This window comes from Helianthus annuus, chromosome 15 (assembly GCF_002127325.2).
Source record: "Helianthus annuus cultivar XRQ/B chromosome 15, HanXRQr2.0-SUNRISE, whole genome shotgun sequence".
Taxonomy (NCBI): domain Eukaryota; kingdom Viridiplantae; phylum Streptophyta; class Magnoliopsida; order Asterales; family Asteraceae; genus Helianthus; species Helianthus annuus.
The window spans coordinates 41,835,964-41,908,052 of record NC_035447.2 but is presented as its reverse complement, the minus strand read 5'-3'; the positions used below and the strand labels follow the sequence as shown (position 1 = coordinate 41,908,052).

The window sequence follows — 72,089 nt, the reverse complement described above, 5'->3', positions numbered from 1 at the left end:
GATTTCTAGGAATATAACTGAAAGTGATCATGAGATGTCAGTGGATAATAGAAGTGGTTTGGATTCAAAGGAGTTATTGACGGTTCCGGATAGTAACGCGGGTGAGCTGGCGGTGGTCCCCATGAGGAAGCCAAAGGGAGCTGAGGTGGCACAACGCAGGATTCGTCGTCCGTTTTCTGTTTCCGAAGTGGAAGCTTTAGTCAAAGGTGTTGAGAAGCTTGGAACAGGAAGGTATAATATTATCATTACGAGTTTATATGAAACCTCAATAAAAAAAGAAACAGGATGACAAAGATTTTTCAGCCGTTTAATTTCTAAACCTAATGCCAGTGAGTTAATTTCTAAACCATAAAAATTGTTTTGTAAATAAGCCTATCTTGAAGTTGGTATGGGTATACTATTTAAACCAGTGTCGTTCTCGGTAGTTACTTAGCGATGATGACAGTTATATTTTTCTGGGCAGCTTATAAACAGACTTCTTTCCAGTATGTGATTTAATTAGTGGGCTGGGCCGGGCTGGTTGGGTATCGATTAAAACGGGTCGGGTTGCTTGGCTCGAAACACTTATAATTTTTTTTTGCAAATGAATCCGCAGCGTACAAATGAATCAGTTGTTTATAACTTATATAACTAAACAAGACAACCAAGCTGTGCGGTCAGCAGTATTAAAATATTTGTTATAAAATTACATCACTTACATTAAGACCGTGGGGTATGGCGGGGCTTGGGTTGGGGCTTGGGTTGGGCATTGGTTGACATGTGGAATGGGAAAAAAACCCACGCCCATGGGGTATGGTGGGGCTTGGGTTGGGGGCATGGGTTGACACATGGCCATTGAGAGCCCGCCATGTCACCTTGCTAGCCCGCCCCACGCCCGGCTTCAAACCCACGCCAAAGGGGCCACGCCCAAACCCAAGCCCCAACCCAAGCCCCAGGGGTGGTGGCTTGGGCGTTTTCACCCCACCCACGCCCCAACCCAAGCCCCATACCCAATGGCCTAAAGGGTTTATTACTCCGAACAGTTTTTAAACATCAACCCCTCCCTATTTGAAAAGTATGTTTGAGTAACATTCAAGTCAACTTTATGTGAAATGTAAACAGTCTGGTGGACAGTCGTACCTGGTTTCTTAGGAAGAAGAGACGGACTTCCATCGAACGCAGCATGGATCGAATTCGCTTACCATCCTTTTCGTGGGAATCATCTTTGGCATACTTTGAATCTAAAGGTTTAGATGTGCAAGACATGGTTACACTCTTAGGTAAGTCATCTATTCTAACAATATTGTTCCTATATTTATAACACACTGATAATTACTTGCAAGTCAAGCATGCTGATATTATGATCACGAAAGACCAAACTCTAAATATTGCCAGAACCGCACTCTTTAGTCACACATTTTTTTATAAGTTCTCAATAAAATTTATAACTTTTAGGAGCACATATGATGAGAAGAGTTCGATGCATTAACATTCATGATTGCCTATACAACTTCAACAACACTAGAAAACCCGACCCCACAATGGAAGAATCTACATTGAGTTACTTAAGGAACGGATGCCCTCCAAAAACGAGGTTGGGTCAACCTAACCCGCTCATAAACTTAAACCCGAGCAACCTGGACCAGCTCTTTACCAACTCCTACTACTCGCAAGTGTTGACCAATAAAGTTGTTTTAGGCGTCGACCAACAGCTTCGCTATGGGGGTGACACGTATGTTAAGCGATGAATATGCTTCGCCGATTCCAGATTTTAAGCTGCAGTTTACTTTTTCAATGGCTGGGATGGGTGGGCTTAAGGTTATAACTGGAACTGATGGTCAGATCCGACTCAACTGTCGAATGGTTAACAAGTAGATTGATTGTGGTTATTTTGTTATTAATAAATAGTTGGATTGTGTTCCATTAATGAAAATCAAAATCTAATTCTCTGCTGCTGATATATAAGAATTGTAATGAGTTCTTTAATTCTATGTTTACAAGTTGTATATTGCTTCAGTTATAAGTTTTCAAACCGGATGAAAGTCGTCTGAAATGTATTAAAATGCATAAAATCCTCCTAAATCCCATATTAAAAAAAGTTAAATTAGTTTTGTGATAATATTGTTCTTGCAGCTATATTAATTATTTATAAATTCAATAAAAATAAAAAAAAAAAAGTTGAGTTTCGACTCACACTAATAAACCAAACAATCGTTAAACGCCATAGAAAGTTACATCAAGAGCTACATCGATAGAGAGATTCTCAAGTCAAATAAAGTCAAACCTATCGCTATTGTTTTTGGTCAACTACTCAATTTACAGTCACAATAATGCATCTTACTTTTTCATCCTTTTATCATCACACGTAAAAAAAGTTGTTTTTTCTTCTCCATTTTATGTTACATGCTTCCGATTTTTCACCGTCCTTTTAATAGTTCTTTCTTATATGTGGTGGTGTGCCATATCAACTTCAACTTCGGTTTAAACTGTTAGCTATTTTTGAACCAAACCGACATGAAAACTCATCATTTTAGATTACAAAAGTAATAATGCAGTGTGGCTTAGTTTAAACTCTTAGCTTCTTAAGAAAAACAAGTTAGGCGGATTGATTTGATTAGTTTTGAGCTTATGGTTGTGCTTTTGTTGGCTTGGCGCAGTTCAGTTTGTTTACATCTTTTTAAAAATCTTTAAATCCCCATGACCGGTTTTGAAGTATCTTAACCAAAAATTTAGATTTTAGTTACGACCCAACTGAACTGAACCTTCTCATGCACACCACTAGAATTATTAACAAGTGTTGTGTTTTCCGTTGCATCGCGGATTTGGTTTTGGTTATGGCTCAAAATCGAACCTCCCCGCACATAGCCCTAAACTCACCAACCTAATTGATATGTTTCCCGCCGCATCGCGCGGGTAAATAACTAGTATATATATATATATATATATATATATATATATATATATATATATATATATATGTTCAAATGAAAACCACTAGTTATTGTGAAAACTCGAAAACTAATTAAAAAAAGCCAAAAAAACATACAATTTTTTTTTTATTTTTTTTTTGCAAACCAAATTTCGCAGGTTTTTTTATATAAAAAAAAATTTCAAAAAAAAAAAATTGTGTAGTGCACATGTGTAATACTACACATGTGTATGTGTACTACACATGTGTATTATTACACATGTGCACTACACAATTTTTTTTTGAAATTTTTTTTTATATATAAAAACCAGCGATTTTTATAAAAAAAAATTGAAAAAAAAAATTTGTGTGTTTTTTAAGCTTTTTTTAATTAGTTTTCGAGTTTTCACAATAAAAGTGGTTTTCATTTGAACCATCCCCTATATATACCTATATATATATATATATATATATATATATATATATATATATATATATATATATATATATATATATATATATATATATATATATATATATATATATATATGGGGGCTGCTAGAATGAGAACCACCCCGAGTTGTAAGAACCGCGAGAACTACACCCCACGGAGCGCCGTTCGCCATGATTTTTTTTTTTACAAGTAGATGTGTGTATTATAAACACAGCCGTAAAAAATCATGGCGAACGGCGCTCCGTGGGGTGTAGTTTTTTACACCACAAGTTTGGTGTTTTTTAATTTTTTTTCTTTTTTCTTTTTTTTTCACCAAACTTGTGGTGTAAAAAACTACACCCCACGGAGCGCCGTTCGCCATGATTTTTTACGGCTGTGTTTATAATATACACATCTACTTGTAAAAAAAAATCATGGCGAACGGCGCTCCGTGGAGTGTAGTTCTCGCGGTTCTTACAACTCGGGGTGGTTCTCATTCTAGCGGGTCCCTATATATATATATATATATATATATATATATATATATATATATATATGAACAGGATCAGGAGAGAACACCTCAAAGTGTGAGAACGGTGAGAACGATTCTCAGCCACAAGATCTTAGTGTTTTATGGCTAAGATTGATGCGGTGACATTTTTGTAAATAATAGGGGTCTTGGAACTACCAGGAAGGGTAAAATAGGAAGATCCAATCAAAGGTGCACATGCTAATCACATGCCATTTTCCCCCATCATATTTAAACGACAATAACTTTTTTATACGTGATTATTTTTCGAAAAAAATTACACCATAAAACTCAGCTTTTTTTTATCTTTCCAATGAGTATACTATTGATATACTTTTCGAAAAAAAATTAACTGGGTTTTATGGCGTTTTTCTGAACTGGGTGTTTTATGGCGTTCTAGACTAGGTATTTTCATGGCGTTTTTCTTCTGAACTAATTAAATACTTGTGTTCACACTTGTTCACATTATAAGTTACACTTTAGACCCTGAAAATATAGCTTTTTGTTATGGCGTTTTGTATTTGTTATAGCGTTTTGTATGATGAAACTAATTAAATACTTGTGTTCACACTTGTTTACACTTGTTCACACTATAAGTTACACTTAGATCCTGAAAATATAGCTTGTATTTGTTATGGCGTTTTGTATGGAAACTAATTAAATACTTGTGTTCACACTTGTTTACACTATAAGTTACACTTTAGACCCTGAATATATAGCTTTTTTTGGTTATGGCGTTTTGTATTTTGTTATGGCTATGATAAAACTAATTAAATACTTGTGTTCACACTTGTTTACACTTGTTCACACTATAAGTTACACTTTGGACCCTGAAAATATAACTTTTTTTTTGTTGTGGCGTTTTAACTAGGAGCTGGCTCAAAAAAATGGTTTTTTGAGCTGTTGTAAATTATAGCTCAAAATATAGCTTTTGAGTGTTTTATGGCGTTCAAAAAAATGGTTTTTTGAGCTGTTGTAAATTATAGCTTAAAAAATAGCTTTTAAGTGTTTGGCGTTTTTTTTAAATTGGGTGTTTTTATGGCGTTTTATTTGGACACCCAGTTCGTGTGAGTGAGTTTTTTTGACAATATTACCCCTTAGTGTAATTTAACATCAATGCCACATGTCACCACCAAAATCTTCTCACCGTTTCTCACACTTTTCACCGTTCTCTCTAAATCCTGACCCAATGTCACACCCCCAAAATCCACCTGCGGATAACACCCGCTTCGAGGGCGTGACTGACCAGGATCCAGCCACCAATTATACTGAATACATAAGTTGATAACAAAAGTAATACTTACTATTCAAAAGTTTAGCGAACATTAAGTTCAGAGTTTAAAGTTTTAAGTTCAAAATAGTAACAAGTAGCGGAAGCATAAGTAAGGTAGTTAAAACAAAGTTCATGATTCAAAATAAGGTAACACCCAATACAAGGGTGAACAGACACTACACGTTCCCAAGCTGCAAGCTCCATCGTCACTGGTTACCTGCAAAGCATGCAGTAAGGGGTCAACAATAATGCTGAGTGAGTTCACTAGTTGTCCAGTTTTAATTACCAAAAACTTTGTTTCACCGGTTAATTTATCCGTTTATACATGCCCTGGGGAGCTACCCCAAAAGTTAGCGACTAAACTGTTTTTCCAATACCGAACACTAGGTAACCGTTGCGTATCCGCAGGATGCCCCGATGTCAATGTTCTATCATCATTGACGGATTTCTGAGTACATTAGTTCACGACCGTCCCAGACCAGGGCACGGTGTGAGGCTGGTAAACACCTAAATAGCGCTATCAACTAATAACCCGCTCGCCTAACCCGGCGACTAATCGGTATTTGTAGTAGGGACTTGAGTGATAGAGTTTCGTTTAGTGCCGTTAGTTGCAATCCGTATAAACAGTAATTAACCAAAAGGTTTCCCAATACCTGGGAAGGAAAAGTAAGTTTTGTTCCCAATAGCTAGGGAAGGTATGTAAATGGTATCCCCTTTTACCAGGGGATAGGGTTGTTAGTCTCGTGTCCCAAACCACCGGGACGCATGCTTTTAAGTTGTGAACTCACCTTGGGTTGCTCGGTAGGTTTAGGTTACTTGTCAATCACGTTGGTCACCACGTCCTAACATGGTTACCGGTATAGGTCAGGTTCGGTGTACAAGTAATCACGTAAAAACTTACACATAACTAACACGTATCAAGCATATAAGTAAACAGTGGGTTACTGGGCCGGCCTAAGTAATTAAGCAGTCAACAGCAACACATAATCCAGTCAACAGATAGCCCAAGTTAAACACATATGGGCCCAGTAACCAAAATGAACAGCCCACTCGCAACCAGCTGGTCTCGAGTCGCAACCAGGTGGTTTCGGCTTGTCACGTTATGGTTGCGAGTCGCAACCGTGGTCTCGAGTCATCATGCTGTGGTTGCGAGTCGCAACCGACGTAGTCTCGAGTCGCAATCACGTGGTTTCGACTTGTCATGCTTTGGTTGCGAGTCGCAACGGTGTGGTTTCGAGTCGGAAAGCCGTCGTTGCGAGTCGTAATCTGTCACTTTCATATACACGTGATGATGCAGATATGACAGTCCAAATAGTACCAAGAATTCAGGCCCATAATAGGAAACAACCAATAATATTTCACTAACACTTTTCCTCATCTGAATATTAGTAAAGATAGATCAAACTTTGCCATTTTTTTGCATCTTCAAACCATATTCAAACAAGTTCTTCCTATGTTCATAGTTTTCTAGGGTTTTCATGCCAACACAAACACATATTCTTGGACCGAAAATCACCTATTTCTAACAAGATTAATATGCAAGAACAAGTAAAACATACACTTAGTGGCATTAACATAACTCGGTTGGCCCTAAACATCCTTAAACCATTATTCCATAACCATTTAAGCATGTTAGCAAGTATCATACATAAGGTTTAACACACATAGTCAAAACTTCACAATCTTCCTAAAAAATCATGCATAGTATTACTAACCAAGCATAATATTTCTAACCAAACATGCATAAAAATCTAGTTCATACAACAACATAAACCCTATGCACATAATAATCACTAACCGGTTGAAAAGGAGAAGAATGAGCCGAAATAAAGGAAGAAGCCGAGGAGATGAAGTGTCCGAGTTTAGTGGTGATGAACTTGTCCGAGTTTCTTGTCCGGGATCCAAGCTTGAACCGAAAAGAGAAGGAGAGAAGTGGTGTTTGGAGAGGGTTTCTAGTGAGAGAGTTTGAGGGGTGTGTTGGTGTGTAAAATGAAAGAAGTGGGGGAAAGGTGGGATATATATACTAGGGGGTCCAACATAAGCCAAGGGTTTCGGCCCAAACCGGTTACGGCCCAAGGCCCACTCGAGACCAAGCGGCCCACTCGCAACCGCCCGGTTGCGAGTCATGGTCTCGGGTCGTGGTTTCGGCTCTCATATAAATATATACGTAATACATACATATCACACATATCATGCAAAAATCACGTTTCCATTTAATAATATATATACACACAAAATATTACAAGGTGATCGTTCGGAAAAACCTCGAGTGTCACATTATCCCCAAGTTTTAAGAACTTTCGTCCCGAAAGTTGAAGCAGCCACTGCCAAGCTAGCGTGTTTTAACGGGGTGTCACATCATCCCCCCGTTGGTTTGGAATTTCGTCCCGAAATTCGGTTGTAGCTTCAGTGCTGGGGTTTTCGTTTGGGAATAACTGGGGATACTTGGACTTCATCTGGTCCTCCCGCTCCCAGGTAAACTCTGGGCCGCGCCGTGAGTTCCAACGAACTCGCACAAGGGGTATCTGGCTACGTTTGAGGGTTTTGATCTCTCGATCCAAGATCTCAATCGGTTCCTCAGTAAAGTGTAGCTGTTCGTCAATCGTCAGTTCCTTAAAAGGAATCACAAGTGTTTCATCCGACAAACACTTCTTCAGGTTAGATACGTGAAAGACGTTGTGCACTGCACTCAGCTCTGCAGGCAGGTTCAGTCTATAAGCTACCTTACCGATTTTCTCGGTAATTTCGAATGGTCCAACATACCGTGGATTCAGCTTGCCCCGTTTACCGAAACGGACCACACCCTTCCAGGGTGAGACTTTAAGTAGAACCCGGTCCCCGACCTGGAATTCTAGTGGTTTCCTACGCTTATCAGCGTAGCTTTTCTGACGGTCACGAGCTGCCGCCATGCGTTGCCTGATCTGGGAAATCTTTTCCGTTGTATCTACTACCAGTTCTGGGCCTGTGAGTTGACTATCACCGACTTCCGCCCAGCAGAGAGGTGATCGGCATTTACGACCGTACAATGCCTCAAAAGGTGCCGCCTGAATACTAGTGTGATAGCTGTTGTTGTAGGAGAATTCCACCAGCGGCAGATGCTTCTCCCAGTTCTTGCCAAAATCGATCACACATGCTCTAAGCATGTCTTCCAGGGTTTGGATGGTGCGTTCAGACTGCCCATCCGTTTGCGGGTGATAAGCGGTGCTCATGTCCAAACGTGAGCCAAAGGATTTGTGCATAGCTTGCCACAACTCGGAAGTAAAACGAGCGTCTCGGTCGGAAATAATAGAAGTTGGCACCCCGTGCCTGGAGACTACTTCCTTTAAGTAGATTTCTGCTAAGGTAGAAAACTTGTCCGTTTCCTTAATGGCCAAAAAGTGTGCAGACTTAGTCAATCGATCTACTATCACCCAAATAGTATCATTCCCGCGTTGAGATCTAGGTAGCCCTGTAACAAAATCCATGGAAATCTGTTCCCATTTCCATTTCGGGATTTCGGGTTGCTGTAGTAGGCCTGCTGGTTTCTGATACTCGATCTTGACTCTTGCGCAGGTCAAGCATTTGCCAACGTAGGCTGCTATGTGGGCTTTCATGCCAGGCCACCAGTAAGTGGTTTTTAAGTCGTGGTACATCTTATCCGCACCAGGATGCACTGAGTAACGGGACTTATGGGCTTCGTCCATCACGAGTTCTCGTAGATCTCCGTAAAGTGGGACCCAAATGCGCCCTGCCACATAGTAGGCGCCGTCTTCTTTCTGTTCTAGTTGCTGCCTCGATCCTCGCAAGGACTCAGCCCTGATGTTTTCCGGTTTCAAAGCTTCAATCTGAGCATTTCGGATCTGGGTAGGGAGACTAGACTGGATGGTAAGTTGTAATGCTCGCACGCGCTTTGGTATAGTGTCTTTTCGACTGAGGGCGTCCGCCACAACATTGGCCTTGCCCGGATGATACTTGATGGCGCATTCGTAATCATTCAGAAGTTCAACCCATCGACGTTGTCGCATGTTTAACTCCTTCTGCTTAAAGATATGCTCGAGACTCCTGTGATCGGTGTAAATGGTGCACTTGGTACCGTACAGGTAATGTCTCCATATCTTAAGCGCAAATATCACTGCTCCCAGTTCCAAGTCATGTGTTGTGTAGTTCCTTTCATGTGTCTTAAGTTGTCGAGAGGCGTAAGCAATAACTTTCTCGCGTTGCATCAACACGCAACCGAGCCCATGAATAGACGCATCGCAGTAAACCACAAAGTCGTCCGTTCCTTCAGGTAACGAGAGAATAGGAGCACTGCAGAGGTTATCCTTAAGCCTCTGAAAAGCAGATTCCTGTGCTTCATTCCACTTGTAGGTGACGCCTTTCTGAGTGAGCGTAGTGAGGGGTTGCGCAATCTTTGAGAATCCCTGAATGAATCTGCGGTAGTAACCTGCCAATCCCAAGAATTGGCGAACTTCAGTCGGAGTCTTAGGGGTAGGCCAATTCTTTATAGAGTCGATCTTAGCTGGGTCGACGTGGATTCCATCCTTGTTAACCACGTGCCCAAGGAAATGGACTTCTCGAAGCCAGAAGTCGCATTTCGAGAACTTGGCATACAGTTGCTCGTTGCGAAGGAGTTCGAGGATAAGGCGTAGGTGCTGTTCATGCTCTTCCTGACTTTTCGAGTAGATCAAGATGTCGTCTATAAACACGATCACGAACTTGTCGAGGTAGGGTTTGCATACCCGGTTCATGAGATCCATGAACACTGCAGGCGCGTTGGTCATTCCAAAGGGCATAACGAGGAATTCATAATGACCATAACGAGTTCTGAATGCAGTTTTGGAAATATCTTCATTACGGACCCTTAACTGATGGTAGCCTGATCGCAGGTCAATCTTGGAGTAGTAGCTCGATCCTTGCAACTGATCAAACAAATCGTCGATTCGCGGGAGAGGGTAACGATTCTTGATGGTAACCTTGTTCAATTCTCGATAGTCAATACACATTCGGAACGTGCCATCCTTCTTCTTGACAAAGAGTACTGGTGCTCCCCAGGGTGATGAACTAGGGCGAATAAACCCTTTATCCAAAAGTTCCTGTAGTTGTGTCGAGAGTTCCTTCAATTCTGCGGGGGCTAGTCGATAAGGTGCACGAGCTATAGGCGCTGCTCCGGGAGCTAGCTCGATTTGGAATTCGACCTGACGATGGGGAGGGAGTCCAGGTAATTCCTCAGGAAATACCTCGGGGTAGTCACGCACAATTGGAAAATCTTCAATCCTCTTTTCCTTTTCCTGCGTGTTGGTAACAAGTGCTAAGATAGCGGTGTGCCCTTTTCGTAAACACTTCTGAGCCTTCAAGAACGAGATAATGCCGGAGACTTCTCCACTTTTGCCACCTTGTACAATGAGGGGTTTGCCAGAACGGCGAGGAATACGAACTGCCTTCTCTTGACAAAGGATCTCAGCGCGATGCTTGGATAACCAATCCATACCAATAACGACGTCGAAGCTTCCGAGAGTAACAGGGAAAAGATCGATAGTAAATGTCTGACCAGACAACTCTAGTTTGCAGCCTTTGACAACATGTGAGGCCTCGATGTTTCTACCATTAGCTAACTCGACGATATGAGGAGAACTTAGTAACGAAAGCGGACGCTTAAGCTTCTTACTAATACGTAGGGATACATAACTAGCATCGGCACCGGAATCAAATAACACAGAAACATAACGATCATCGAGTAGGAACTTACCCGTCACGACATTAGGGTCATTCCTTGCTTCACCAGCTCCAATCACGAAAGCCCTTCCTCTAGCACCATTCCCAGCATTGTTGTTTTGATTGTTGTTCCCAGCTCCCTGATTATTGTTGCGGTTCTGATTCAGTTCAGGGCAATCCTTCTTAAAGTGCCCCTCAGCTCCACACTTAAAACATGCCCTGTTGTTTCCCTGCTGCTGTTGCTGTTGGGGTTGTTGCTGATTCTGTCTAGCTGGGAACTGACTTCGACAATCCTTGGCGTCGTGCCCCATCTTGTGGCATCGCTGACACTGGCCCTTGTTACATGCCCCATTATGGTGCTTGTTACACTTGTTGCACTTAGGGTAGCTTCCCCGGTAGCCACCCTGTTGCTGAGTGCCTTTGTTGCTTTCAGTTTTCCTTTGCTGCGCTGGGGCCTGAGTGGGGTTAGCATCCTTGCTTTGACTTCCTTCCCACTTACGCTTGCTGTCACTAGAAGTTCCGACGGTAGCACTGATCCTTTTGGGCAACCGGCCCTCTTCCACGGCCTGATCAGTGAGTTTGTGAGCAAGTCGAACAATCGGCTGAATGGTAGTGTGGTTGGCTGAAGTGACATGGCTTCGAATCTCTGGAGCCAAACCTTTGATATACAGTTCGATCCTTCGGTACATTGGTCGTGACATGTTTGGGCAAAGAGCGGCATAGTCATTTGACAGCTTGGTGTATGTTTCAATTTCCGACCCAACCATCTTGAGCTCATAGTACTCGTTCTCAAGCTTGTGGATGTCATCCCGGTGACAGTATTCATCCTTAATCATATCCTTGAAATCCTCCCACGCAGTAGCATTTGCAGTTTCCAACCCAAACATCTGAATCTGCGCCTTCCACCAAGAAAGCGCGCTTCCTTCAAGCGTAGCAGTAGCAAACTTCACCCAGTTCGCAGGGGGACACTCGCAAACAGCAAAAACAGCTTCAATCTTCTCAATCCAATGCAGAAGACCTATGGCACCCTCAGTGCCGTTGAAAGGGAGAGGCTTGCAATCCATGAAAGTTTTGAAAGTACACACTGGTGGTTGCGCAGGTGCATGCTGACCTGTTCGTGAGAAGCGAAGCGTATAGGTTTAGAGGTGAAAAGTCGATGTGGCGGTAGGATCTAAACATCCTAAAACAACGAGCTTACCTATGGGGTGAGCTGCAAAAGCCGCAGCCACTGTGTTGAGCAGGTTAGTGAACTGAGCCTGCGTCATGTTAATGTTTCCTCTTCCACGTCCACTCATTGTCTTCATAACCAGAAAACACAGTATGAGTGTGATGTCGTAGTGTAGCGAGAATGAGATAGAAGAGAGAGGTGTATCTATCTAGTTTAGGCACACTAGTACATATATCATAACAGGAAACATAAAGCAAACAAGTAAACACTGGTCCGAGCTATGAGGTCAAATGTGTCGAGCTTTGCACTTGGAGTGTAGTGTCGTCGCGAGTCACGGGTTATAGTCTGGTTTTCTCCAAAAAGATTTTCCCCCTTTTTAAAACCAAGTTCACTATAACCAATGGCTCTGATACCAATCTGTCACACCCCCAAAATCCACCTGCGGATAACACCCGCTTCGAGGGCGTGACTGACCAGGATCCAGCCACCAATTATACTGAATACATAAGTTGATAACAAAAGTAATACTTACTATTCAAAAGTTTAGCGAACATTAAGTTCAGAGTTTAAAGTTTTAAGTTCAAAATAGTAACAAGTAGCGGAAGCATAAGTAAGGTAGTTAAAACAAAGTTCATGATTCAAAATAAGGTAACACCCAATACAAGGGTGAACAGACACTACACGTTCCCAAGCTGCAAGCTCCATCGTCACTGGTTACCTGCAAAGCATGCAGTAAGGGGTCAACAATAATGCTGAGTGAGTTCACTAGTTGTCCAGTTTTAATTACCAAAAACTTTGTTTCACCGGTTAATTTATCCGTTTATACATGCCCTGGGGAGCTACCCCAAAAGTTAGCGACTAAACTGTTTTTCCAATACCGAACACTAGGTAACCGTTGCGTATCCGCAGGATGCCCCGATGTCAATGTTCTATCATCATTGACGGATTTCTGAGTACATTAGTTCACGACCGTCCCAGACCAGGGCACGGTGTGAGGCTGGTAAACACCTAAATAGCGCTATCAACTAATAACCCGCTCGCCTAACCCGGCGACTAATCGGTATTTGTAGTAGGGACTTGAGTGATAGAGTTTCGTTTAGTGCCGTTAGTTGCAATCCGTATAAACAGTAATTAACCAAAAGGTTTCCCAATACCTGGGAAGGAAAAGTAAGTTTTGTTCCCAATAGCTAGGGAAGGTATGTAAATGGTATCCCCTTTTACCAGGGGATAGGGTTGTTAGTCTCGTGTCCCAAACCACCGGGACGCATGCTTTTAAGTTGTGAACTCACCTTGGGTTGCTCGGTAGGTTTAGGTTACTTGTCAATCACGTTGGTCACCACGTCCTAACATGGTTACCGGTATAGGTCAGGTTCGGTGTACAAGTAATCACGTAAAAACTTACACATAACTAACACGTATCAAGCATATAAGTAAACAGTGGGTTACTGGGCCGGCCTAAGTAATTAAGCAGTCAACAGCAACACATAATCCAGTCAACAGATAGCCCAAGTTAAACACATATGGGCCCAGTAACCAAAATGAACAGCCCACTCGCAACCAGCTGGTCTCGAGTCGCAACCAGGTGGTTTCGGCTTGTCACGTTATGGTTGCGAGTCGCAACCGTGGTCTCGAGTCATCATGCTGTGGTTGCGAGTCGCAACCGACGTAGTCTCGAGTCGCAATCACGTGGTTTCGACTTGTCATGCTTTGGTTGCGAGTCGCAACGGTGTGGTTTCGAGTCGGAAAGCCGTCGTTGCGAGTCGTAATCTGTCACTTTCATATACACGTGATGATGCAGATATGACAGTCCAAATAGTACCAAGAATTCAGGCCCATAATAGGAAACAACCAATAATATTTCACTAACACTTTTCCTCATCTGAATATTAGTAAAGATAGATCAAACTTTGCCATTTTTTTGCATCTTCAAACCATATTCAAACAAGTTCTTCCTATGTTCATAGTTTTCTAGGGTTTTCATGCCAACACAAACACATATTCTTGGACCGAAAATCACCTATTTCTAACAAGATTAATATGCAAGAACAAGTAAAACATACACTTAGTGGCATTAACATAACTCGGTTGGCCCTAAACATCCTTAAACCATTATTCCATAACCATTTAAGCATGTTAGCAAGTATCATACATAAGGTTTAACACACATAGTCAAAACTTCACAATCTTCCTAAAAAATCATGCATAGTATTACTAACCAAGCATAATATTTCTAACCAAACATGCATAAAAATCTAGTTCATACAACAACATAAACCCTATGCACATAATAATCACTAACCGGTTGAAAAGGAGAAGAATGAGCCGAAATAAAGGAAGAAGCCGAGGAGATGAAGTGTCCGAGTTTAGTGGTGATGAACTTGTCCGAGTTTCTTGTCCGGGATCCAAGCTTGAACCGAAAAGAGAAGGAGAGAAGTGGTGTTTGGAGAGGGTTTCTAGTGAGAGAGTTTGAGGGGTGTGTTGGTGTGTAAAATGAAAGAAGTGGGGGAAAGGTGGGATATATATACTAGGGGGTCCAACATAAGCCAAGGGTTTCGGCCCAAACCGGTTACGGCCCAAGGCCCACTCGAGACCAAGCGGCCCACTCGCAACCGCCCGGTTGCGAGTCATGGTCTCGGGTCGTGGTTTCGGCTCTCATATAAATATATACGTAATACATACATATCACACATATCATGCAAAAATCACGTTTCCATTTAATAATATATATACACACAAAATATTACAAGGTGATCGTTCGGAAAAACCTCGAGTGTCACATTATCCCCAAGTTTTAAGAACTTTCGTCCCGAAAGTTGAAGCAGCCACTGCCAAGCTAGCGTGTTTTAACGGGGTGTCACACCCAATATATATATATATATATATAGGAACAAGATCAGGAGAAAACGCCTCAAAGTTTGAGAGCGGTGAGAACGATTCTCAGTCACAAGATCTTAGTGGTTTGTGGCTGAGATTGATGCGGTGGCATTTTTGTAAATACTAGGGGCCTTGGAACTACCATGAGGGGTAAAATAGGAAGATCCAAAATAGGGTGCACATGCTAATCACATGCCATTTCCCCCGATCATATTTAAACGCCAATAACTTTTTTATACGCGATTATTTTTTTTAAAATCACACCATTAAATTCAGCGTTTTTATCTTTCCAACGAGTATACTATTGATATATTTTTCGAGAAAAATGAAGTAGATTTTTTTATGGCGTTTTAAACTTTGTTTTTTACGGCGTTTTCAACTGGGTTTTTATGAGGTTTTTCTGAAGTGGGTGTTTATATGGCGTTTATTTCAACCAGTTTTTATGGCATTTTCTGAACTAAGTGATTTTACGGCGTCTTCAACCGAGTTTTTCATGGCGTTTTTCTGAACTGAGTGTTTTATGGCGCTTTGAACTGCATATTTTCTTAGCGTTTTTCTGAACTGGGTTTTTTATGGCGTTTTAAATTGAGTTTTTATGGTGTTTTTATTAAGTGGGTGTTTTATGGCGTTTTAAACTGCGTATTTTTCATGGCGTTTTCTGAACTGGGTGTTTTTATGGCGTTTTTATTTGAACACCTAGTTCATGTTATTTTTTTTAATTTCAAAAGTATAGCAATAATATACTCGTTAGAAAGATAATAAAACACTCAATTTTATGGTGTTTATTTAAATAATCACGTATAGAAAAGTTACGAGAGTTTAAAAAAGATGGTGGAATATGCATGTGAGTGGCATGTGCATGGTCTTTGACATGTGAGTGGCATGTGCATCAGCTTTTTTGACAATATTACCCTTAGTGTAAGTTAGCACCAACGTCACATGTCAACTTCAAAATCGTTCTCACCGTTTTCACACTTTTAGGCGTTTTCCCTAAATCCTGACCCTATATATATAGGGTAGGGTTCCAGCGTGAACAACCTCCCAAGAGTGAACTGCGTAAACAAATGTGGACCCTTGATTTCCTTTTTAGTTGTTAAGGGTGGGATTGTAATTATATAAAAAATTAGATTTAAGTCATTATTTTCATATTACCTATATATTAATTTTACAAGTTAATGAACAGTAAGTTATATAAACAAATAGTATTGGGTACCGGTATCGGTACCCGCTTTTACCAAATCAGATGTATTTTCGGTACCGGTATTCATCGAATTTTACACTCAAATACCGGTGTCGTACCAGTTGCGACCGGTACCGAGCCATAACGTACCGTACCAGGTATATTCGCTACCGGTACACATTTTTGGAGCACATTTTTGGAGATTTTGGTAACTACCCGCTTTTACCAAATCTGGTGTATTTTCGGTACCGGTTCGGTACCGGTATTCATTGATTTTTACCCTCAAATACCGGTGCCGTACCAGTACCGACCGGTACCGAGCTGTAGCGTACCGTACCAGGTATATTCGTTACCGGTACACACTTTTGGAGATTTCAGTAACGGTATTTTCGGTAACGGATGGTATCGAGCTCATTAAATCTTGTAGCAACGTAGCAATGCAAGTAATTGCACCGTTTATATTACTTTTCATACACACAGTAACTTCATTAAGGGATGAACAAATAGTATTGGGTACCGGTACCCGCTTTTACCAAATCGGGTGTATTTTCGGTACCGGTTCGGCACCAGTATTCACCGATTTTTATCCTCAAATAACGGTGCCGTACCAGTACCGACCGGTACCGAGCCGTACCGTACCGTACCAGGTATATTCGGTACCAGTACACACTTTTGGAGATTTCGGTAACGGTATTTTCGGTACCAGTACACACTTTTGGAGATTTCGGTAACGGTATTTTCGGTACCGGTTGGTACCGAGCTGATCAAATCCTGTAGCAACGTAGCAATACAAGTAATTTCACCGTTTAGATTACTTTTCATACACACACTAAGTAAACTGTATTTCGTTTGGTTGAGGTTTTATATACACAACAACTTATTTTGCTTTATTTTTTGTCTTTTTTCTGTAATGAATGAATTTTAGCATGTAAAATTAACATGGATATTTAGATTATTGATGAGCAAATCCTGTCAAATCCTGTAATCAAACCGGTATCGTATCGGTACCAAATTTACTATTACCAAATCATTTTTCGTTATCCACCTTTTTTGCGTTTTCAGAATCGTTACTTTCGGTTCTACACCAGTCTAGCACCATACCTGTATTTATTGATTTTTACCTTCAAATACCATACCGTATTGTACCGAGCATTTTCGGTGCCGGTACCTAATTTCGATGATTTTCCGGATCGGTATTTTCGGTGTCGTTACCGATACCGAGCTCATCCATATTTTAACGTGTTAGCACCGTAATAACTAAATTGAAAATAACCGAATTTTCAACGTGTAGGACGTGTGGGTCCTATTATTATATATTAGGTTATTTAAAATCGCTTTTTTTAGGACGGAGTGACCATCCTTACCACGTCATTTTTCTTTATGTTTTGATATTCGATATCTGCTGCTGACACGCGTTTTGCAGACATTGGGTCCCCGCCGCAACGCGCGGGCGGAAAATCAACTAGTTGAATTAAGTTACATCTTTCCTATTTTAAATTCATTATCCACATTATGTTTTATTTATTAATAAGATAATTATCAAAACAAAGAACAAATCACCAGATTTCAGTTTTAATTTTTATTTAAGATTTCATCACCAGAATTCAAATTTTGATTTTTAAGATCCACGTAACCTTCATATTTCAACGGTACACATATGTGTAGTTGGATATAAATAGAACAGTACACATGTGTACTCAGCATCATACATATGTGTAATTAGCTACATAATACATACATAGAAACAATACCTGTAAAACTATTTTATATTTAACAAATTACAAGTTCCATAATGTTTTCCAAACCAAACAAAAAACATATAATTACAAGTTCCAGTTTCATAAAAACAATAAATCCAACATAATCGAAAAAACAAAAAACATAATCTTTTACAACTATTCGCCACGTTGTATGCTGAATCATCCTTAACGACCAAGCAAACAAACATATGTGAATCATCCTTATCGACCTCATACGTGAATCATCCTTATCGACCTTCCATCTCCACTTTTCTCGTTAACGACATCTCCTATAATAGAACAAAAAACTCAGCAACTAATACTTTGCATAATTCACAAGTGTATATTAGCAACTTTACACATTCAATACACAAAAAATTCTGAGATATCACAAAAACATACGCTATACAGATGTGTACATCACATTAAAAATAGAGGAAAATCATAATACACATGTGTATTTCGCATTAAAAACAAAGCAAAATCAAAAAATTGAACAAAAAACTCAGTAGCTAATACTTTGCATAATTCACAAGTGTACATCAACAACTTTACACATTCAATACACAAAAAAAACTGAGATATCACAAAAACAGATGCTATACACATGTGTACATCGCATTAAAAACAGAGCAAAATCGGAATACACATGTGTACACAAGCATACGAATAACATCTGATCAAGTCAATCAGAATACACATGTGTACATCGCATTAAAAACAAAGCAAAATCAGAATACACATGTGTACATCGCATTAAAAAAAAAGCAAAATCAGAATACACATGTGTACATAGCATTAAAAACAGTGCAAATTCAAAAAATTGAACAAAACCGAAGCTTATGAAGACCCTCGGACAAACAAAACCGAAGCTTAAATCCATTGTTGTTGCTGTCTTCATAGCCCAATTCAAGAACCTCGTAAAGCATAAAGGTACAATAAAAAACCACCATAAAAGTAACAAATGATTATACAAAATTCATATCACTAAATAAAAAACAAAGTAAACTCTAAAGCATTTGTTTTGTAGAATCTGAATAGTCCCATGAAGCAGAAAGTTATGATCTTTGAAACTCTCTCATTAAGTGATAAAAAAAAGCCTACATTTGTAAGGATGTCAAATCCCAGTTGAACAAAAAGACCCATTTTGAATAAAAAAAAATGCAACGATGAAAAAAATTGACCGAAAAGCCTTATCTATAACTTCAGCCATATATTCATAAATAAAAGAACACATATGCAAACAACACATTTAACTTTTAAAATTACTCAAACTAAACACATTTAAATAAACAAACTTAGGTAAGAAACATCTAAAATAGCTTATACCTCGAGTGAAGATCGATTCATACAATAAAACACAAAATTATGATCAATAATCATCTTCTTCCGAATACCACCATGGTTGTTGCCGTGCACCACCATGGCCGGTCGTCGTGGGTGCCGTTGTGCACCACCATGGTTGTATTGATGAATGGATCTGTTGTTGATGAATGGATCTATTGTTCACGAACTGGTTGTATTGATGATGAATGGATCTGTTGTTAACCATCGGACCACCGACGAACCCCATCAGGAAAACCGTTCCATTCAACCACCTCCACCTTCGTTGTCATCCCCTATTTTTTCCTCGAAGCCCTAGATCGATCGATCTTCGTCCCCTGTTTTTTCCGTTCCCTTCCTTCGACGCTGGAGATAAAACAGCGATTTCCTTCGACGCCGGAGATAAGACAGCGGCAAATAGGTAGTTGATAAAATGGCGACGGCGACGGCGATTTCCTTCGACGCCGGAGATAAAACAGCTAACAAATCCTTTCTTTTCTTTGATGCCGGCTGTAAATGTGAGAGAAAAAATTGTTGAAGAAAGTTTGTTTGATATCTCAGATGAAGGTGAGAGAGAAAGTTGGGGATAAAATTTTGATTATGATGATTTGAGAGAGAGAAACGGGATTAATGCAATCAATGCAAAATGGAAATAACACATATACCCTTTTTGTATTTAATTAAATGGAAAAAATTAACCAAATAATTACCATCATGCCACTCACTTTAATCTCAAGATCATAAAAATCAAGGGACAAGATCAGTTCACGCAGTTCACTCTTGGGATTTTGTTCACGTTTGAACCTAATCCTATATAGGTATATATATATATATATATATATATATATATATATATATATATATATATAATTCAGTAATTTATGTGTATTGATGACTGATTTTGGTAATTATGTTGGGCACTTAGGCGGATCGATTATATTAACAGTTTTATATTTTTATAATAGCAATCATTAGAAATTATAATAAGAATGTATTAAAGGGGCACTTCTCTTGTGGTACCTAGTGATTTTTTCTAGGAAGGTCGTCGATTGGAGTCTCGTTTGTGACAAACGGTCATGTGCGAGCCAGAGGTTTTACCACAACTTGCATTCGGATGGTGAGTTTCCCCTGAATTGGTGACGGGCCATGTCATCAATGTTGTCTGCGATTGTAATTCGAGTGTATGTGTGTGAGCTTTTGCCTATTAATATACCTGAGTGGCCAGGCTTTGTTAGACATTCAAATAAATATGTGTTAGGCACAAATACATGAACATATAACGATGTGAGTTCTTAATTTTGGTTTTAGGGCATGTTTGGCTAAGCTTATTTAACCTAAAAAGGCGATGAAAAAGCCTTGCTTTTACGCCGTATTTAATACAATTTATATGTTGTAATTTAAGCACATCAGTGTCAGAATTGTCAGCCCTATTTAACAAAATAAAACGCTACGTTGCGTGTTAGGTTGCATTAAGAAGTGTTTTTTCTATCTATATTTTTATTTTAATTTTGTTGATAATCGTTAATTCCCTTGCTGAAAGCGCGGGTTCTCCCTCTAGTATATTCTAAAGCAAAATGACATTTTCTAAAATATAATTTTAATTACCATAATGGTAACTTTTTTTTCAAAACAACTGTCTAAATGTTTGTGAAAGAAAAGTAATTACAGAATGGCATCCCATCAATAAAAAAGAATACAAAAAAAGTTGAATAAATTTGTGTCTTTTGTTTTGTTTACCGACTAACTTACACGACCTTTAATTATATTCTTAAATCTACATGTTTATCCACTATGGGACTTAGCCCTTAACCTCAAAAGGGTGAACACTTTCCATTATACCTTGATACCGCTAAACTACAAACGCTTTAATAAATTTGCGTGGGAGCGTCTCATATATACCTTTGTGCATGATGTATACACCGGATTTCTCAAGATCGGATATCCCAATCCCTTTCTTTATCATTGTTTACATGTGTGTTTATATCTGTCCTACAATTTATATTGACTTGATCACAAGAGTGTAGTTTTTATAGACTTTGGTTTCGATACCTTTTTATAGATTCTTTGTAACCTTTAACAGTTAAATTATGAAAACTGTAGTCTAGGTTTCGAACCCTTTTGTTTGGATCATCTTCCCTTGTAGGATCGTTGTGAGACCTAAACGAGTCGTTCAGAAGAGATCTCGTCCAATACGAAAGGCGGAATCAGATGTATCGGAGTTATTTCAGCTGATTTACACACAGAATCACTTTAATTGTCTCTTGTATTGATTTCACAGCTTTACACGGTCTGGAGACACTTCGGCAGCACCTCTGCTCCGGAATCACAAAGTTACAAATGAAAGACTCATGTCCACTATATATAGGCATGGCACTTCGCATGAAACACACATGGACTTATGCGATCTGGCCATTGTCAGTTCGTGCGGACTGGACAATCTCCTCTAAAATTCCATTTTCTCGTACAACGTGACCTAGTCCATCATTCTAAATACAAGACTCGATATAAGACGAAGTCGACAGACATATGCACCAACAGACTCCCCCTTGGATGTTGACGAAGTCTTCGGTGTCGAGTCTTCAGAATGACAAGTCTTCAGTCTTGATCGGTCTTCTCGCTCTCTTCAAAATATTCTCCATTGTAAGCCTCAATCTCTATCTCTTCTCTTTTTCTCCTTTCTCTCCCAGAATCTCAATCTGACTCTATCTTCTCTTGATCAGATCTCTTGATTTCTTAAGTTCTTCAGTATCAGCAGCTTCTATCTTGAACACAGTTCCAGGATCAGAAACTGGCTTTTTCATCTTCAAACTCCCTCTTGATGTCTTCAGACTCCCCCTTTCGATAAGCTGGGATCGCAGTCTGGAATTCACAATCTACAGGCTTTGAATCGGAAACCTGCTCAAACTCTGCTCATCACACTTTGCAGCTTTCACAGGTTCAGGACCGTTTCCTACCTCTCCGTAGCAACAGGATCTGAAACCTGGCTTGAGTCTGCATATCCTCATGCTGAAAGTCCACAGGAATCGAAACCTGGCTCTCGCATAGCTGTTATCCTGCACAGTTCTCTACCCAAAACATAAGATTTTGTTTAACAATTTTAAATTCTGCAGACCACTTGTAAAATCAAATTCAAACCATCACTTGTAGATATCATCAAAAATAATTTTACATTAATAATCTCTGATGATCACCTGTAAGAATACCATTTTTCTTATTTCTAAACAAACTCTCCCAAACCAATGTTCATCATGTTTAGCACTTGGAATTTTGAAAAACAACTTTTCAACATCAGTTGTCGAAAATAAGATGAAACAAAATCTTTTTGGTTTTTCAAAATTTTATGCTGAAACACATTCTTTTTGGGTTTTTGTTTTTAATGGAAAGCATTAAAGAAATATTTACAGACAATATTTTTGTGAGTTTGTGTAAGAGGATCATATCAGTTTTTGAGACAAATCACTAACACCGTTAAGCTTTAAACATTTTAAGTTCTAAACGATTCACTTAGATTGTCAGTATACTGATCCACTTAAATTTTCACACAAAGTTCAATTGTTTCGAGATACAGATTAATGTTTTAAGAACTTAAACTTATTCGCGAGTACCACCTCAGAATATACTCCTGTATCCAGACTCCTATATTCAGTCTTACAGGTGAATGTACACTAATCATATCTGTAAACGGGTAATGCGAGACCATGAGAGCTCAGGTTAGAACTTCCGTTCAGACAAAGAGATGATGGCTTGTCTTTCAGTGTGTCCCGTTTGGGGATCTTTTCTTCAACAGCACATGATTAGCATTTTTCAACATTTCATCATTTTTTATGCTAAGGGTTGGCTTTATGATTAAAGTAGTGCAGAGCTTTATACGAGGACTAGGCTACTGCTCCCGCAAAATCAGAAGTCCTGGTATAATACCCCAGATATCATCATGCACAAAGACCTAGTATGTCAGAAATAGAAAATCTTTCAAACAAGATTTCGGGGGTTACCCATGTATTTAGATTTATATCTCGAAAATAATCTACTGAATGTATAAAAACCTATTGGCATATCATCAGTGAGATCGTTTATTACATTTGACTTTCCAATTTTTTAGCGTGCTGTGATAGTCCACTGATGTACTATCATTTCCTCTTTTTCACAACAAAACTCATTTTTGATTTTTCGATGTTTTTGGCTTTTTCAAATTTTCGAAATTTCTAAATTTTTACTCCCCCTAAAATCAAAAATATGTTTCAATTTTTGATTTTCAAGGAAAATTTGAAAACAAACTGCAATAAACTGTACAAATAAACTTGACAAACTGATTTTCAAACTTCAATTCTCCATCCACTTGCCGTAAACAATCATAACTCCCCCTGATAACAAACTATTTTCCCATTATGATTTCAAAACATTTAAGTTTGTTTTAATCAAAATGGTTTTTTCGGAAAATAGGTTTTGTTGAAACCACTTGTAAGATCGGGGATTAATTCATCACATTGTTTTTCCTTTTCAACCACTTGTATGAAAGTTAAATCAAGTTCAACTTAATGACCTTGATTAACCACTTGTAGGTGAAAACCCCTTTTTCAACCACTTGTAGGTTCACTTATCAACCATACCATTTGTAAATTGAATTATGACAATATTAAATTTTGAGAAAGATGCCGATTCATGCTCCACGATTACCAACTTGGGAGCTCCGGCAAGTCCGGATTTTACTCTTGATAGGTTCTATCCCATGACGATACGAACATGGGTGAACCATCTTCATCTGGTTTGCTCTTTTTCAATTCATAAAATTCCTTTACCCCATTGACCTTTTTGTCAACCATTTTTCCCAAAAATATTTTGAACTGTAGGGTTAGAGGCTTTTTCAACATTAAATTCTTTCATTTCAGAAAAAAAAATTGATTTGAAATCTCGACTTTTCCAACTTTTTGTTTAAAATTTTCAGTCCGCAATGGTGGAAAATTGACATCATCCATTGGCGGAACTGAATTTTCTTCTTTTAGCTCAACTGGTGGCACCTCTGACTTTGACGAGTCAGATTCATCGCCAGAAAGTAGCTCCTCTGATTTTGACGAATCAGAATCATTGCCAGAACTGTTTTCTGATTTCTTAACAACCCACTTTTGGTTGTTAAGCTTCACTTTTCTTTTGTAAAACCTTTTTGAACACTCACCAACCTCAAATTTTGAATTTTTGAATACTATAAATTGTTCAGTTGGTGGTTCATTTTCAACCATTTTTTCTTTCAGTTTCTCAGAGACTCCCTGTTTTATGTTGATTGCCTTTGGACAGTTCAAGGAAATGTGACCAACTTTTTAACATTGATAACAGGTTCTCGTCTCCTTCTTCTGAACAGCTTCATTCTTCATTCCTTCTTGCTTCTTAGCAAGGAATTCTTTGTTTGATTGCTTCCAAAATGAGTTCTTTTCCTCTTCTTCAGAAGATGATCCTGAAACAAATACAGTTTTTGGTTTATAAATTTTCTTTTTATGATTTTCTGGTGGAATAAAACCTAAACCTTTCTTTTTGAAATTACCATTATGGTTTGGTTTCTTTTGAAAGCCAGAACTAGAACTGTAACCTTTTTTCTTGTTTAACCTTTGTTGAACTCTTGAGGTGTACTTTTTAGGTTTTTCAGAAAGATTTACATCTTTTATTTCAGAAATATTAATTTCTGTTAATTTGAAAACCTTGTTGATTATTTCAGTTTTAACACCTCTTATTGGAAATTCTTCATCGGAATATAAATTGTCGGAATCATTCAAAGTATATGCTACTTTGAATGTTTCATCATTCAAATTATTTTGTGATAACAGAAAATCATTATTGTAAACCCTTTTGTCCTTTTTGATTGTTGGACTTGAAGTGTCGGACTCAGACTTTGACTCTGACTTTGACTCCTCCGTCTCATCTTTATCCAACACCTGATCGACCACTTTCTTAATTAACTCAGACTCATGATCAGTGTCGGATGATGTGAATGTGACATCGATGTTGTCTGGTAAGTTATCTGAAGACTCAGATTCCCACTGTAAGTTGGTTGCCTTTTTTGACTCTTTCTTAATTAATATTTCGTGGAGAATATCCATTTTCAAGCGGAGGTGGACACTTGTTATAACTGACACTTTGTTTCTTACCAGAATTCTTTTCTTCAGGTTTCTCTTCTTCAAAAGCTTTCATGCCTTCCACTGTAGGATAAATCCTGTCAATCACATAAGAAGAACATGAGTAACTTTTCAATAACCTGTTTACTCTCTCAGTTTCTATCCTCTGAGTTTCCAATTTCTGTTCAAGCTCAGCACATATCTCAATATAATTATTGAGACTTTCTGCTTTGTCATGTACGCTCCATTGAGTGTCTTCATAGCTGTTGCTTGTTCACTGCTTGACTCATTATATTGATTCATAGCTTTGTTTAAGACATCATACGATTCATTTAGTCTGTTCATGTTATGAATCAACTCGTTGTTGTGCTTTTTCAAAGTCTCACAGTTTTCACATTTCTCAGACACCTTTTCTGCATCAGCTTTCTTTTCAATCTTGAAAGCTGGAATTTCTTTCACCTGCTTCTTTATCACTCGAACATCTTCATCATAACTGTCATATTGCATTCTTTTTATGTGCTCTTGCATTCTTCTTTCATAATAATCATCATCACTATCATCTTGTTTTTTAACTTGCTTCTTTATCACTCGAGCATTTTCAACATCACTGTCATCTTTCTCAGCTCATAACTTTTCATATTCTTTCATTCTTCTTGCATAATAATCATCAACACTATCTTCAACGATTTGAGCAACAAAAGCTTTATGATCCGAAGTTCTGTTAGGATCATAATCATCCCAACTGAAACCTTTTGGAAGCCTTTCATCATCTTGATCTATCAGACATGCTTTACTCTCAGCTGAAATATATTTGTCCCAGCTAAATCCTTTTGGCGATATTTTATCATCTTGATTAACTAGATAAGCTTTCTTTGGTTCTTTAATCTATTTCCTAGCATGTGAAGTTTGTGGCGATTGTTGTTGATACGACTGTTGAGCAACTTGATGATAAATTGCTTTTCGATAGTAATCATTGTTGCCGAATGGGTTTTGAGCTCCACTTGCTTCGCGATTTGTGCATTCTCGCTTGAAATGCCCTTTTTCTCTGCAACGAAAACAAGTAACTTTAGATTTATCAAAGCCTAAAGTAGAAACATTAGCATCACGGAAATCATCTCTTCCCGTAATCTGTTTAAACTTCTCAGTTCTCCTCAACAGACTAGCCAAACACCACTTTATATCCATTAACTCCATCTCCTCAGCATCAATCTGATCGTAATCCTCTTTTGTCAACATTGGATTTCCGATCCTTCCTGCAACTAAGCTTCCATAAGACTCTAACACAGTCACCAACAAAGACATATGACTTTTGGCTACTTCTTCAGAGTAATTTTGATCATTCTCAAGATTTAATGCAATGTTGCATTGTAGTACTTTGCCACTCTTGGTTGCTGAAAATTTTGGATCGAATGATGGATATGAAGAGAATCCAGTTTTGCTATTTGATCCTTGAGATGACCCTCCAGAAGAACTTTTTGCATTGAAAGCAGTTTCAATTTTTGGTGCAATGTGGGTCTTATCACTAGTACCTCCTTTGTAATACAGACCAATGTCTTATTCACCATCAAAGTCCTTCATTCTTGCCATCTATCGTTGTTCCATCTCTTGAGCTTCGAGTTGTTCAATAAATGTGCTCAGCGTTAGATTATCAAATTTAGGTTTATTTTTCAACATCATAAGATACGTGCCCCAAACATCTTGTGGCAACGCATCGGCCAATTTTTCAATCCATTCTTCATTATCTTTAGTGATGTTCAATCTCTTCATGTTAACCACCAAATTGCAATATCTTTCTATAATCTGCTTGGTGTTTTCAGTTTTTAATCCACGAAATAGATCAAATTCTTTCTTCAAAAGCGACATTTTGTTCTTGATCATGTCTTTACTTCCAACAAACTTCGATCTTAGTTCTTTCCATATTGAATATGCACTTCCATTGTGTTGTAATAAAATCAAGATTTCTTCCTTAATAGCTTGTTGCAAAATACTAACCATCATCTTTTCAGTTTTGTATTTCTTTTTCTCATCAACACTTAGATCTTTAATAGCAACCTTCTCTCCGTCGTTCTTAACCGGTCTAATATATCGATATTCAATACATTCCCAAGCATCTAAGTAATTTTCTTGAACCCAATTTTCAAAACGTTCCTCCCATCCACTATACTCCTCAATATTCATGAGCTTAGGCGGTTTTTGCATAGTGCCCATTTCATTTTCTAACATCGTATTTTGAGCTATAGTGATCGGGGTAGCAAATGCGTTGTAGAATTCGTTTTCCATGATTCGGTTTCAAACGTTTTACAAACTCAGACTTTCAAACGAAATGGATTTGGTGCGAACTGGTCAATTTCAAGCGAACTGGAGAATTACAAACGAACTGGAATCTTTCAAGCGAACTGATCACCTTTCAAGCGAACTAGATCCTATAAACTAATTAACACACTTCGTGCGAATGGATTTTTTTTTTCAAATCAACCAATCCGTGCGAATTGGAGGTCTTTGGTGCGACCTGGATTCAAACGATCTGACCTTCTTCCACTACGTGTGAACTGATGCGAATTGGGGGTTCAATCCGTGCGAAATGGTTAACCCTTCAAACAAAATGAACTCACTTCGTGCAAAATGGAAGTTCAATTCAAGCGAACTGATGATCAATTCGTGCGAATTGATGCTGATGTCACACAATCGGACAGTTTTTGACAAAATTGATCAAGTTTTAGTTCGATTTTAGGTCTGATTCTTTCAAGGATTTGTTAAAACAGTATTTCGCACGTTATATGTGAAAATCAAGCCATTTTATCCGTAAAATCTTGGTTAATTTGATGAAAACTTGTAAAAGAAGGTGTAGAAATCAGAATTTTTATGAAATCAAGCTGAAATGGTAAGAACTCTTCCTCCTGAGCTCTGATACCACTTGTAGGATCGTTGTGACACCCAAACGAGTCGTTCAGAAGAGATCTCGTCCAATACGAAAGGCGGAATCAGACGTATCGGAGTTATTTCAGCTGATTTACACACAGAATCACTTTAATTGTCTCTTGTATTGATTTCACAGCTTTACACGGTCTGGAGACACTTCGGCAGCACCTCTGCTCTGGAATCACAAAGTTACAAATGAAAGACTCAAGTCCACTATATATAGGCATGGCACTTCGCATGAAACACACATGGACTCATGCGATCTGGCCATTGTCAGTTCGTACGAACTGGCCTAGCCAGTTCGTGCGAACTAGACAATCTCCTCTAAAATTCTATTTTCTCGTACAACGTGACCTAGTCTATCATTCTAAATACAAGACTGGATACAAGACGAAGTCGACAGAAATATGCACCAACATCCCTATTTCCTTTCACCCCAAACACACTGCTAATCCAGGAATCGGAGAGTTAGACGGAGCCTCGGTCCCGAAACGACGTGTTCGGCGCGATTATTACGACTAAGAAAGGAGTAGAAGATAGACACGACACTGAGTAGTCACTTACAATCTGGTCTCTATTGATTATTCAACGTTACAGCACCACAAGACCAGTTGGACAACATTTCCCCTCAGGGACCAAAAGCTTGTCCAAATGGGAACCACAAGTCTCTATTTATAGACAACCACCTACACTATGTCCATCTGTCCGGATGGACCTTAACATTAACAAAACTGTGTCCAACTTTCTCCTATTATATTATACCCTTATACAATTAGTAACTTGGGTTATGTCTCTTTTATTTAAAAGTCACACCCCCTTTTGTTCATTTTACTCACATCCTTTCATTTTTACATATTAAAAAAGACAATTCTTTGTAGTGGTTGTCGCACACATCAATGGGAATCCAATGTTGGTTGAATCCTTCACACCGTTTCCATCTTTAACTGTTTCCCTTTTCTTTTTCTTTTATCAAACCATTATCAAATAAATGTAGTGTATAATATCAAACTAAATATTACGAGGTGCATTTGATATAATAAGAACCGCTTCCAACGATTCTGAACCATTTTCTTTCAAACCAATTCCTTTCATATCCCCCAAACCCAAACTTTGTTCGTAACTCGAACCCAATCAATCACGTTCAACATCAAAGGAACATACTTATATCTATCCCTTTCCATGACTATCGTTTTTTAAATCGTAACACCACAATCCGGTCACCAGCGTCGGGCGATTACTTTCTCACCGAAATGTCACCAGAATCATTGTCAGATCACGACGCCGACGATTCCGATGCTTTGAGTTACGGAGTTCCGGTCGTTACGAACGGGTTAGAATCTGAGTCCCACATGCTTCAAGTTATATGTAGCAATTTTGGTAATGATTTTGTTTCGAAATAGTGGTTTTATGGATTTATATGGATAATTAATGCAGAAAACTAGGGTACTTTGTTCTTCTTAATTGAGTATGAACATAATTTATGAAAGAGTTGGAAGGTTTCTTCAAAATCTTTACGAACAAAACATCCCAAGTAACAATTCCAATTCATTTAAATTAATGCTAATTAATTTGAATTTGATTATATTATATTAGAGGAAATGTGTACATGATAAAAATGTTCTCTTTACATTAGAAGTTTCAAAGTTCACATATCTTTTGTTTTAATTATTTGTGCTTATGTTTGAATTTAGAATTTGTTTTGATTTCGTGTCTAAACAGGTTAAAACGCGTTAACCTGTTAAGACTCATTAAGTACATGTTAAAAATTAAAAAAATTAAAAAATATTATATGTGCGTGTGGACATGGGGTCATCAGTCGTGGGACCTGGGATGAATTATTCCAAACATAAGCGGTTCTTTTTCCACAATCCAAACCCTAATTTTTAAATTTCTCTCATAAACACCACCATTCCCAATTCGGTTCACAGCTTCCCCAATTTGGTCGTGTTCGTGTCTTAAACAGGCCGTGTTCGTGTCTTTACAGTTCGTGTTCGTGTCTTAAACAGGTCGTATGATACGTTGGTAATTTTTTTATGTCTTAGCAGGTCGTTTCGTGTAACCTGTTTATTAATAGGTTCGTGTTTCGAAAATTTAACACGATAAGATTTCGTGTCGTGTTCGTGTTTACGTGTTTTGGGTTCGTGTCTTATCGTGTTTGTGTCTTAACAGACCGGGTTGACCCCTTATGCCAGCCCTATAACTAATGCCATTAAGATTGCTGAGGAATATTATTTGATAAAGCATGGACTAACATATCGGGCCAACACTCATTGATGAAAAACTTAATCACGCACATGAAATAATGAGGAATATTATTTGATAAAGCATGAATTGAAATGTCGTTAAAACATATAAACTTGTTTAATTTTAATAATTAATGATAATTGATAATTATTTTGGATTTAGTTGTCTATGTATCTATTCTAACTTTTTTATTTGTAAATATATATTTTTGCATTAGATATAGTTATAATAAAGATATCCCTAATAACATCCGCCGTAACGCGCGAGTTAACGTCAACTCGTTCTATACAATATTCAACACACGCTCTATCTAACTATTCGCACAGTGGCAGACATACAAAATATGCACCAACAGATTCCCCCTCGGTTGTCACTGTCGAATCGTCTTTAATACTTTAAGAACCTTGAGCTGTGTTTGAATATTCTACAACTTCAATCAGGTATCTTGAAATCTGACTATACAAATTCCCCCTCGATTGATGATTCGGGTTTGCTTTTGCCAGAGTAAAGCACGAATTCCCCCTGAAATGAATCTTCACGTCTTTTGCCCCAGTTTACGACTCTCATCTGATTTGCTAATCTGCAACCTTCACGAACAATCACCAACTTGAAAGTAATCAATGCAACATCCTCTGTTTCAGCTTTTAATTGCATCCGAGCTCAGTTTTTGATATGTCAGTTTAACACCACGATCTCGCATTCCGCCTGCTCGATCTAAGAATGTACAAAAACTCAACCGGCAACTGATAGAAACTTCAAACACCCTACTGGTTAACTTCAAATCCATGTTTCCCCATGAAGATCTGATATCCCGTTTACCGTGATCAACGTTAACGCACCGTAAGAATGACCGATCCGTGTAAACGGTATTCTCCACAGTCAGCAAATCTTCATCGGAAAACAAATCATCTGGTAATGTAATCCGATCTCTGAAGCATTCGTACACAATCAGATTCATATCCTCGGATAATCTAGATCTTAGAAGCTATCATCCACGATCACTCTTAGATCTCCGATGCTTTCGTCCATGATCAGATATCAACACCTCGGATTATCATGATCTCGGAAGCTTTCACCCACGATCAGATATCAACACCTCGGATTATCATGATCTCGGAAGCTTTCACCCACGATCAGATTCACATTCCCCCTGACAATCTGAAGTCGAAACCACCCGAATACTGTTGCAGTGTCACAGATTTCAAAAATGCCGGAATTTCAACATATGACATTGAAATTTTTATTCTGCCTCATTTTTGCAAATTCTCATGTCTCTATCACTGAATTCCCCCTCAAACTGAATATAGTTTTCAACTATCTTCTCCAAAAAACTTGAACAAACTAGAATATGATAATATTCTCCACCATTGTCAGTTTTTCGTCTTTGTGGATTTTACGTTTTGGCCCATAAATAGTTAGATATCCTGAACGATAAACATTCTGCATCAATATCATGACTACCCCACTAATTTCCACAAACCATGATCGCATCATCAAATATGTTCACTGAAGCCCCAGATGGTGTCCCCGAATGTGACAACCCGAATCTCTAAGGTTAGCGTTACTTAAACTCCACAATCTTTGGCGTTGGATACACGATGTGACAACCCGAATCTCTAAGGTTAGCGTTACTTAAACTCCACAATCTTTGGCGTTGGATTACATATGTACATCACTAAATATTTATGTGTGCATATTAACTATACACGAAGTCGTTAAACGTATTATATGTGCTAAACGTGTTATATGTGCTAAACGTGTTATATGTGCTTAGTTACTTATGTCACATTGGCGTATTCGTACGTACGTAGTAGAGTAAATAATGTAGTGAGCCTCGTCTAGTTTCTCACTTGGGCCGAATTAGAATCTAGTTATACACTTGGGCCACAACACACTTCTTTCGGGCCGCGATGCATGTATTAGATCACACACTTTAAACCTTCATCTTATTCCCTGAACCCATCGGCCCACACTTGTTGATTAAGCCCAAACCCATCATGGGTTTCGTATACAAGAGAGATATGGGGGGCACGTAAACTGTGATTTGGAAGTTTAACAAACCCTAACTTCTTCCCATACGTACGAGTCGGCAGCGAAATTCCCCCATCCTCTCGAAGCTTTCTCGCACTCTCGCTACTCTCCGTTAGTTACTGATTCCGGTTTAGTGTTGAGTATTTTTGTTAATCTTGGATGTGTGATACATGCTAGGGTTGTTATGTTATATACATGAAACTAAAACACGACTCAGGATCTTGATTGTACGCGTATATGAATACTAGTAAACCGATGGAACTAATGATTAGTGATGATGTATATAACCTGGTTCAATGTGTTAAATATATGAATTCGGCCCATAATCGCGAGAATTAGAGGCTGCTCGTGGGCCGCATAATTATGAGGAGCATGATTTGATGATGAACAATGGGTAGTAATATGACTGGTACTTGAATTGTGTGGCAGTAGGATTGCTAGTTGGTTAATCATTATTGTTTAGGAATGTTAATGCATGATAGAGTGGCTTCAAATGATTTACGGTAAAAATTAATGTGTTAATCTACATGTTATGATGGTCATGAGTTTTATTAATGTGGGTAGTAATAATAGGTTCATGCTAGTGAATCTGTATTTAAATTGGTTAAATATGCGTAAATAAGAACTGATATCACAAATGAGTTCATGAGTTTGTGTTGCATGATTATGTTCTTCGGGCTGTATGTGATGTAAGTGATTAGGGGTTGTTAATTAGACTCATGAACCTCACTGTTTGGGATTGATAAATGGTGTAAATTGGGCTACAGTGGGTTGCTTAATTAGCCTTGAAGCACTACACATATTAAACCATAAAGTGGACTCTAGTAACCATATTTCACATAAATGAACTACATACAATACTTCTGGACGTGCAACATAAACACGAATGAACAAGCCCACTGATGTTGGGCTTCACACACTTTTGGGCCGCTTTTGGGCTCGGTCCGAGTTGTAGGCGACGATGGGGGCTTTGGGCCTAGCGCAAGTGTTTGTTTACATGATATACGTTGGGTGTGGTTAATTTGTATTTAAAGTAGAACTCAGTGAACAAGCGATATGGGGGATTTGAGACATTTAGTACATGAAATCATGGTGTATGCTAAGTGCATAATCAAATAACTTGTATGTTGTTATACGGTGCTACTTGTGTAAGGTGTGTATAGAATGTAAGATTTCGTGCCACGTGACTGATTGTTAATGGTAACCATGTTAGGATTGATTTGAGCAACTTGAACACGTAGCTAATCTTACCGAGCAAACCAAGGTGAGTTCACACTTTCTACAAGACATGGGATTCCCGGTGGTTGGGAATGGGTAAAGGATTTAATCGGAAACTGCGTGACCTCCTGGTTTAGAACACGTACCGCATCCTCTTTATTGAAGGGTGATAACATGTACTAGGGATTTAATCGGAACCTGTGTGATCTCCTGGTTTGTGGACACGTACCACATCCTCTTTATTGAGGATGACAACACTGATGCTAGACCAAAAACTCTATCATGAAGTCCCTCATTTTTATATCGACTAATTGCCGGGCCAATGGCGAGCGGGTCATTAGTTAGATAGCGCTATTTAGGTTTGACAAGCCTCTCACCATGCCGCAGAGGACGGGCGTGAACTAATGGATCTGGGCACGTCAATGATGATAGACATTGACGCTAGGGCACCAACTTACTTCAGTCAGTAGTCGATATGGTAACGGGTCTAGTGGTTAACATGGGGTAGTCCCCACTAGTTATGGTTATGGTTTGGGAAACAATGAATTGGATAACTCATGGTTTTTGACTGAACACGTGGTTTTTGAAACAACTTTAAACTGGACAACCAACTGTGAACTCGCTCAACTTTGTTGTTGACTCGTTGTTACATGCCTTACAGGCCTTTAGGTGCATATCGTTGGAACTTGCTGTCTGGGAGGCTGGAGTGGTTATGGGTACATGGAATCGCAACACAAAACTAATGGTTTTTACATGTGGTTTATAAACTCTTAACAAATGAATTATGCTTCCACTGTATACTGTGGATTATTTGTAACGTGTAACACTTAATGTGAATAAATGAAAGTTTTATTTACATATACCTATGAGTTCAATGTGATTGGTGGCTAGATCTTGGTACGTCACATGCCTCGTGGGGGTTTCCGCATGTGGTATTTTGGGGGTGTGACACCAAACAACCCAGCTTGGTCGTTAAAAACCCGAAAAAGTTTTCAATCACCAATTTTTTTCTAGTCTCTCACCTCGTCGTGGTGATCAAAAAATGCCTTTTTTATGCATTTGATCATCTGGCCGAATGGCATGTTGTCGGATGGTCATCCGATCAGAGGGTCGTCCGATCGGATGGTCATTCGATCGAATGACAAAGTGGACAATCTTGTGTTTGTGGATCAGATGGTCATTCGAGTGAAAACAAACTGATCATTCAAACACCCCATAGTGACATGGATCGGATGGTCGTCCGATCGGACGGTCATCCGATCGGAAGGTCATCTGATCGGATATGTTCTAACAGCTCAAGAACACTCAGAATCACGTTTTTTCGATCCAGAATCTTTATTTGTGTGAATTTCATGATGAAACTTCACAGGATTGTGCGCGAATCAATTCCGAACAGAATGAAGTCTTCAATTCCAAAATCCATCCATGAATTGACATTTATTTTGATGATTTTCTCTGTTTAACGTCAAAACTCCCATTTAACCCAAAATTGATGAGCTTTGGGTGATTTAACCGACTGTTAGATCGATTAAATTGGTACCGTAGCTCTGATACCACTGCTAATCCAGGAACCGGCGAGTTTGACGGAGCCTTGGTCCCGAAACGATGTGTTCGGTGCGATTATTACGACTAAGAAAGGAGTAGAAGATAGACACGGCACCGAGTAGTCACTTACAATCTGGTCTCTATTGATTATTCAACGTTACAGCACCACAAGACAAGTTGGACAGCATTTCCCCTCAGGGACCAAAAGTTTGTCCAAATGGGAACTCCAAGTCCCTATTTATAGACAACCACCTACACTATGTCCATCCGTTCGGATTGTCATCCGTCCTGATGGTCATCAGTCCGGATGGACCTTGACATTAACAAAACCGTCTCCAACTTTGATACGGATCCGTATACGTGGTGACGCTAGAAACTCTAGCGTGGGGAAATCCTGTGTTCGGCCAACCGAAATCACAAAAAAAACAAACAACAGTTTGCAAATGAATTCTTATTCATAAAACTTAATCATCCATCCAAGCATTACAGTTGTTTAAATAGGAAATAGAATCAACTAGAAAAAAGATAAACAAGGAAAATGATAACTACTAAAATTCAAATAAAAGATAAACATGAAATTCAAAAGAATCTGGATGGATGAGGCTAAAGAAGCAGCGACCTCTAGCCACTTTTCGTCGGGTCGGGTTTTGGAATAACATCTCCGGGCGGTTCTTCCAATGGGTCACGATCCGTATCATCCTCCCCCTCTAAAAAAGGATTCGACCCCGAGTCATCGTCATCACCTGGAACATACGGGGCTAAGTCAGCTACGTTAAAGGTGGCAGATACCTTATAATGACCTGGGAGATCGATCTTGTAGGCACTATCGCTAATCCGGCGCAGAACACGGAAAGGACCATCTGCCCTCGGGTGAAGCTTCCCGAACCGTCCCTGTGGAAAACGATCACGACGCAAATAAATCCAAACGAGATCACCTTCGTTGAAAACCACATGTCGTCTGTGTTTATTAACCCGAGTCTGATATTGTAAATTATGTTTCACAATTTGCTCCCGAACCTGTTCATGCAAACGCTTAATTTGATCAGCTTGCTCGACCCCTTCGGCACTAAAATGCTCGATCTCTGGAAACGGTGCCAAATCCAATGGCGTAAAAGGGTTCCTGCCATACACAACAAAAAATGGACTACGCCCCGTCGAGCTATGATTGGACCTGTTATAAGCAAACTCCGCCTGAGGCAAAACAAGATCCCACTTCTTTGGGTTATCACCAACAAGGCTCCGTAGTAAATTTCCCAAACTTCGGTTGGTCACTTCAGTTTGACCGTCCGTCTGTGGATGGTGAGAACTGCTAAATTGTAGCTTGGCACCCAATCGTTTCCACAACGTACGCCAAAAATGGCTAATGAATTTGACATCACGATCCGATGTAATTGTTTTTGGGACCCCATGCAAACGTACGATTTCAGCAAAATAAAGTCGTGCCACCTGTGAAGCGTCAAACGTCTTGACACACGGAATAAAATGTGCCATTTTAGAAAAACGGTCAACCACCACCATTATTGAATCCTTCTTTCGTTGTGTCAAGGGTAAACCCACTACGAAATCAATACTAACATCCTCCCACGGCCTAGCAGGAACTGGCAATGGCGTGTATAAGCCTTGGTTCGTATGGTGAGTTTTGGCAATGTGGCAAACTCGACATCGCTGCAACACTTTAGAAACGTCCCGTTCAATCTTTGGCCAATAAAAACGATCTTGGACCAACGAGACCGTCTTATCTCTCCCAAAATGTCCTGATAAAGCTCCTTGGTGGCACTCAAGGATGATCGCCTCTCGATACGATGAAACCGGGACACATAAACGGTGGCCTTTGTAAAGCAACCCGTTTTTTTGCACGAAACATTGATATGGCGCACCTGTACTTTTTTTCCAAATAGCATGAAAGTCCGGGTCATCTTGGTATAAATAAGAAAAGGACTCAAACCCGGTTACCTCAAAAGTGACGGATGTGAGCAATGCTGGGCGACGACTCAAGGCGTCGGCAACCGAGTTAGCGGAACCTGCTTTGTGGCGTATGACAAATGTAAAATCTTGAAGAGTTTCTACCCACTTAGCGTGCCTTGGATTTAGTTTTGCCTGGCCTTGGATAAACTTGAGCGCTTGATGGTCTGAATAGAGAATAAACTCACTGGGAAGGAGGTAGTGTCGCCAATACTCAAGGCTCCGAACGATAGCATAAAATTCCTTATCGTATGTGCTGTAGCGTCGCCGTGTGTCGCTTAATTTTTCACTAAAAAAAGCAATAGGTCGATGTTGTTGACTTAAAACACCACCGATTCCCACACCCGAAGCGTCACACTCCACCTGGAAAACATGCTCAAAATTTGGTAAGGCCAGAACCGGTGCGTTGGTGACGGCTGTTTTGAGTGTATTAAACGCATGTTGAGCGGAAGGGGACCAAGAAAATTTACTACTTTTCAAGCATTCCGTAATAGGAGCGACTATAGTGCTAAAGTTGCGAATGAAACGTCGGTAAAAAGACGCGAGGCCATGAAAACTTCTAACCTCGTGAAGGGACTGTGGCGATGGCCATGTGGTAATTGCTGACACCTTTGATTCATCCATGCGTATGCCATCTGAAGAGACCAAATAACCCAAGAAAATGGTTTCAGTTGTACAAAATTGACACTTTTTTGCATTGGCATATAGCTTTTGTTCCCTTAGGATCATGAAGACTTCCTTAAGGTGGTGTAAATGAGCAGCAATATTGGTGCTAAAAACCAAGATATCATCGAAATAGACGACAACACATCGACCAATAAGCGGTTTAAAAATGTGATTCATCAACCGCATAAATGTACTCGGCGCGTTGGATAATCCAAACGGCATGACCATCCACTCATATAACCCATCTCTTGTTTTAAAAGCCGTTTTCCATTCATCGCCAGGCCGCATGCGTATCTGATGGTACCCGCTCCGTAAATCAATTTTGGAAAAGACCTTTGCGCCATTTAAGTGATCCAGTAAATCATCGAAACGCGGGATAGGGAACCGGTACTTGATAGTGATCTTGTTGACTGCACGGCTGTCAATACACATCCGAAAAGTGCCATTTGGTTTGGGCACAAGTAATGCTGGAACTGCACATGGACTCATACTCTCCCGGATGAGACCCTTTTCCAAAAGTTCGGTCACCTGACGATGCAACTCAGCGAACTCCTTTGGATTCATGCGATAAGCCGGCTTGTTGGGAATGCTTGCACCTGGCAAAAAATCTATACAGTGTTGGATTTCACGTACCAATGGAAGACCAGCTGGAATATCAGTTGGGAAAACATCTTGAAACTCAGATAAAAGGGGCTGCACCTCTGGTGGAATGATCGAGATGTCGGGGTTTTCTTCGGCAATTAATAACCCGAAAATTAAAGGGTCGGGAAGGGACTGGGTAAGGGCTGTAAATTCAGATTTGGTAACAAGCATGGATGTGGACCCCTCCTGTCTTGGGTCCAAAGGTGCCAAAGTAATATTAAGTCCATCTTTTTTGAAAGTGTAAGTGTTGCGGAAACCATCGTGCTTAACACGACGATCATAGAGCCATGGACGTCCTAACAAAAGGTGACATGCATCCATCGGGATAACCTCACACCATAGCTCGTCCGTATATTTATTACCAATCGAAAACGGAACCAAACACCGATGAGTAACCTTAAGAAGATTACCTTTTTTTAACCACGTAAGTGGGTATGGGTCAGGGTGATCGTGGAGCGGCAAGTTAAGTTTTTCCACCATGGTACTAGCGACCATATTTTCACAGCTGCCGCCGTCAATGATAACCGTACAAACCTTGCCTTTGGACGTACACTTTGTGCGGAAGATGTTGTTACGAAGCCACTTCGTGTCATCGGAAGGATCAGCAACCGAGGTGTTAAGAGCACGTTGGATGACAAGTGCTTCACCCCGATCTGGATAAAGAACTTAGGTATTCTCTTCCTCTGGTTCGGTATCATACTTAGGTGTAGTTTCGTCAATGAAAGCAAGGACTTGTTTGTTAGGACAGTCCCGTTTAAGGTGACCGAGGCCTTGACATTTAAAACAGCGGAGGGGACCATCCGAAGGTCCTGCCTGAACCACCGGCGCCGGGTTTGGGTCGGCTTTGATTGGGCCTCCCCGTGGCTGTGATGAAGCTGATGCCGGATACCGGCCGGGTGCGCGATTGCTTGGTTTAGACCTTTCTGTCAATTGTTTCTCCACTTGATAAGCTAACCTGCAAACGTCATTGAATGACCAATATTGTTGCAACTGAATCACGTTCGAGATCTCGGACCGGAGTGCCCCTAAGAAACGAGCAATAATCTGTTCTTCATCTTCGTCTATACGGCAACGCATACGCATGCGTTCAAATTCATGAATAAAGTCGTCGACGGACAACGTGTTTTGCCTAAGGTTATGATAATCCAAGAAAGTATCCTGGCGGTGATTAACAGGTAAGAACTTCTCCTGTAACAATCGCTTCATCTTGTCCCATGACTCCACCTTGTATTTTCCCTTCCGCTCTCGTTGTTTCTGCACATGTTCCCACCACAACGAAGCATATTTTTTTAATTTTATAGCAACAAGTTTTACCTTAAGATTATCGGGAACATCACGTAGGTCGAAGATGCGTTCCACGGTTTGAAGCCAATCAATAAAATCATCAGGTTGCATGTTGCCTTCGAATTCTGGAATTTCCGTACGAATACCCAATGTACGAAGGGGGTCTGCTGGAGGGGGTGGTGGCGGATCACGACGTGGGCGGGGGCGGGCAAAGACGTTGTGAAACCCATCGTCAGCATCGTCCCACACGACTGAGGCTGTTGCTGAATCGTCATCGCGGTGAAACTGATGTAATTCTAGTTCACGAATCCGTTCCTGTAGACGTTCAATCTCAGCAATGTCGCTAGGATCACGTAGTCCCTCACCGTTGCCTCCGGCGGCGGTTCTACGGTGCTGTGGACGACGATCTCTCCCATGCATAGACATCCTGAGGAACCCGAGCTGCTGATACCACTTGATACGGATCCGTATACGTGGTGACGCTAGAAACTCTAGCGTGGGGAAATCCTGTGTTCGGCCAACCGAAATCACAAAAAAAACAAACAACAGTTTGCAAATGAATTCTTATTCATAAAACTTAATCATCCATCCAAGCATTACAGTTGTTTAAATAGGAAATAGAATCAACTAGAAAAAAGATAAACAAGAAAAATGATAACTACTAAATTCAAATAAAAGATAAACATGAAATTCAAAAGAATCTGGATGGATGAGGCTAAAGAAGCAGCGACCTCTAGCCCCTTTTCGTCGGGTCGGGTTTTGGAATAACATCTCCGGGCGGTTCTTCCAATGGGTCACGATCCGTATCAAACTTTCTCCTATTCTATACAATATTCAACACACGCTCTATCTAACTATTCGCATAGTGGCAGACGTATGAAATATGCACCAACACAAACCATATGTTCAAATTTAATAATACCTTGGGGTTGACAACTAGTTAGATATTGACTTCTTTTTATAGCTCGCTTGCCAAATGCCGCTATTGATCTGAGAAACTTTTGTGAGGGCCATGTACAATTTTTTCCACTATCTTTTTACAACTTTTGAACCAATGAGTTGTAGTGTTACACAACAATAAAAACAGTTGTCCAACTATCAATCCACAAGGCCGACTACTAGGCTCTATCATCTCTCCTATCTCTCGTGGGCTAAATAGGAATCTAAAATTCTTATAAACTAAAGAGACTGAAGACAGGGTTAGGCCCATGACCACCTCTCTACAATGAAAGGTTAAAATATCAAACCCACTCATGAGTAAAACTGATAGCAAGGCGCAACCTGAGGATCGGAGGGGAGGATGTCACATCCCCTCCATACAAACTTCGGGACCAAGCAATGATAGGACAGTGAATATGGCCTAGAGCCTACAGCCTACAGGTCAAAGCCTAGCAAAAGGATTAGGACATGGGGTATGGGGCTTGGGTTGGGGCGTGGATTGGGGGAAAACGCCCAAGCCACCACCTCGGGTGGGCTTGGGTTGGGGGCGTGGCCCTTGGGGCTTGGCTTTCAAGCCGGGCGTGGGGCGGTATGGACATGCTAGCTGGCTGCCTCCCATTCGCTCACCCCGCCATATCGTAGCGGACTTTTCAAATTTTGAATTTTAAAATTCAAACGGTTTCGGGGGAAAACCAAACCGCCACCCGGGTCTCCCAACAACCCCTATATAAAATGTAACCCCCAACCCACTGGTCCCCCCATCCCACGAACCCAACCCACCGGCTACCCACTTCTCTCGAACCCGCTAACCCACTGGTCCCCCCCCATCCCACGAAGAACATGGCATCTTAGACTCACGAGGAAGAATTAGCTCTCGTCACAAGCGTCGTTGACGCTATGAAGGGGCGGCCACCGGGCCAAACAAAATATTGGCCGGAAGCATTCGCCACCTACCGACATAACGTCGGTAATGACCGCCACAAACTCAACGCGTGCCAACAAAAATGGCGCGAGCTACGGCCCAAGCTCGATCGTTTCAAGGCTTACTACGAAGCCGTTCCGAGCGGCGAGTTAAGCCACGAGGACCGGGTGGCGGTGGCAAACATAGAGTTTCGAGTCAAAGAGCGAAAGACGTTCGACAAGATCGCCCTTTTTGAAATTTATCTAACGCTCTAGGTTTGTAATTTTTAGAAATTATGTAATTTAGGATTCTGTAATTTTTAAAATTTTAATGAAGCTGTAGGTTTTTTTTATAAATGTTGTGTGAATTTTATAAATTTTTTGTATTTTTTTTTAACAATCTGCCACGCGGTGCACCCAACCCAAGCCCAACCCACGCCCCGCCATACCCCGCGGACACGTCACTAGGCGGTGGGGAAGGGGGGGGGGTCCCATTCCACGTATCAACAAATGCCCCAACCCAAACCCCATCATACCCCACAGTTTAAGACAGAGTGAAGGCAAAAGATGTTAGTGTATGTCAGGACAATAGAGTCAAATCTCAAACACTTACCCAATTAGGAAAGGATGAAGACTACAAGGCCTGAAGGAACGGAAAGGAGTCTGCAGTATACCCAATTTGGGTTCAACGTTTATTTTATCTAAATACGAGAAGAGAGTGAAGAACCCACGGGCTTAAGGGTTGAGTATTCGACACTGGATCCCACAGATTGCTTCTGATTCACTTCACTCTCCCCCAAGGGTGTACTCATCCCAAGCCGTGGGTGGGCGGATGCACCCCTTGAAAAAAAATATTTTTTAGTGTTATTTTTCACAGAAAATTTCGAACGGAACCCGTTGGAAATTTTCACCCGCACCCCTTGAAAATTTCAATCGTCCCACTTAGAAAAAAATATTATGAATTTATAAAAAAAAAATTAAACACTAATTATTATTTAATATATAAGTATATAACACAATTTATATAATTATTCTTTAACCAAATATAATCACTTAATTACTTAACCCAATCAAAGCCCAATCTACAATCTTTTTTTATTAACCCAAACCCAAACCCAACCTAAAGAAATTAACTAGATAAAATAACCCAAACCCATCCACCCATTCCAATTCCAAATCCCGCCAAAAATAACTCTCAGCGACTTGACGCCACTGCTCACGTCCATATGATTTTTTTTGCCGAAAAAAAAAACAAAATTCTGGCAAGACCGACCCATATTACGCAGAATTCCAATATAGAACTAACATGGTTTCTTTATTGTTTTTTTTTTGTTTTATGTGATGATTATGAGAAAATATAGACGTATAAGGGTTTGATCTTTTTATATTTTTTGATGTATTTTTGGTTGTTCTAGAGTTGTAGTTAAATGATTTTTTTTTTATTTATAGCTTTGTTTGTTTAAATAATTAGTTACAAGTAATTAACATTTAATACTAGAGCTTGAATGTTTGAAAATAAGATTGAAAATTATGGACTATGGTTGAACATGATTGTTTATTTTATTTAAATGTTTAGTGTTGTTTTATGAACTTATAGAGCGATTTATATGTTATATGAAGCATGAGTAAGAATGTAATGAACTTATAAAGTGTTTAATATTTCTAGATGATGTTTCGGATGATTATATAAATTTTAGTTTGATGTTCTTTTGTCTTACATGACCCGACCCGCTATGAACCGATTTTTTTATGAAGCTAGAGGCCTAAAATCTTTAAAAATATTCCACACCCCAACAAAAATTTCTAAGTACGTGTTGTTTTCCCCTCACTCTCACTTTTACTTTACTTTACTTTATGTAGGGGAGGTTTTACAAACCGTTACTTAGGCTCCCAAGGGCAATTCTTTGTCATTAGTAAGAAAATAATATGCTTTCTCATTATTTTTTTGGAGCAACAAAGACGATCTAAAAGTTAATTAGATTTCAAACAAACTTGTTGCAACTAGAAGTTAGAGACCCGAATACACTAAACTACAAGTGTCGTTCTAAAAAAAGCCTAAACTTGTTGCAACTAGAAGTTAGAGACCTGATTACACTAAACTTGTTGTAACCCTTTTTTAATAAGATTTGATGAAGTTCATTTTTACTTTTATTTTCAAATAATATCAAACCATTTCATGTATTTTTTTGGTCAAAATGCAATTGTTTTTACCCAAACATCTAAATCTGCCCGATTTCAGCTCCTTTGACAAAAAGTCATGGATTCATGTGTGCTAGGAGAAATGAGATATAATGATATTAAATTAGAAACAAGTAGAAAACAATACCACTAAATTACTAATCCTCTAAGAATGTAAAAAGTAACAAATGAAGACACATCTTTGCTCTTTCCCTTGTTCAAACAAGAATTACAAAATACTTTCACTTTGGTTTTTGACACACAACAAACACCAACTTTGATAAACCTTTCTAATCATGACAATATTTACTGCACCACTTGGGCCTTAGGGCCATTCTTAAAGTCTGTTTATGCACATCACTCGACTGCAATACCAACATAACTGAACAGAAAAAAAAAATCAACTGTTTCGAGCAAGCGATTATGACCCGTTGGGGGTTCAATGCCTATGTTTCTGGATTGGTGAGAAACGACTAATAGATCATCAAGACCGTCTCCACAGCTAACACCAAATTTGAATTATTGGAATTTTGGTAAATATATAGAGTAGTGTATGGTCTTTTGTTATATTTTAACATATACAGATAAGTTCAGTTTTTTACCCGAACACAGGGGTGTTCACCGGGTTGAAACCGTACCAGACCTGAAAACTTTGAAAAAATGAAGACTAGGCCGATATAGGATGGGCCAGTCTTGATCTTTTCGGGTGTTGTTAAGTGTGTTCACGGTCTGATTTTGACGTTCTTTTAGGTCCAACTATGAGCAAAACATCGGTAACGGTTTTTAGTTATTGGAAATCGAACCCGAACCATTGAAAAGTAAAACCAAACCGTTACTAAGAGCATGGTTTCCGTTGGGTTTCCAGGTTTTGGACTTTATAGTTTATTATTTATACACCTTTTTGTAATTTGTTTGCATAGAAATCGGAAGTCAAAATCTACATTTATAGGCCCAGATAAGAACCCACATAATGTAGCGTTAAATTTAAATATTAGGCCCAGATAAAAGTGCCCCATTGTCCCATTTACACAGTCTTATGTGAAAAAAAAAATATAAAGCCTATATAAAAACTATAAAATTTATGCACCAAAAAAACTAACGGTCCGGTTTGGCTTTTTTTGACCGGTTTAAAGTCTAAGCTCTAAACCGTTAACCAAGCGTCCAAACCGTTCAATACAGTTGTAAATTTCTTAAGCCGGCAGACAGGAAAAAAATTACAAAAACCGACCACAAAACCAAACAAATGACTGGTTCCGACGGTTTCATAGATTTAAACCGAATCATGAACACCACTACAAGTTGCAACATGACTGAATATAATAAATTTTTATGCTAATATATTATATAAGTAGGGTAAAGTTCTTGTACAAATAATCTTAACATACTAAACATACAAACTGAAGGAAAACTCAAAAAGACAAGGTGGCATTTTTGTAATTATCAATAACTATCAAAGTTACTCTACAAATATACCTAAAAAAACCTAACCACTCCCCCCACCCCCCAAAAAAAACCTAAACCCCCCCCCCCCCACCCCACCCCCCAAAAACCTAAAAAAACCTACCCCCCCCCCCCCTCCAGTAAATTTTTTTTTTTTTTTTTGGGGTGGGTGATGGGGGAGGGGGGGGGTGGGGGTGAGGGTTTAGGTTTTTGGTGGTGGTGGATGTTTATTTTTTTTTTATTTTTTTTTTGTGTAGTGGGTTTTTTTAGGTTATTGGACACTTGTCAGTTGTCACTTTATAAATCCTTCTTACACTTCTTACAATAAGGATCCTTTGTATTTGATCCTAATCCCAATACCGATTAAGCCCGAACAAAACATAATATAAATGTTTTCATGCATAATCTATCACAAAACCCATAAAATTTTTCTTTCTTTTTTTAACGGACTAAGGGCCTACCCGGATTCATCTCCAAAACAAGACCGAGAACCAAACTTGGTTTATTGGTCTGGTCTAGGGTCGGGTACCCAGGTTACTCAATCCAACCCCGAATCCTGCTTAGCCCTGGCCCGTTTTCATCCCCAGAAAATTCATGGATCCGCCACTACTAGTGCTAGTGAGACAATATGATAGTAGATTAGGAACAAGTAGAAAACAATAGCACTAGTTCTATAAGAATGTAAAAGCAACAAATGAAGACACATCTCTGGCTCTCTGCTCTCTCTTGTTCTAGTTCAAACCAGAATTATGAACTCTTTTCGATCATGACCCGCATCCCTCGAGGCCACTCTTAAGGTCTGATTATGCACACCACTCTACCGCAATACCAACACAACTTTAAAAAATCAGCATAGCCTTTTATTAAGATCGGTTGTGAATCGGGTCTGACCCTCTTCGAACTCGTCTTTTACTCGTATCATACGGGTCAAATTTCTTGTTCAAAGCGGCAGATGACGGCTTTGCTTGCGGGTCCACCATGGAAACTGTTTTGAGCACGCGATGATGACCCGTTGGGACTTCAATGCCTATGTTTCGGAACCCAGAGACCATATATGGTTCAGTTGTAAATAATCCAATACAGGTAAGAAAAATAAACAGCTTATGCGTACTAGAAATCATAGTATTATGTGTAGGGAAGGTTGAAAGCAGAGATGGTATTTTCTTAGGGGTGAGACAGTTAAATCCTACTTGTGTTGTGTACCATTGCTTACATATAAGCCTGTGATATATGGAATAAAGATTGATGGGACCCACATGTCAGATATGTTTTAGAGTATCCCAATCATAAGGCTTCTATTCAAGAAGATTAAGGCTGCTAAAAAAACAAGAATCTTAGTAGGATGAACTGTTGGGAATTGGAGCATCTTTTTCATTCTTCTCCACTTTTGTCTACAGATCAAAGACAAAATATGCAAATATATTTAACATATAGAGTTTTTGTATGGATAGTATTTCATATAATTATGCAGATGAGCTATAGCTCAATTGGCACTGTAGGGAAGTATATAGATTTGGGCTTGAGATCATAAGTCTAAAGTTCGAATCAGATTCCAACTGGGTTTTACCACAGTGGGATTTCTAGCAGTGGGTTTTCCCCGGAATTGGAGATGGTGGGTTTAGGCTACCCAGCGCTAGCCATGTCTGCATTCGCGGGCGTATAAGGTCGCCTTTTGTCATTGGGTTACCCCAGGTTGCCGGTCTTTTATTTCATTGGCCGTTCAAAAAAATATGGAAAAAAATAAAAAAGTAAATCAAGCATTCACTTTATGCCACTTTGAAAATCTCACTTTAGAATTCCAGGCCCTGCTCCCCATTCAGCAAAAGAAGAGTCTTGGTTTATATTTCATATGTGTTCCTTTACACTTTTCTTTCTTCTCTAATTTGGCCATATACTTTGGGTTACTAAATTACCCATCATAATTATGATGATAATGGATGTGTTTATAAGGAGTGTCTATATATGATAATGACATAACAAGCATGCATCTTACCATTATCGCATGTTAGTTTACTACTTTAATGCCATTTATCATATATGGTCATAGTTCATTCCTATGATGTTTCTTGATGTGAGGATGCATCGGCAAAAAACTAGGAAGAAAGTTGTAAGTGGGACCTCGTGCTTTGCGTGTGGTACATTGGTACGCGCACGTACATTCAGGTTTTATTTGTGATGCACTTGCTAGATACTAAAGATTCTAACTTTAACAAACTGGACAACATCCAAATAAAGTGATAGCTTGCTTAAAAACTTGGGGATGTTGGCTTTGCAGCTTGTAGATTCTGAGATCTGGTCTTAAAGAAATCCCTTTTGTCAACTTTAATGCAAATCTTGGGTCCATTGAGTTGTGTGGCATCAAAATCTTCAACCAACAAATGTGTTTAATCAATGCATAAAGAAAAACTAGCCATTGAACTACTTGAAACTCATAATAAATGAGTCAAGCTTACTAAACGTATATGAATATGAGTGATGGTTAATATTTTTTGAGTCCAAGATATCTATGGCATGGCCGCCTTCGGCTGCTTTATTAGATTGTACCTTATGTAGACCAGATTGAACGTTACAATCATAGTAGTTAATGTTGCAAAGCGCGCACAAGGTGCAAAGGGCACGTTTGTCGCCTAGGCACAAGGCACAAGAAAAGTGCACGCCTTAGACAAAAAAAATGCAATAAAAGGAAAAATATAAAAAAAATATATATAATAGGCATAGGAAATTATAAAAAAAAAAAATCATTCCACAAATTTAACAAAAAAAATTTAATAAAATTTGACAATTATAATCACTCGATTAATTCCAAGAGTTCAAACTAATAATGTACACAGAAGATCTGCAACATTCATTGTTCATCATCACCAACGACCAAATGGTCAAAACCTTAAAAAAAATATATCGAGCCTTGACACATGAGCGTGGCGCTGGGGTGCAATGACATCAACTCAGTGCCTAGGTGCACACCTTACGCGCTTGACAAATTTCGTAACAATGATTATCTACTTTTACATCTCCCGATCTCAGGCGTACATTAAATATAAATGTCATGCAATATTGAAACATGAAAAAGAATGAGGGGACCAGGTAATAAGTTGCTTTATACCCTTATCCAGATGGTATATAAGTTTTGTTTATGCAAAACTAAGTGGCACAGGAACTGGAATTTGATTCAACATATATTGGTTATAAACTTATAATGTGATTATAAATTGATTTTATAACCAGGGGCGCATGATTTAATACTGTGTTCCAGAGATCCACTTAACAGGGGGAGGGGAGGGGAGGGGAGGGAAAATGAGGTTTTTTTTGCCTGATAATAGTCTTTCCAATTTGGAAAGACATGGAGGGGAGGGGAGGGATGGGGAGGGGCGTCCGACCCCCCCCCCCCCGAACTTTTCGGTCAGTAGTGTTATATATGTATGTTTCGTATATGATTTTGTAGGTATATACGTCTTTAACCCCCCGGTTTTATAAAAAAAAAATTTAGGTATATACAATTTCGACCCCCCAGTTTAAATTTTTTTATTTATATAGCCTAAATAAAATATTTAATTAGCCCAAATATTATAGCCCAAATCATTATATTTGGTAGAATACTAGAATCTATATTATATAACCTACATCAAATCATTATATAGCCCAACTTAAAAGTCCACCCTATCAAAAAAAAAAAAAAAAAAAAAAAAAAAAAAAAACCCAAATTCGTTTACTTTGGACATCGACCAGAAGAACAGATCGTCACAAGCCAGAATTGCAGAAGGGGGGAAAACGCAGGTTGCAGAACTGTTCGACTTCAGCTTCTTGTTCGAGAACAGAGGCCAAAACGCTACTCGTTGTTGTAGTCTTGTACTCTTATTCGACTTCTTCAATCTTCATTAAGTTAAAGGTATGTGTTTTTTATCTTTAGGTTTAATTTATGGCTGCAATTTATGTAATTTAGGTTGAAATTAGGGTGTCACTACTGTTTAACATAGCATAACATATGCCAAAGCAGATGCTTTGTTGGCTACTTTAGATATTATTCCATAAACAAACATATGCTTCCTCGTTCTATGAATAATAAACAATATATTAAGATATCATTTTTAAAAAGAACTTTAACTTTATTTGAATATAAATCAATAAATCCATGAACACCTGAATAACAAGTCATGTCTATATGGTTTGTATGTGGCGGGTGTTTTTTTTTTGTTAGCTTGGGTCGTGTTATCTCCTATCTATTTTTTTCTTTTTTTTGTTTTTTGCGGTTTTTAATTTGACGTGGTGTGGTATGGTGTATATAAAAGTGATATATTTTTAGCCATTTTATACACTGCTAGTGGGTTTATGTTGATATGAAAAACATGTGATTCATACGCATTTCACAATTTATTTATATTTCAGAGAATAAGTCATTGGGAATAAAGTCCAAATCTGTAACTCGTAGATTAGTTAATAATGTAGCTAAATGCAGACCATCCAACTCTAAAAGAAAGCATAGAATATGTGCTCGAAAGTAAAGTATCCGAGTATCTACAGCTTCAAGCGAATCGATGATTCCACCTAATAGTTGATGTTATAGATGCCCAATAATGGTGCACTCGACTTTAATAGCATTCGCTCGACTTTGAATTCGACCTATAAGCACTTGATACGTAACAACGAATGCATATATTCCGAACACTAGAAGAAAAGAAAAGCCAGTTTCTTTTTGCTAAAACTACAGCTGACCATAGTTTTACTTTTAAATGAATAGCAAACCCACTTTGATTATTCCTCCAAAAAAATCAAATAACTGTAGAGTCTATAGACTAATGAAGGCAATCTTGGAGCAGTATCCATATGGAAGTGTGTTAATATTATTATTTGAATGAAAAACTGAAAAAATTGTCACGGCGTGCTAGAACTACACTACGCGTTCGTATTAGATCACACGGAAAATTTAACACCTTCATCGTCAGTTGAAGTTCCCTTGAAGATTGCAAGCTTTCCCTTGTTTTCTAGAAGTTTAAGTGCTCTCGTTAACACCGTATGGTCCATCCCATGAATGTCTACAAGACGATGAGTAATTGATGGAAGTTCATTTTTCGAGTAGTGAGAAGGAAAATGAGAAAAGGAAACGCAAAATACAAAACAAAAAAAAATGACAACAAAATGGTTAGAAGAAAATTTTGTAAATATATTTGACTACAGATCCTAACAGTCATAAAGATAGACATGCTCGAGAAAAGATAAACCTATTTACCTGTTCCACGTGATTCAACTCCTGAACGCATTTCCTCCAGCGTCATTACGCTGTCCTCCAACCCGTTATCCTTTACCTAGTTAAACATTGAAACCATAACTAACTTATATTAAGAAAGCAGCATCACCACTTGTAGGGGGAACAACACAGTGTGGTTGCATATTACTCACAAAGCGTAAAATAATGTCTGCCCATTCTTGAATTTGGTGCCAGAGGATGAGACACTGTCTATGACCCTTATCCGTCCATTCTGCACGACCTGTGTAATGTCACTTTTTTAGTAAACGTGGACAAAACAACATTGCTTCTTGTATGAAAGATCATCGTATCTAGAGGTGACAATTTTAATCGATTTATATGGAACTTGGTCACAATTGTATGTTATTCATAAAGTGTACTAAAATTCTAATTTAAATAACACAGTTTTTTTAAATCATAATTTTGGTACTAATTTATTATAATATATAATAAAATGGACAAAAAAAGTGGGTCTGGTCGGTCCATCCTGACTCGGCTTATTAGTTATTACGACACACACATAAAACAACCTGTTTGACCCGTAACCTGGCCTACTTGATTTGTCACCTCTCATCATATCTATCACCTGAAAATGAAAAGGATAATCGAAGGGAAACATACCGTCTGAAACTAGAGCTGATAAGAAAGCTGATCTTGCATCATAATTTAAAGACCCTGCATTACCGGACCCAACTTGATTCAGAAAACAAAATACAGTTCTATATGATTACCATTTCTAATCAATGCAAAGGGTTTAGTGAAGCATATAATCAAACGCGAAGTGGAATCTAGAAGAAAGCAGTGGTCACTTTCTATAGCAGGGTTTGAGAATAGTGGAAAGTCCTCTTCTAATCCAATTATAAATAACTTCTGCATCCGACAATAAGCGATAATTAGTTCCTTCCAGAGTTGTATCTGCTTCTCTTGAGTTTCCCTCACGGGCTGCAACCTGATCAAAGTTACCAAATCGCTACCAGTTACTCCGGAATCAGAGATCAAAGTATATATAACTACATATGGAATATGAATAAAGAAACACCCAAACGCAGGTATTGTGTCTCCGTTTTGTCCAGTGGCATTTGAATAATTAAACTTTAAGAATCAAATTATAAAACCATAGTCACATTGGTGAACCTAACACCAAATTACGAGTTCCGATAAATCTCAAATGGGATTTCACTTAAAGCATCTCCAATGCATCCCCTTTCAAACGCCCCCAAACATGCCACGTCAGCTAGCTGTCACACCCATTTTTCTCTTCAATGCTACGTCCACTTTCAAACACTTTTTCTAAAAAAATGAAAAAATATATAAAATTATTTATATATGTGTGTGCGAGAGAGGGATCCACATCCTCCATCTGGCCACCTGGCATACGATCCCCTCATCGTTTCAGCATTGGAGATGCTCTTATCATCATTTAACAACTAGTTGAAAAACCCTCAATGAGAACATAACTTTTAGCATAGAGTTAATTACTGTTTTCGTCCCTGTGGTTTGTCAAAAATCACTATTTCAGTCCATGAGTTTAAAAATTGCGATTTCAGTCCCTGTGGTTTCACTTTCGTAACCATTTCAGTCCACCTTGTAACCATTTCAGTCCCTGTACTTACCAGAATAATGGATTGAAATGGTTACGAAAGTGAAACCACAAGGACTGAAATGGTTACGAAAGTGAAACCACAGGGACTGAAATCGCAAATTTTAAACTAATGGACTGAAATAGTGATTTTTGACAAACCACAGGGACGAAAACAGTAATTAACTCTTTAGGCATAACTCGACGAAAAATTTAAAACCACATATAAACAATGACCAGACAATTAGAAGTTGATGTAGGATCAATCAAACCAACACACTTTCACTTCTAATTTTGGTGCAGAATGTTTAACATTTAACTACACATAAACCACTAAATAGGTAACAAAACAATATAATATTATAATGATAACAATAACAACTGATATATAACAAAAGATGTAAGTAATTACGTGAAATACGGTGGATAATTAAAGAACTGTGGTAGCTTTAGTTCACCAAGTGTCTGCATTGTCTCAATAAACCCTAACCCTATATATCTACTGCTGCAGAAAATAGAAGACGATGAATAAATATATTAGTTACAAAAAAAAAAAAAAAAAAAAACAAGAGTTAAATGCCATTTTAGTCCCTGTGGTTTGAGCCATTTTGACAGTTTAGTCCAAAGGTTTCATTTTTAACCTGAGGGTCCAAAAAGGTTTCACAGTTGCCATTTTAGTCCAGTTGGTTAACTTCATCCATTTTTTCTGTTAACGAGAAGGTCAATTTGGTCATTTTGTATGTAATTCTGTTAACTAAAAGGGCAATTCAGCCATATAAAATGACCGAATTAGCCTTCTCGTTAACAGAAAAAATGGATGAAGTTAACCCAGTGGACTAAAATGGCAACTATGAAACCTTTTTGGACCCACAAGTTAAAAATGAAACCTTTGGACTAAACTGGCAAAATGGCCCAAACCACAGGGACTAAAATGGCATTTAACTAAAAAAAAAAAACAGGAAATATTCAACAAAAAGTTAAAAATTTTCGAATCAAAATAACTTTGATAACTTGTGAAACACGAGAGTTTATTAGAACCGAAATTGAAATATTTGATTAAAACTGATTTGAGGAATTAGGAGGTTACGATAGAGATATTGGTATTCAGTAAGAAATTTCTCATCCCTATCTAAAATTGAGCTAAAGTTAAAACCGAATACCGTGTATTGTATTAGTTCGATTTCAATATGAAGAAATTTCTCATCCCTATCTAAATGACCTATTGGAGAAAATATTCTCGTTCTAAACATTCCAAATACATTAGCATACTGTATATATCACCACCGGTGGCAGGTCCATAATTTTTTTCCGTAGGGGGCGAAACTTATAGGGGTCAGGTCGTTTGTTTATTGCTACATAATATTTTTTTTGGTCTGGTTCGAGTGGGGTCGGGCCTGGTCATATAACCAAGCAATTTCCGAGTGATCTTCTCGTAGTTGGTTCTCTTCGCCGAAAGGTAATCTTGTCGTCAAGGGTTTGTGAACGCCGATGGTGACCGTGGTCGTGGGAACAAGAGAATGAAGGTGGTAGGGTTTTTTTTTTTATGCTTGATAGGGTATTTGTGTCCTTTTACCATAAGAAGGGGAAATATGTAATTAATTTTTTTGTTGGATAAATATGTAATTAGAGTCTTTAATAAAGGAATATATGTAATAAACCCTATAAAAATGATAATCAAACTAACTATTATATAATCAACAAAAGTACGTAAAATATCATAGAAATGCATGATGAAAATTTAAAATATAATATAACTTATTCTCTAGCGTGTTTAATTTTTTAATTTAATCATAATTCGTAAGCATTCAGGTTCTATTTGGTATGGGGGAATGGAATGGATGGGGGAATGAAATGGACGAGGTAATGGAATAGATGAGGTAATGGAATTGATCATTACAATTCCATGTCTTGTTTGGTTACCATGTGTGAATGGAATGAACAAATACTTTTTGTTGTTTGGTATGCGAAAAAAGCCGAAGGAATAAAATTAGAAGGCGGTGGTCTGTGATGAGCGATGATGGTGCGTGGTGCTAGGTGTCAGTTGTAACGGCGGCGGTGGTTGGCGGCGGTGGTGGGTAGAGATGATAACGGATGGTGACAACGGTGGTGGTGGTGGACGACGGTGCGATGGCGATGGTGGTGGAGGGGGTGGCCGGAGGTGGTAGTAGCGGCGACAGTGGTCGGAGGTGGTAATGGTGGTGGCAGCTGATAGCGGTGGCAGCGGTGATCGGAGGTCGCAGTGGCAATGGTGGCGGCGATGATCGAAGGTGGCAGTGGCGACGGTGGGTGGCGGAAACGGAGGTGGGTGGCGGCAGTAGATGGTGGTAGCGATGGTGGCAGGTGGAGGCGGAGGTGGGTGACGGCGGCGAATGACGGTAGTGGTGGTGGGTGGTGGTAGCAACGGTGGAGGGTTGTGGTGTTGTTAATGAAGGGTGAAGAGGGAATGGAATGAAAAAAAAAACAGGGGAGACGGATGAAATGATTTTGAGGGAATGGAATGCTTTTTGGAATGGACGATTCCATTTCATCGACCAACCAAACACTCTTTTTTTCATTCCCTGACAATAGTCCATTCCATTCCACCTCTCATTCCTGCATACCAAACATTACCTCAGTGTTCTAATTCACGTTAACTATTTGTCTACTCATAAAATTAATGTTGTAAATCTAAAGTTTATAATTTGTATAAATTTTCAAACCCTAGTCCCTATTTCCTAACCAAACAAATTAAAACTGTAAAACTAACTATCAAATGAGTGATTCACTTAGGTGTTGTTTGTTTTTTTAAAGGTAAAATGTCTGCAGTCTGTGGACCACATCTGCAGACATCTGTAGCAGAAGAGGTGGACCAAACCTCTGCAGTCTGCAAGAAGAAGACTGTTTGTTTTTTAATTTCTGCAAGCTGCTGAAATAAACAATTAACATAAACCTAAACGTAAACAATTAACATAAACCTGAATCTAAACATAAAAAGTAAACATGAATCTGAAACAATAACCATAAACTGAAACATACACAATTAACATAAGCTTAAACCCCCAAACATGAATCTGAAATAATAACCATAAACCCCCAAACATGAATCTGTCATTAAAGGTCTTGTTCTTAAATCACAATAAAATTCCTAACATCAATTAAACCTGCATACTCTAATTACTTATAGACCCTTAAATTAATTTTGTCAACCACCTCTGTAGCAGAAGACGGCCTCTGTAGCAGAAGACGACGACCACCGCACCACCTCTACTTTAGTCGCGTTCACCTCCGAACACCCGCAACCATCACCGACTCACCGTGAACATCCAACAAACAACACCACCGCCATATAACACCATCTACACCGGTTCCAGCATACCTAATCACCATCATCATCGAAGTGGGTGAAGGAGACGATGAAGTTTAACGTGAACCTCCCCTCTGTTCGGCGCCGCCACTAGGCGGTGGCGGAGGAGGATCGGAGATGAAAGATGTTGGAGGAGGAGGGTGGCTCCGGTGGTAGGCTCGACGAGGTGGCTGGGGCTGGTGAGGAGGGAGGTGGGTGGCGGACGATGGGTGGCAGACGGACGGTGGAAGGGTGATGAGGTGGTGGAGGAGATGGGGTGAAGAAGTGGGAGGAGTCTCCTAGGGTTTTGTTGTTTGAGAGCAGAAGCTCAGAGAGAAAAGAAGAGGAGAAGAGGAGAGAAGAGGTAAAAAGAAGTTGGTCCATGTCTGCCCCAAGAAGAGGGCGGGCAAACCTTTTTTAATGAAACATCTTCCGGAAAACAAACAGTATGAAGGGGCCATTGTCTGCGCGTGGTCTGCGCGACGCAGACATAAGAGGTTGCGCAGACCTTTTTGAAAAAAAACAAACAGCACCTTAATCACTTACCTAAGTCGGAATTCTGGCCAAAATTGGGCTTGCTAAGAGATACGCCATCGAGAAGGTTGACTGTTGGGTCTTGGCGTTGTTTGTCGTTACTTGTTCTTTTTCTTTGCAATTTCTGCTAGATTTTTATTTTAATCTAATAAGAGTTAAACCTTTAAAATCATGGGCTAAGGCCTAAGAGTAAAGAGCTAAGTTTATGGCTATTGGGCTAGTGAGGTTTAAACCAGTTTGGGCAAAATTAGTCACAATGGTTTTAATTAGGGGTGCAAACGAGTCGAGCTATTCGCGAGCTACTCGAGCTCGGTTCGAAAAAAAGCTTGAACGAGCTGAGCTTAAACGAGCTCGAGCTCGAGCCCGAACCTAAAAACAAGCTCGTTTATTAAACGAGCCCGAGCCCGAGCTTCGCTTACCGAGCTCGAGGCGGCTCGCGAGACTAATCGAGCTTTCTATTTATATATTTTTATTAATATATTAAATATATATTTAAATAATAATAATTACCATTTATATAAATATAAAAAAATAACTAAATTATATGTATAATAATAATAATAATAATAATTATAATTAATATAAATTAATTAATAAATACTAAATGAATCGATAGTTATATAAATTATATTGATAATTAGTGTTTATAATTTGGTATTTTAAATTTACAAATTTATAATTTGTTTTTTCTTAGGGTCAATTTCTAAATTTCACGAGGGGCGTTTTGATAAGTTTAAGTGGGGTGATGGCAAACTTTTGTGGGGGGCGCTCAAGATTTTCATGTATCTATAATAGTATTTATTTTAAAAATTTCCAAAAAAAAAAAAAAGGTTAAGTCATATTCAATTGAAAATCAGTAGCATATTTCTATTTTTTTAATCAATTAGACTGTTTTAACTTGCTTCCACCTTAAGCATATTTTATAACAAAATCACATCAAAGTGATATATTTTTATCAAAATAATGATGTTATTTAAAAGAATAAGGTGCAATACAACATATGTAAAAATCACCGATCAATACTCATTATGACCTTTATAAGGCCCTACTAAATGTGACTATTTATACCTGTCATGAAGCATTACATGCAAATATAACTCAAGATTACATGCAAATATAACTCAAGATAGTGTGTTGCACTTATATATGACCAATTAACACCTGTTACACTACAACCAACACTACAAGAACAGGGCACCTTTAGCGGCGACACCTTTAGCGGCGACAGGTCAAATGTCGCCGCTATTGGTCGATCCGCGTCACAAAATCTCAAACCAAACCCCATCCGTTGATCAAAAGCATGATCTGACGGTTGGGGATTAATAAATCATTACCGGCGACACGGTTAGGGTAAAAGCGGCGACAGCTAGTCTCCGCTAAAAGTAAATGTCAGAACTTTAATCCCTAGCCACACAAATCTTATCCCTGGTCAACCTCTGGTCAACCTCATTAAAGTCTTTACCGGCGACAACCGGCAATACCGGCGACAATCTGTCGCCGCTAAAGGTGCCCTGTTCTTGTAGTGCAAGTATTACACAATAGAAGGCGCTACACTCAAGTATGTCTCATCATAACCCATTACAATAAATATAAGCCACTACAGTTGAATATGGCTCATTCATCATCATCATACTTAGTAAATCCCACCAATAGCAAAGCTAAGGTAAGGTCTGAGAAGGGTAAGATGTAGACAACTTTACCTCTATCCTGTAGGAATAGAAATGTTGCTTCCACACAGACCCCCGGCTCGATTGTAGTTTTGCATCAAGCCTTAGACATAAGGTACATAACACTCAGCAATTGAGACAAATGCCGATAAGTGCACGTACCCCCTTGTCTTTCGGCTATCAACGCCACCACATTAAGCATGATTAACCATCCGCCTCTTTTAACGTTATTTTCACGAAATTAGTAAAATAACGTTAGAATTAGTGCACTTTCACTTTTGCCCCCCGAACGCCCACACATATATACATTATATGCGCATACCGCAAACGAGGCCGTGAATATGGCTCATTCATTATAACCAAGAACTAGCTAATAACACCTACCACTTCTCATGACAACCAAATATAACATAACACAAGTCACTACATGAAAATGTCTCGTTCATACCGATCATGAAACACCACAAACAAATATAAGTTAAGGCAATTACTCTTAAATATTACCCATTAACACCCGTTATAACCAAAGATGGCCAAATATATTTTACAAGCAAATATAGGTCAATTTTAGCTACCATACCCAAATATGACCCCATGAAAATTTGGAATTTAATAAATGGCATGGATGTCATGAAAATGAGTTGAAAGGAAATTAAAGTCAACTAGCATAAGAGAAAAGAAGTATATTTGGGATTCTCGTGGGCTAGATTTTATTAGACTAGATATAAATGGACTAAACTAGTGGGCTCTAATAAATAGTCCAAGGCCCACAAGAAAGAAAGGTAACCGATTGGATTTTTTTGGGGTGCAAAATTTCTAGATTGGCAATTGGAGTTTTTTTTTAAACGGCAAATTTCTTTTATTCTTGTCGTCTATGGAACTTGAATTCAAGATCTCCCCTTCCAATGTGTTTAAAGGTTTTACCTTTGCCAATGGACCACCACCCCATTGGCAATTGCCACGGCTAAAACGACTTCGACCGCTGAAGAAGAAAAAAAGTTAACAACTGAAGTAATTTGGGGTTTCGCTTTTCTGTTTCTTTTGTTATTTGTTTTGACTGATTTAATCAAATATATCTATGTTAATGCAATAGCGGAATTATTCACTTAACGCTAATCAATTCAATTCAATAATTTCACAAAACACAGATCAACATTCAACAATTTGATTATTTATTAGAAACTTCAAAAGATTACAGACCAATCAAAAGAAGAAGAAACAAAACTGAGAAAAGAAAAGAATGACCTAACCTAATTCTATGAATGGTTTGTAACTACCAATAACACCTAATACACCCGTTACTACAACTAACACCCATTCAGCTAGAAAATTGAAACATTAACCCCCTTAACCTTAGAACGTTTGAAGACTGTAGTACTATAACTTTTCTAACAATCTCCACCTTTAGTTAAAGGTCTTCAAACATCATTAAAAACAAACATTAAGAAACACATAAAGCTTCAAGCAATGCTGGAACTTAGAACCATTCAAAGCATTTGTAAGCATGTCAACAACATTCTTCTTAGTTTCAAAGCATTTGAAACCGCACATTAACGTGCTTAGTTCTTTCATGATACATCTGGTTTTTTTGAGAAGTAAACAACACCCTTTGTTACACCATACAACTGCACTCTCCATTTTAACACCAATCTCATAAACAAAACCCCTGAGCCACATTGCTTCTTTTACAACCTCAGTGAGAGAAATATTCTTTGCCTCTGTTGTGGAAAGAGCCACAACATGCAGTAATGATGACTTCCAACTAACTAAACTCCCTACAAAAAGTATAACAAGTTACTCTACCCTTGTCTAGATCTTTAGCAAAATCTGCATCAACATAACCGGCAACAACATGTTCTGTCCTATAATTTTGCCCAAAAACAATACCAACATCTTTAGTACCATTAAGATATCTAAGAACCCAATTTACAGCCTACCAGTGTTATTTACCACGTTTACTAAGTTACCTTGCTAAGAACACTCACTGCATACCCTATATCTGGCCTAGTGCATGCCATTAGATACATCAAACTGCCAACTACACTATCATAAGGAATATTCTACATTTGTAACTGACCTGCTTTAACTCATAGAATAATTTTCCAACACCTTCTTCACATAAGAAGTTTGAGTTAACTTGATCAAACCTGATTTTATATCTATGGATATTTCCGTTCCAAGAATCTTCTTAGCTAGTCCAAGCTCCTTCATATCAAACTTTTTCATTAACACCCTTTTGGTATCATCAATATCTACATGTATGCTTGCTTGCAACTAGCATATCATTAACATAAAGCAGCAAGTAAACCCAATTCCCATTCCTGCCCAATTTCCAGTAAACACAACTGTTATGTGAACTTCTTTGAAACCCTTGAGTAATCATGTACTCATCAAACCTCACGTGCCACGGCCGTGGGGACTGTTTTAACCCATACAAAGACCTTTTCAACAAACACACTTTGTCTTCACCCCTTAACCTCAAAACCAGTGGGTTGTTTCATATAGATGTCATCCTCTGTATTTCCATGAAGGAAAGTTATATTAACATCTAGATGTTCTAGTTTTAGATTAATTGCTACCGGTGACAACAAAACTTTGATTGAGGAATGTTTCACCACAAGAGAGTATATCTCATTATAATCTATACCAGCCCTTTGGGTAAAACCCTTTGCAACCAGCTTGGCTTTGTACCTAGGAACTTCTCCCTTTTGAATTTCATCTTTTAATTTGAAAATTCATCTGCAGTTCACTAGCTTGTGGTCTTACGCTTATCTACAAGTACCCAAGTTGCATTCTTTTTCAAAGAATCCATTTCTTCAACCATAACTTTAACCCATTAGTCTGTATCTATGCAATTAACTACATTATGGTAAGTTAGTGGTTCACAAGTACTTTAGAATTCTGCAACTGTAAAAAACAAACGCAGAAATGTCATCATTTTCCTTAAATATGACTGGCTTAAGAGTTTGTCTCCTTGCGCTATCTCTAGCCAAACAATAATTATAAGTATCACCACTTACACCTTCTGACTGATGAGAAACATCACTCTCATTACTTGTTTCATCAGGGAATAACTCCACCTCAAACTGAACTCCATGACCATGGTTATACTTGTTAACCTCTTCATATTTTTGCTTACCAATTAAATTTTTATAAAAATGTCTTCCTTGATCATAGGAACATCTCTGTTGATTATCACCTTTGGTTTACCCTCATCCATTCTCAATAGTCTATAACCTTTGACTCCCCTAGGTTAACCTAATATTACACACTTCACGCTCTTTGTTTCCCTTGGTTAACATATGCATAGGTTAAAGACCCAAATACCCTTAGCCTACTGTAACTTCCAGACCATCTGTCCATAGGAGTTTTCATTTATAAAGCTGATGAAGGAGGCATATTGATAAGTATTGCAGTTGTGGATAAAGTCTCAGCACAAAACATCTTAGGCATACCAATTTGAAATGACAAACACCTTAACTTACTCAAAAGTGTTCTATTAATCCTCTTTTCCAAATCATTTTGTTGTGGTGTACCTACCACAATCAAATGGCTTGCAATTAACTGTTCACAGAAACCAGCATCACAACCTTCTATATCTTTAATTAAATGTTGCTTATTTGACTCAACTAAATCTTGTATGCTAATATGCCCCATTCTCATATGCCACAACTTAGAGGTTTCCTCACTTTTACCTTTAGCAACACATACAGAGCAAGTGACCACTTTACCATCTAGGAATATATATTGTTGTTTAATCTAGTACCACACAACACAACCGTCGACCCCTTAACAACATTTGCCTTCCCATTCTTTAGAATAACTTGATAGCCATCACTTTCAAATGTTCTAAGTGAAATCAAATTTCTCTTTAAAGTTGGAATATGCCTCACACTCTTGAGGGTTATTAGAGATCCATTATCCATTTTTGAAACTAACTTTTCCAATACCTTGAATCTGATAAAGTCTTTTATCTCCCAACTAGATCTTTGAAGAACTCTTTTTATTTGTGTCATGTGAAAGTAACCTCCTAAGTCCATTACCTATTCATCGCCCATGTTTGATGTAGAAACCACCAAAACATCTGCTCTATCACATCCTTCTAAAGAAGTTTTAGGAGAGTGATTTCCTGAATTCTTTGAAGAACTATAATCAGTTTTTTCTTCTTGAGTCTATTAAGGCAATATTTCTTAATTTGTTTCTCGGAATTAAATACAAAACACATCAGTTTTGTCTTTGATTTTGACCTTCGTTTAAACTTCATCTTTGTGTTTCTATTTTTAGTTCTTCTTCTTACAAAAAGACCACCAGAACCTTCTTTTCCTTCTGTTAGATTTCTTATGCAATTCTTTTGAATTCATAGCTGCCAAAATGCTCATATGCATGAGGTAATTATCCCAAAAGTATAATTGCCATATCTTCATCATCAATTGTCACCTCAATTTATTCAAGATCCAATATGAGTTTGTTAAACTTGTCTATATGATCTCCAATTGTCTTTCCTAGATTCATATGAAAAGTCTACAATCTTTCCTTGATTCATCTGAAAAATATACAATCTTTTCTTTAGATATAACCTATTGGCAAATGATTTCATCATATACAATCCTTTAATCTTTGTCAACACCCCTGCAACAGTGGTTTCTTTTAAAACTTCCCTCAAAGCTCTGTCCACAGACTTAGAATGAAGGCACTGTGCGCTTTCTCCATCAATTCTTTCTTCTCTTTGTCTGTTAAACAGTGGTTACTTTATCTTCACTTATCAACACTTCAATTACACCATTATGAACTAATAGTCACATCTTTAGGCACCAAAGACTAAAATCGTTTCTTCCATCGAATTTCTATATGTCGTACTTTGTTGACACCATTATTAAACTTTGTAACGCCATAAAATTGAGTAGGTTTACGCTTGTCTTTATCAAACGCACTTATAGGTTATTTGGACTTAGTTTTCTAGTGGGCTTGGGTTAGGCCATGTGGGCCGATTTATATGTGGACCCTATATAATGTTATGTTTAGTTCATTATTTGGGTTAAGGATTAAGCATTAGAGTTGGTTGTTGATTGTATGTGTTTTGCTCTTTGAACGACATTCTACCAGACAAGCAAATAGCTTGTGTGCAATCTTAATATACAGTCGATTAAGAACACCTTCAATTTAAGAATTATCAAAGAACTTTGATCAATTGATGAGCCATAGCTCTGATACCAATTGTTACCACAATAGCGGAACTATGCACTTAACCCTAATCAATTTGATTCAACAATTACATAAAATATAGATCATCAACCAACGATTATGATTGTTTATTAGAAACTTCAAATGATTACAAACCAATAGAAAAAAAGAAGACACAAAACTGAGGAGATAGAAGAATGACCTAACCTAATTCTGTGAATGTTTTATAACTACCATTAATAGCTAATACACCCGTTATTACAACTAAGATCCCTTCAACTAGAAAGTTGACACATTAACCCTCTTAACTTTGAACTTTTGAAGACTGTAGCACTAACTTTTCTAACAATTTGACTGAATTATTTTTGTTTTAACAATTAGGTTTATTTTTTTTAATCTTGATTTAAAAACTTATGTAAAACGATTATGTTAGATTAGATTCTTCAATGGTTTGTTTGTGTGATTTTTTGGTTTTAAACCAGAATCTAATTCGGTAACATATTAGATTGCAATAAACTTGGTCACTTATTATTTTTTCTAATAAAGTTTTTCAACATTTGAAACCCTAATAAGATTTTAAGGCTTGTAAAAAAGAACACATAGTTGATAGTTGTTGGAGTTTTTCTATGACTCCAAACTCATTATATAATCATACAATCCAATGAAATATTATGAACGACATCTGTGTTTAGTTATAGCTTATACTAATTTGTACACTTAAATTTGAACGGTTCAAGCCTAAAGTAGTAGATTGCTTTTAATGAACGAACTTAATTTGGTTAAACAAATCGTTACTACGTACGTTAGTATGATTCGATGTCTACTATCGAAACAAATCCTTTAATAAAAGGATCGTTGCACCATGATTGTTTATGATCATAAGTCGAATCAAATCAATAGATTACCTTTGTGTTGGAATTAATAATAATGCTGATTAAACATTAAAAAATAATCTAAGTATAATAATAAATATTTCGTCATAAATGCGTAGCAAGTTGCTACGCATTTCCTACGCAATAAATTTTTCATCACAAATGCATAGCAAGTTGCTACACATTTCCTACGCAATAATTAATAATAATGCTGATTAAACAATAAAATATAATCTAAGTATAATAATAAATATTTCGTCATAAATGCGTAGCAAGTTGCTACGCATTTCCTACGCAATAAATTTCCATCACAAATGCGTAGCAAGTTGCTACACATTTCCTACGCAATAATTAATAATAATACTGATTAAATAATAAAATATAATCTAAGTATAATAATAAATATTTCGTCATAAATGCGTAGCAAGTTGCTACGCATTTCCTACGCAACTGTCAATTAATTAGGGTTTTCTTATTTTTCGTCATAAATGTGTAGGAAACGATATCGTTTTCCTTTATTTTTTTGTTTTGTAGGTTATTTCCGATAGATTTGTTACGCAACTGTTAATTAATTAGGGTTTTCTTATTTTTCGTCATAGATGCATTGAAAATTTGTAACAAAATCTTGAATTTTTTTTTGTAGGAAATTCGTCATAAAAGTGTAGTAATTTGTGACGAAAAAAATTGTGTAGGAAATTTCTGTAGAAAATTGTCCCTTTTTCTAGTAGTGAGTGGACGTTACTACGTACGTTAGTATGATTCGATGTCTACTATCGAAACAAATCCTTTAATAAAAGGATCGTTGCACCATGATTGTTTATGATCATAAGTCGAATCAAATCAATAGATTACCTTTGTGTTGGAATTTCTTTTCAATATTTGAACTTCCTTTAGAACTAATGTTCGGATTTTTTTAATAATCGAAACAACCCTCTCGTTTTCTTCAATAACAATTATATTTACACTAAGTATCACCGAGGGCACATTCCATACTTTTATTCATACAAATCATGTGTGTTAAACTAGGTTCATATACTATATTTTGTTTGATTTGACACCCAACACAATACCTGATTACTTAATACCCTTTGGAGGCACACTCGTTAAATTGTTAAAAGTTGTAAGTTGAAATTCCTAAATACATTTCTTACTTTTCTAATTTCTAATACCCAATTAAATTAGATATTAAGCTAAAACGATTTGACACCCAACAAGACGTTTCTCCATTAGAGTTTCCCCAAAAGTTGGAGCTAAAGCCTCTCTTTAAGAAGTAAAAAAGATACATGTCAAGAGCGCGTTGTGACCATCCACTAACACGAAACAACCATTTGGATGATGACGATGAACATTTTATATATTAGCTTTTATAGTCTAGATCTAGTTAACAATTTCTTTTATGCAATTTACCCTAGCACCTATGCCTCCCACTATGCCCCATCACCAACTCTTCCACTCAATCATCATTACCACGAGAATCACATATCGAATCATAATAGACTCGAGAGAAAAAAAAAGGTTGTAAAAAGCTTAAAGTAAGGCACAAGTAAGTAAATACAAAGTGCACGTACATCACAAATCAAACACCATTATTAGATCATCTTATACATGTTTATTAGATAATATGTTTAAATATATTTCCGCAAAGGAGTACCTTTGGCATTTATTTAATGAGTATGCATGCCACATGTATGTATCATATAAATTCCAAAGAGATGTATGGAGTTCAAAGAGGCCAAGTTGATTGAAATTGTAGAAGGTTTCCATATCCTTCCCCACCCATCGTGTCCGTAACTTGTGCTTCATAACCATATCCTTGATCCTGTAACATCAATTCTTTCACTGATTTACTTACCTATGATCGAATTTTAATTTTTCAACCAATAAAACAAATGGTATAAACATACGATATGTGACCATCCATCGTTATTTATATTAGGTACTAGATATGTTACATCTAGCCCACGGCTCAACTAGAATTAATTCATATTGATATTTGGAGCTGGAAGTTAATAGGAGAAATGTTACTCTTGTAAAAAAGTTATAAAATCTGCTTTACAAAACCCTAAATGAAGAAACTGATAAAATTCAGATTTCGACAAAATGTGTATTGTTTAAAAGCCCTAAGCAGCGCTTTGTAGTTTGGTACTAGTGATTTAGTGACCACGTAGTTAATGCATTCATATGCCAATATCAACAGGCTGACCATAAAGCTTAAACAAGTCGAGCCAGCTTGGGCTCGACTCAGTTACAAATGAAGGCAAACAAGCTCGGCTTGGCTCGTTTACAAACAGAGACAAGCCGGCTCGGCCAATTATCCTAAAAAGCTAAAATGTTGAGCTCAATCTCAGCTTAAAAAGCTCGGAACAACTCGTTTATTTTTAGATGTTTTTTAATTTTTTTTTTACAGAATCACACATAAATTTTATGCTTTTAACATACGCATAATGCGTAATTTACATATTACAAATTTATAACCTATATATATTAAAATTGGGTTATAGTATTACAAATATTAAAATTTTGGCTTTAATTTAAACGAGCCAAAGAAACGAGACAAGGAGCCAGCTTACCTTGACCCGGACTCAACTCATTTAGTAACGAGCTGATTTTGAGCAAGCTATTGTCGAGGGAGCCTCGAGCCACAAACTTTTTGAACGAACCTATTATTATGGACACTAAAACCCAAGGAAATTCTAAACATGCTTCTAGATAATGAGAGAATTCAAAACTTGACAACCAATTACTCATTATAAGATCATATTCATGATTTGGTATGCACTTTTAGTTTAGTCTACCGATCCCAAAAGTAACATGTTACCTTCATTGTATCAAAAGCATCCATTTCAGCAGAATTGAAGTCATAAAACATGCTTGCAGCTGTAAGCTTCATAGACAGAAACTGGGAAGCACACAATAATGAAGATGGTTAAAATTTTGTAACTTGATAACAAACTATGTAAATTTTCACATAAGTTACCTCGATCTGATTCTGCAAAGATCTTATATAATTGATTGTTACTTCCAACATTACTGACATTCCCATTGTCTGCAGGTACACAAGACAAAGAAGACAATTAACTTTTAAAAGAACTGATGGAAAATTATTAAAAATACATAGAAACAATTTGTTATATAGAAATATTTATTTGATCATAAATTAATTCTGAATAGAAAAAGGTGAGGATCTTGAGTAAGATGGGAAAACCGCGATTAGCTCATACCTTATAACATCCTGGAACTAGTTCTTGCAAGCATCGTAATTTTCGGTTTATCTTCTCTCTTCTCAACTAATCCAGAAACCATCAAGATAATCAAGACGGTAGTATTATCTCATTAGAATTTTGGAGTTTTAGCATCTAATAAAAACTACATATGTCTACAAAATTTGGAAGATACCACGGAACCAAATTTAACTTAGAAAATTTGGAACATATTGCAAAACCATATTTAACATAAAACTTGGTGTTTGAGTATCTTATAAAAAAAATTCTGCTGAATTTGCAACCTAAATTGTCATCTTGTTTTAGTTTTGTGAATCGACTCAAGAAACTATTTTTGGTATAGTGAGTTTTATTTTTATATGTTTTGTTTCTTGTTCGTGTCCATTAATTTAGTCATCATGTCCAGCTAAATCAATTCATTTTCGACACGGGTTTATTTTATTGGCTTGATTTGAACACTTCTTATCTTGTAAATAAGCCATGGTCCTTCTTTAAGTCCATATAAAAAGAATTAGAGAAATTTTATGATTGAAACAAACCCTTTCTGCCAAACTGTGACTATCAGTAGCTTCACCTCTCCTTGCTCTCACATGAACAACTTCTCGCGGTTTCTCCACTTTGGCTGCACTGTTTTTCCCTCTTTTTCTACCACCGTATCCCTGAACGATTTGCATAAAACATACACAATATAATCAATCTTTATCATCTAAGAGAAAGTTTAATAAATTAAGGAACAGCAAAAAGCATACACTATTTCTGTTGGCTTTATTCTTTCCGATAACTCCGGATCTAAAGATAATGGGATTGGAATTTCCCAAGATTTCATTCCCAGACATTCTGTTGATCATATCTTCTGTTGTAGGGAAACGGGCCAACGGATCAAAAAAAGAATCAGCTTGATGATCCTCGTCAAAACTAAAGCTTGGATTATCTTCAGTACCATCTGGTAAAGGCATGAATGGAAGACTATGGTCATGCCTTTGATAACGACGGTCTGCCAAGTTGTTTCCAGACAAAGGCGTAAACTCGTGACCACTATCATTGGATGAATTGAAATTTCCAAGTGAAGGACTGTTGCTGTTGTCTAGAAGTTCCATGTTTGAGTTGAGTTCTAGGGTAAAGTGATCATCCATGAGATGAAAGGGAGGGTTTTGTTTTATAAAAATAAGCCTTCAATGATGTTCCAAAGAAGCTGTTTAATAGGAAAAGAAGAGTGCATGGGCTTCTTGAAATAATATAGTTAGGTTATCTTACTTTCGTGTTGCTTCATTAAACCAGTAATAGGGTTTCCTCATTAAGCATTTTTATCTCTTCTTTTTCCTTTGCCATATTATTGCATTTCCTTTTTTCCAGTCATGGTATTCGTCATCTTTTGGGGCAAATCTTGGAGCAACGGTAAGGTTGCTGCCATCTGGAGGTCTCGGATTCGAGTCGTTGAAACAATCAGATAAGGATGCACTAAGTTCGCTTGACACCCCTGGACCCTGCACATGTGGGAGGTTCGTGCATCGGGTTTGCCCTCTTTTACTCATAGTACATTTAGTTATTTCTAAACATTGAACCTTTGGCAAAATCGGAAGTAAAAGCCATGGAATTACCTCTAGGCCAACTCTTAGGGGTTTCGGTTTAATACACATGGTAATTACATAAGCATGGGCTCACACTAACGTGCACACCAGTTTTCTCTCCAATGCTATGTACACTAATTAATTATATGAAGAACATATAAATTGTAAGTTGGTTTTGGAACATTATCCATCTAGCTAGTAGACATATCATATTTGTCAATCAATAGATTATAGACAACAAAAGTCTAGTTCGTTCTCTCATATGAGAGTTTCTGGATCTTGAAAAAAAAAACATATAACGTAAATTGTAAAGGTGAAAGGGCTGCAAAGTGCACCATTGGAAATACGTGTGGTGGGTGCAAATTTTGTGGGTCCACAATCATGAATGGGACAACTAATTAATTGCTTTTGGTAGAGTATGGGGATTTGGAGGATGCATGGCCATTGGTAGGCTTTTTGCCTTGAGTATGATGGAAAGGGAAGAACTTCTAACTAGTCTCGCCCATTCCTATATGAAGGTTTATGAACATTATTAATACGTAAGCCAATTGCTAATGAATCAAATTTCAATCCACAATTATTGATAGTGCATGAGTCGCTTATTCATGTCACCAAACAAATGGAAGATGATGTTAGATGATGGTCAATCACCTACACAACATGATCCAACAGATTGAGTTGGGTTGCTAAGTGCCATGGTACAGATTATAGACTAAATCTTAGAGCGTCTCCAACGAATCTACTTTCGAATGCACCCAAACGCGTCACTTAGATTTGTAGTCATATTTCAAGCACACTAGTTTTCTCTCCAATGCTATGTACATTTTCAAACATCTTTTAAGAAAAATATTAAAACAATATATATTGTTTGTGTGTAGAGCGCCCCACCATTGATCCTTTGTCTATGTTTGGATTTCCGGGAGCTTGCTTGAATGCCCCATTCCAGACACCATCTCCAATGGCAATGTACGAACCATATGCCACATCACCGCCACGTTGTCATCCGAAACCTCCCGTTTTTCCTATTCTTCTTCTTATAGAAATTTCAGTTTTAGTTCTTAATTTTTTAAATTACGCATACACTCCAATTGTTTGCTTATCCTAACTTTGTCTCCGACCTAGCTCCATCTTGCCCATGCCGATAACCCTGTCTCCAACACCCGCTCTGCCATCACCCGGCTCCCCCTTCCGCGTTATCATATAATGTCCCCCAATCATGCATTGCCATCGTCATGTCTCCATCATCCTTCTTTACGTAGTTGGACATCCTCTTCACTTGCTTTCCTTCTCCCCTTAATCAACACGACTTCTCTCCACGTACAATACACTGCATGAGCTTGCATCGTCAGCAACGTTTTACACGTATGTGACGTTATTCTCGGAGTGCATAACATATGTTAGGGAAACACTTTATTTAGATTGAACTAGTATGTTTAGTAATTATCGCATTCATTTTGTATTTTTCTTAATTATTTTTCCTTTTGGTATTAATCTTACTTTCTTCGGAGTATTACTTGATTCGGTTTTCTTGTTAAATCCTAGATCCATTATATTGCCTCTACCTAAATAACATATTATAAATGGATTATTAGAAATAAAAAAAATGGTAGATATCGATTCCGGCAAGTATGATAAATATTTAAAACCCTGAAAACACGTCAATAAATACTCCATAAATGAAAACCAAACAGTTAAAGACTTCTTGTTGTAGATATTCACAATTCAGGCATGGTACCATTTTTTCAATTTCCTATCTTCTCACTGATTTTATGGAAACTCTACACAGTCCCTTGCCCACCGTAATTATAACTATCGCAAAATATGTTACACTGCAAACTTGACTACGGCATGGGCAGAACATATAATGAGCCAGACGGGATTAGAGGGGGCCGAGACCCCCTCTAATTATTTGTTTAGAAGTTTAATATTAGTTCATTAAGTTTAGATAATATAGTTTTATATGCATGGTAAGACCCATCCTAATCCAAAAGCCCAAATCTAACATGTGTTTTTTAAAGCCAACAATTACGAGTGCCTGCCTTGATAAGATAAGCCTTAGGTGGTGTTTGTTTTTTGGTCAGAATCACTTCTGGCCACTTATGCTGCGTCAGTAGACATATCCATCTAGCTAGTAGACATATTATATTTGTCAATCAATAGATTATAGACAACACAAGTCTAGTTCGTTCTCTCATATGAGAGTTTTTGGATCTTGAAAAAAAAAAAAACATATAACGTAAATTGTAAAGGTGAAAGGGCTGCAAAGTGCACATTGGAAATACGTGTGGTGGGTGCAAATTTTGTGGGTCCACAATCATGAATGGGACAACTAATTAATTGCTTTTGGTAGAGTATGGGGATTTGGAGGATGCATGGCCATTGGTAGGCATTTTGCCTTGAGTATGATGGAAAGGGAAGAACATCTAACCAGTCTCGCCCATTCCTATGAAGGTTTATGAACATTATTAATACGTAAGCCAATTGCTAATGAACCAAATTTCAATCCACAATTATTGATAATGTGCATGAGTCGCTTATTCATGTCACCAAACAAATGGAAGATGATGTTAGATGGTCAATCACCTACACAACATGATCTAACAAATTGAGTTGGGTTGCTAAGAGTCATGGTACATACTATAGAGTATAGACTAAATCTTAGAGCATCTCCAACTAATCTACTTTCGAATGCACCCAAACGCGTCAGTTAGATTTGTAGTCATATTTCAAGTACACTAGTTTTCTCTCCAATACCATGTACACTTTCAAACATCTTTTAAGAAAAATATTAAAACAATGAGTAAACTGTCATTTTGGTCCTTGAGGTTTGGTCATTTTTGCCATTTTAGTTCAAAACTCAAACTTTTTAAATCTGGGTCCCTGTGGTTTCATTTTTATTGCCATTTTGGTCCAAAAATCAAATCACCTGTTATTTGGGTATTAAAATCTGGTTAATTTGTCTTTTGTCCATCTCAATTTATTATAACATATTAATAATTAAATTAATTATATTTCATTTACCTTAATAAATGGTCGGTAGACCCCCCCATAACTTCTTCTTCCCCAAATTATCTTCCCCCAAAATCACTCCACACCAAACCATAATCCCTAATTCATCTTCTTCATCTTCTCCCTTGCAACCGTCTGAACGACAATGGTGTGAAAACATATCTTCAATTGATTCTGACCTATTATTGTATCTTTTTTGTCTTATTCTAGGAGCTCTGTGTTGAATGTGTTGTGATGGGGAGCCATTATCTTCTAGAAACAAGAACTTACAGTCCCCGCATATGGCGATGGAATCAAAGTTGTTATTTTCGTTTTCAGATGAAAGTGTTCTATGGCATAGAGCACATATCTGTGATGCATCATCCATGCCTGCATTTTTAAGTAGAAGAATTAGCATAGATCGTTAGAAGTTAGAACATAGATGATTATTACAAAGGTCTGGTTGAAGAAATTACAAAGTTGGATAAATATTCAAGCAAACCGACTAATGTAATCTAATTTTGCTAACTTAATTCTAATTTCTAATAGGAATGAGAACTTTGCTAACCTAACTTGACCTAATTTTTTTGCTAACTTAATCCTAAGAGGGATGAATATTTAAACAAACTGACGAATTTAACCCATAGTTGTCAAAAGGTACTCCAGGCGGGAGCCTAAGCGCCCATGCAACGGGAGGCGCATGTAAAACACTTTATGGCCATCCAATTGCTCCAGCGAGATTCTTGCAA

The 72,089-nt window shown here is 38.1% G+C and overlaps 3 protein-coding genes across 9 annotated transcripts in view; 1 reads left to right on the top strand and 2 right to left on the bottom strand.

The window, feature by feature from the left end:
* The window catches only part of LOC110908210 (probable peroxidase 26), a 4,793-nt gene extending 2,806 nt beyond the window's left edge, over window positions 1–1,987 (top strand). For 5 of the 6 annotated variants that reach the window (XR_004880770.1, XR_002574271.2, XR_002574275.2 and 2 more), the window contains 3 exons: window positions 1–231; window positions 1,102–1,259; window positions 1,435–1,970. The exon at window positions 1–231 is cut by the window's left edge and continues 66 nt beyond it. Coding sequence is in view for 1 of the 6 variants with exons in the window: in XM_022153121.2 (XP_022008813.1) it covers window positions 1–231; window positions 1,102–1,259; window positions 1,435–1,727 (682 nt within the window). In the remaining 5 variants the exon portion in view is untranslated. Of the gene's footprint in view, window positions 232–1,101; window positions 1,260–1,434 lie in introns of all 6 variants that reach the window. The other variant, XM_022153121.2, reaches the window with a different exon arrangement.
* Window positions 1,988–49,927: 47,940 nt separating this feature from the next.
* LOC110905362 (vacuolar protein sorting-associated protein 25) lies at window positions 49,928–52,522 on the bottom strand. Of its 2 annotated transcripts, XM_022151169.2 has the most exons (6): window positions 52,400–52,522; window positions 51,218–51,357; window positions 51,030–51,083; window positions 50,561–50,649; window positions 50,391–50,466; window positions 49,928–50,196 (listed from the first exon to the last, which is right to left on the bottom strand). In XM_022151169.2, the coding sequence occupies exons 1-6, from the start codon at window positions 52,456–52,458 to the stop codon at window positions 50,075–50,077; spliced, it is 540 nt and encodes a 179-aa protein (XP_022006861.1). In that variant the 5' UTR covers window positions 52,459–52,522; the 3' UTR covers window positions 49,928–50,074. The 2 variants fall into 2 exon arrangements, 1 of the variants encoding a protein (XP_022006861.1); XR_004880768.1 differs by lacking the exon at window positions 52,400–52,522 and adding an exon at window positions 51,448–51,665 and having other exon boundaries at window positions 51,030–51,357.
* A 12,673-nt stretch (window positions 52,523–65,195) lies between these two features.
* On the bottom strand, window positions 65,196–67,925 carry LOC110905360 (transcription factor BEE 1). The gene is made up of 6 exons (XM_022151167.2): window positions 67,534–67,925; window positions 67,324–67,443; window positions 66,785–66,850; window positions 66,541–66,609; window positions 66,382–66,462; window positions 65,196–65,382 (listed from the first exon to the last, which is right to left on the bottom strand). Exons 1-6 carry the CDS (start codon window positions 67,915–67,917, stop codon window positions 65,287–65,289), a joined length of 816 nt encoding a protein of 271 aa, XP_022006859.1. The 5' UTR covers window positions 67,918–67,925; the 3' UTR covers window positions 65,196–65,286.
* Window positions 67,926–72,089: the final 4,164 nt, after the last annotated feature.

Bases quoted from the DNA above. Each gene is read 5' to 3' on its own strand.
- LOC110905362 (XM_022151169.2), bottom strand. From the start codon at position 52,458: ATGCAGACACTTGGTGAACTAAAGCTACCACAGTTCTTTAATTATCCA. The intron at 51,358-52,399 runs GTAATTACTTAC...AACTTTGATCAG, and splicing joins AATTATCCACCGTATTTCAC to GTTGCAGCCCGTGAGGGAAA. The intron at 50,197-50,390 runs GTAAATAGGTTT...ATCGTCTTGTAG, and splicing joins AGTTGAATCACGTGGAACAG to ACATTCATGGGATGGACCAT.
- LOC110905360 (XM_022151167.2), bottom strand. From the start codon at position 67,917: ATGGATGATCACTTTACCCTAGAACTCAACTCAAACATGGAACTTCTA. The intron at 67,444-67,533 runs GTATGCTTTTTG...CAAATCGTTCAG, and splicing joins ATAAAGCCAACAGAAATAGT to GGATACGGTGGTAGAAAAAG. The intron at 66,610-66,784 runs GTATGAGCTAAT...GTGTACCTGCAG, and splicing joins TAGTTCCAGGATGTTATAAG to ACAATGGGAATGTCAGTAAT.